General features: G+C 45.3%; 1 protein-coding gene across 1 annotated transcript; it reads right to left on the bottom strand.

The window, feature by feature from the left end:
- Nucleotides 1-16,228: 16,228 nt before the first annotated feature.
- Nucleotides 16,229-37,419, bottom strand: LOC120919326 (keratin, type I cytoskeletal 19-like). The gene is made up of 8 exons (XM_040331432.1): nucleotides 36,890-37,419; nucleotides 31,864-31,946; nucleotides 26,049-26,205; nucleotides 23,975-24,136; nucleotides 23,747-23,872; nucleotides 21,190-21,410; nucleotides 18,392-18,420; nucleotides 16,229-16,475 (listed from the first exon to the last, which is right to left on the bottom strand). The coding sequence occupies exons 1-8, from the start codon at nucleotides 37,355-37,357 to the stop codon at nucleotides 16,456-16,458; spliced, it is 1,266 nt and encodes a 421-aa protein (XP_040187366.1). The 5' UTR covers nucleotides 37,358-37,419; the 3' UTR covers nucleotides 16,229-16,455.
- Between the last annotated feature and the right edge of the window lie 34,670 nt (nucleotides 37,420-72,089).

Raw genomic sequence — 72,089 nt, 5'->3', positions numbered from 1 at the left:
TTGAGGTAAGTGGCCAGTCGACCTCACGTCCTTGCTTCGCCCGGATGGCTCGCTACGCTCGCTCGGCCTCCTGGCTCTTTTTTTAACATCCTCCAGGGGTCAAGTCTTGGGGAAAAAAGTGTAGGAACTCCCACCCAAGATCCACTCCCCCACCAAAAAAAAAAAAATAATACGCTCATATGCATAATTACTAAACCGCATGTTTTAAGCAAGTTCTTTCTAAATCCCATGATAACTCGCGGCAGACCTCTGCAATGTCTCCTGGGAACAATGACAAAAGCTCCCAGGAGACATTGCGGCATCGAGGAAGTGACAGAATACCCGCACACTACCCGATGATTCCATATACAGGAAGTGTCCAGTAACATAAAGGATTACTAGGGTTTGCCTGCCCCTGACAGTGACTCGAGCTGGGCTTCGCCGCTTATTGAAGGATTGGCTCGGGCGGCTCGGCTGCTCTCGGCTGCATCTCCTCACACAAGGGGAACGACCTGAATGAGGGAATCTTGATATTTTCTGTGTTTTTGTTTTCTGGTATCTCACTTTTGCATTACTATTTATATTTTTTCTTTCATTTTAGATTATACAGCGACAACCTTGCTTGACCCTCGCTCTGATGAAGAGGCTCCACCCTATATAAGCCTCGAAACGTTGGCACGTCTGTCTTTACTGCAATAGACAGCTTTCCTTAGGGGGTGTTTTCTATACGCAATTTTTTGACGCTATTATATATTGTTTTCTATGTTTTGTTATTATTCTTTTAATTTTTGATGTTTAAAGTTGTTTGACCTCTGTATGCCCAGATTTGCTTGCCCCTTTTCTTGGTCATATTGGATGCTTTTACTACATTTTGTAACTTTGGCCTTGATGTGTTGTTCACTTTAACAACACTGAATAAGAGCCTAAGATCCGACGGTGTCACTCACACATGGCGCGCGCACGCACGTGAGGACGTGAGGACGCGCCACGCTCTTGGGTGAGGAGGGAGAGCCATGGGACCAACAGGAGGCAGGACGGCCTATAGCGTGTGAGAGAGCGGACATCCCCCATGCACACGCCGCACGCTGCTCCTTATCGGTTTCACACGGAGCTGCCGGGATCACCCCCCACCTTGCTATGCCGCATTGAGAGCCGCGGATAGCGGAGTGCTGCCTCGTATGTCCCACATCGCTACACCGGGAAGTCGGATTGCGGGCGGTAAGCCAGGGGACTCCGGAGGCGGCACGGGCTGTGTACTGGGAGGACAGCACCCACTGCCTATCACATCCTCGAGCAAACATCCACCCATAAGCGTGAGTATATGGAGCCAGCGGCATGCTGAGCTCTGAAGAAAAAATCTACACCCCATCTCCCAGCGGATCTAGAACGTGAGGTACTGCTTCTCTTCTTTTTTTTTTTCCAAAGAAGAAAGGGGGGAGAGAGGAAGAAATGTTCAAACTGTTTGGAAGAAAGATTTGGAAGGTTGGTAGGCAGGAATCTTTGTGAACAATTGCTAAGGGAGAAACATCAGGTGTATTTAAAAAGTCCTCCCTTTTCCTTTTCTTTTGATATTCCAAATGCTGCTTGCCCTTATTCAGTTTGATAAGATTGGGGAACTGAATCCAACTGACCAAATAGGATTAAATACTTTATAAGTGAAAAAAAAAAAGAAAGAAAAGAAAGGAAAAGTCAGTAAACGGGTGAAAAAGTAATTTTGCACAAATACACTATTCTACAATATGTACACTGTACTCTGAAGAAGAGCCTACATCCCCGTTTCCGTTAGGACGCGGTTGGCCAAAAACCAACAACACGCACCCCCACTTGTTTTGGGGTATCTGTGGGAGCCCTGGGGTCCGGAAACCCCCCCCTCTCCGGGAGTCTGATATTACCCCAGATTACCGTACCTAAACTGTATGGAAGAAAGATTTAGAAGGTGGACAAGAGGTAAATCTCTGTGATCATATTGCTAAGGGTGATATACCAGGCTCATTTAAAAAGCCCCCCCTCTTCTTTCCTCATGATACTTCATATGCCGTTTGTCCTTATTCAGTTTGATAAGACCCGTCCATAAGGGGGTTGAAATTTGGCCATTTGGTCATACGGAGGAAAAGAGCTTTTTTAAGATTCAAGAGCACATAGAATCTTCCATAATATCCGACCAGGAGGACCTAATAGTTGGGGGACTGGGAACTTTTAGATAAACAACTGCCCGTCTAAAAGCGGCCCCTAATAGAAGGGTAGACAAGGTCGTCACAACTAAATGAATGAGAACTGAATTTAACTGACTAAAGAGGATTAGATATTTTATAAGTGGAAAGAGGGAAGGGAGGAAAGGGAAAAGAAAAAGTCAGTAAACAGGAGGGAATGTAATCTTGCACAAATATACTACTTTACAACCTGTACATAGTACTCTAAAGAAGAGCAAATATTCCCGTATTCGTTAGGTCGCGGTTGACCAAAAGCCAATAATACGCACCCCCAGTCTTTTTGGGGTGGCGGTGGGAATCCCAGGGCCGGGAGACCCCCCCCCCCTCCCCTGAAGTCTGACATTACCCCAGACTATTGAATAAGCTAGGAAAAAGACTGAAAGGGGCAGAGAAATCTGAAATTAATTCTGAAAATCGGCCTGAAAATCTGCCTAGGATCACAATTATATTGATATTAGGGGCAAAACCGGAGGGATCCAGCGGAGGAAGAGAAAAAGGGAAAGAGATATATACCTATACATCTGCCACCCCATCCCATCCTGTGAATTATACCGGTCAATACATCTGAATTGGGTTGTCCCTTTTCTTTTTTTTTCTCTCTCTCTCTCTGGAAACAAGGGGTCAAGCTGGGGAAGAGAATCAGAAGGAAAGAATCTAACATGAGTAGAATGATAAGTAGATCAACAAAGGGGGCTTCCTCCACCACCCCAAGAAATACAACAGTAACAAGCTCAATAAGGCCTTTTGTGACCAGGGGAGATAGCCCACAGGCTCTTGGAGCACAGGGGGCAACAAAGCAACAACAAGGAGACAAAACAAAAAATAAGATCGATAACAAGAAGCCCCAGAGTGAAACTTCTAGAGAAACATCTTTGGAATCAAGAGAGGAGGTGTCTATGGGAAGTGGACTGGAAAGCAGTAGGATAGATGCTCAGTCCCCCTCAAAAGGAGAAATGGCAGAGATGTTGCTAAAGTTGGAAAACGCGATAAAGGGGGAAATACAGAACTTGCGGACAGATTTCGGTCACATGCTCTCCAGAATAGAATCAGCAGAAGAACAAATTGAGAAACAAGATCAAGAATCAAATTTACTAAAAATTCAGATTGATCAGATCCATTTACAACAGAGGCATATTCTCTATAAATTAGAAGACCAGGAAAATAGAAATCGGAGACAAAATCTGAGGATAAAGTCAATACCAGAGAGGAGGGGGGAGGATCTTAGGATAACAATGCAGACGATATTTAACCCGTTACTGGAAAGAACAGCAGACAACCCAATTAGGATTGAAAGGGTACATCGTGTAGGAAATCCGAAAAGAGCGTCACCCGAGCGAACAAGAGATGTTATAATAAAGTTTCGATTCTATGAAGATAAAGAGGAAATATGGAAGAAGTTGAGGGGGCAACCCCCGATAGTTTTTGAAGGGGTGGAACTCCGGATCTTCACCGATGTGGCCCCAGAAACCTTGGCGAGGAGATGGTTGTTAAAACCACTCCTAAAACAGATGATCGATCTTAATATTAAATATAACTGGGGATTTCCTGCCTGTTTAATAGGGATAAGAGAGGGAAGATCAGCGATCCTGAGATTCCCCGAGGACTTAAGCGAATTCTGCAGGAAATTGGACATTCAGATCCCTGACCTGCCGGGCTGGGAGTAGGGGGGGTCGGGGGGGGGCCTTCTCTTTTGGGACGCCCCCCCTCTTTCCCTCTTCCCATCCGGTCCCGACTTAGGCTACAACATGTGTCCCTGGGGCCCCTCTCGGGGACGTCCCCTTCCTTTTTCTTTTTTTTTTTTTTTTTTTTTTTTTTTTTCTTCTTTTCTTCTTTTTTCTCTTCAGTTGCTGGGGGAGTAGAGGGGACATTGGGTGGATATGGGGAGGACGATTGTAACTAGCCCCCCACCCCCCTTGGTCCAAATGGATAGAGAGGGGGGGGGAATCCTAAACCTCACTCAGAGCGATCTGAACCAAGAAATGGAAAACGGTTCAGAGGTCTTTAATAGGCCAATTGGGAGGACGGGAGGGGGGGAGGAGGAGGGGGGCGGGGGGATTGGGGGGGGGGGAGGGGAAGTTGGAGGGAGAGGGGATGGGAGGGAGGGAGGAGGAGATGGGAAGGAGGGAGGGACGGGTTGGAGGGGGAGGGGAAGGGAGGGTGGGGGGGGGACGGGGGGGGCGGGGGGGGGGGGAGGGAGGGGATTGAGGGAGGGAAGAAACCCTATCTCACCAAAACAATCAGAAGAGAGCATAATTCGAAGAAAGGAAAACAAGGATGCCAGTGATTAAATGTTTGTCCTATAACGTCAAAGGCCTTAATAGTCCTACTAAGAGACATAAGATATTAAAGGAGTTGAAAAGATATAGGACAGACATTGCCTTCTTACAAGAAACCCATCTTACATTGGGGTCAAACATAAAGATATACTCCCCTGACTTTCCCAGATGGTACTATGGAGATACCATCTCAAAAAGAGCTAGAGGGATAGCAATTGGAATAGCGAAGGGGACACGGTTTGTTCTAACAGATAGAATGACAGACCCGGAAGGGAGATTCCTCTTTTTAAGGGGAAAACTGGAGGAGGAGGAATACACTCTTGTAAATATATATGCACCGAATACCTCCCCGATGAAATACCTGTTGGGAATATTAGGGAAATTAAAAGATTTTAGGAGGGGAAAGTTATTATTGGGAGGTGACTTAAACTTTTGTATGGACCCGAAGGTAGATAAAACTCACCAGACATCAGACACCCAAGACATACTACTAAAAAAGGTTAAGGAAAGTCTGTATAGAAATCAATTAGTGGATACATGGAGGATCTTTAACCCAGGTCAACGGGATTACACCTTCTTTTCCCCGGTCCACGGTAGTTATTCTCGGATCGACCACATACTAGTGGACCATAGAATGTTGGAAATGGTGGTCGAGACAAGAATAGAAACCATGACGATCTCGGACCATGCCCCCATTAGCATATCCATAAATATCTCAGGTAACCAAAAGCCCTATCAAAACTGGAGACTTAATGAGGAGCTAATAATCAAAGAGAAAAGTTTCCTGAGGGTCAAAAAAGAATTGGAAGAGTACTTTAAAACAAATGAGATAGATGGAATCTCTAAAGCAACACTATGGGACGCCCATAAGGCGGTGATAAGAGGGGTCCTGATCTCTGAAGGAGCAAGGAAGAAGAAAGAAGAGAGTAGTGTAAGGGAAAAACTTATAGGGGAGATCTTTAACCTTGAACAAAAACATAAGAAAATGGGAAAGCAACAAGACTTATATTTAGACTTAGTAAACAAACGAAATGAACTTAAAGAACTCTTAGATCAAGATACAAAAAGGGAATTTAACTTAATAGCAAGGGAAAGATACAGGTGGGGAAATAAAACAAGCAAACATCTTGCCCGGATGGTACAAAAAAAGAAATCCAAGAATTATATAGACAAAATTAAAAACGAAAAAGGTAAGGTTTTACATACAACAAAAGATATTGCAGAAACATTCAGATTATACTATGAAAAACTATATTCAGTAGAACAAAAGAAATGGCAAAAAGGGGAGAAAGAAAACAAGATTACAACATTTTTAAAAGAAGCAGGAATAGCAAAAATAGATCAAACGGAGGCAGAAGGGATGGACAGGCCTATCACAGAAAATGAAATTAAACTAGCTTTAACAAATTCAGAAACTGGAAAAAGCCCGGGCCCGGACGGCTTCACAGTGATGTATTATAAAAAATACAAGGAGATCCTTCTTCCAAAACTATGCCAGTATTTTAATGGCCTGGGAAGAGAGTATAAATTAAGCAAAGAAGCATCAGAGGCAACCATCACCGTTATCCCAAAGGAAGGTAAAGACACAGGAAGCTGTTCAGGGTACCGGCCGATATCTCTGCTGAACATCGATATAAAATTGTACGCAAAGGTATTGGCCGGAAGAATTAGACAGGAAATGACAAAACTGGTACACCCGGACCAAACGGGCTTTGTCCAGGGTAGAGAGGGTAGAGACAATGGAGTAAAAACACTCCTGTTGCTCCAGAGAATGAAGGCAGTAGGGTCCCCAGGTTTACTTCTGTCGATTGACGCAGAAAAAGCGTTTGACAGAGTAGACTGGGGGCTTATGCTGCTGACCCTGAGAGGCATGGGGTTTGGACAGAGAATGATAGACTGGATTGCAGCCCTTTATTTGTCTCCCATTGCCAAAATAAAGATAAATGGCAATTTATCTCAAACATTTTCAATGAAAAATGGTACAAGGCAGGGATGCCCCTTGTCGCCACTCCTGTTTGTGCTCTCTTTGGAGCCGCTGCTGGCCAGGATACGCAACTGCAAAGAAATAAAAGGGGTTAAAATAGGAGAGGAGGAATACAAACTTTCTGCCTTTGCGGACGACATCCTCTTCTATTTGGACAAACCCAAAACATCAATCTCAAATCTATTAAATATATGTAGAGACTATGGGGAAATTTCGAACTTCAAAATAAATCTCACCAAAACGGAGATTATGAGTATAAATATAAGTAAATTGGAAGAGCAACTCTTGAAAGAGGAGTACCAGTTCGCCTGGGTTAAAGAACTCAAATATCTAGGGATACTGTTAGCAAACTCTATAAAAAAAATGTATAAGATAAACTTCATCCCCCTATTAAATGAAATTAAGACAGAAACAAAAAGAGTGGAAAATAGAGCAATATCATGGATAGGACGAATCAATTATTGCAAAATGGTTATCTTACCTAAAATATTATATAAATTTCAGATGATCCCCATAGCCCTCCCGAGAACACTATTCTCTGCTCTAAAAAAAATAATTATGAATTACATATGGAGAAATAAGAAACATAGGATATCACTCCAGACCCTAAAACAACCAAAAAAAAAGGGGGGCTTAGCGGTACCGGACATTAAAGGATATTATGATGCAGTGGTAATAACAAGGGTGGTGGAGTGGGCCAGAGCCAACAAAGAAAAAAGGTGGGTTAGTCTAGAAAATGAGTTAGCACAGACGAGGCTGGACAAGATAATATGGAATCCTCCTCAATTTAGAACACTAGATAAAAACGCACATGAAATAACAAAAAATACACTTAAAATATGGGATAATGTCTATAAAAAAATTGAGAAGGAATATAATTCACCTTTTATAGCACTGAAAAATAATGATTATTTTGCACCAGGTAAAACACAAGTTGGGGGGAATTGGATTAAACAGGACACGGCACAACTAAGGGACATAATAAGGGAGGGCCACATAATAACACTACCCGAGTTAAAAGCTAAAAAGAATTTAATGGAAATTAATGAATGGAGGTACCAGCAGCTTAAACATTTTATCCAGGATCTACCAGGCCCACTGAGAGCGGGAGACCAGTTAACAGACCTAGAAAAAATATGCTTCATGGAAAGAGCAAAAGGAACTACTTCAAAGCTATATAGAATTCTACTGAAGATAGATGAGCAGAATATACCTCCATTCATTAAAAAATGGGAAAGGGAATTGGGAACACAAAGGGATAAGGGCACAATAGATAAAATGTTGGCTTTGACACACTCCTCCGCGGTAGATAGTCGAACGGCGGAGATGTGCTTTAAATGCATATCCGGATGGTACATGACCCCGGATAAGCTAAAAAAATTCAAAGAAGATCAGACAGGAGAGTGTTGGAGGGAATGTGGATCACCAGGAAATATGGCACACCTGTGGTGGGGATGTACCAAGGTTAAGAGGTATTGGGAAAAAATCTTGGCCTGTGTGGAAGAGATCACGGGGAAAAAGATCAAGATGGACCCATGGGTCATCCTATTCCATGGGGGGGAGGAAGGTGTAAAAAGATACAGGAAAACGCTTGTACCGCATCTACTCAACGCTGCTAAGAGACTTATCCCAAGGAGGTGGCAAGAAGTGGAGTGCCCCTCAATTTGGGAGTGGATAGATGCGGTCGAAGAAACTTACAGAATGGAAGAAATAAAAGAGGGCATAGAGGGTAATAACATCTTACAAATCACGAAATGGGATAAATGGAGGACTTTCAAGAAATCGTGGAGTTATGCAGAAAAATTAAGGGTAGATGCTTAAAAGATACACTGGGAAAAAAATTTTGAAAGAACTAGAGAAATAGGAGATTGTTGAAGGTGAGATAGGGGGGAGGGGGGGGGGGTAGGAGAAGGGGGGGGATAAAATTAAAATGTAATCCTTTTGTGCCTCTGAAATAGGAGGAGTGACATTCAATAAACAACAATAATATATATTTATATATATAATTAAAAAAAAAAAAAAAAAAAAAAAAAAAAAAAAAACACACGATGAAAAATAAAAATATCTCACATAAGAAGAGGCGACACTTATGATGCAAAACCAACATAGAGATGCAATGGGCAGGTGCGCAGAACATGAGCATATAATGCACACTCTATGAGGTGGAGTCTGAAGTGAAAAAAAAAAAAAAAAAAAAAAAAAAAAAAAAAAACACTGAATAAAAGTTGATACTTTGTGACGATATCATTGTTTACCAATCAATTTTTTACTTTATTTACAACCAGTCTCCCAATCTAAAAGTCCCACCGAGGAAACACAACCCCAAGTTTGGGGTACACATATTTGTTCTAATTCAGGGATGTGGTGAGACCTAGGTTTGTTTGGCTTAATTCCAATGGGACACCTATACCCCCTCTTTGTCCTGCAAAGGGAACTGCGTTCCTGCTGTGAAAAAAGTGCAGGGACTCCGTTCCCACGCGTTCCGGCAGGACTTGAGCCCTGACATCCTCCAATCCACGGGGATGTTAAGGAATGAGTCTGAATGCCGGCCGAGGTTCGGAGATTTCCGGCGGCAAGGATTGCGCCTGCGCAGTCCTTACAGGAACCATCTCGATAGGGGAACCATACTGATAAGTCACCGGCATTGTATGTATGTATAGGGGAAATTTGGGGAGGGTTCGAATGCTAACGGAAGATGTTACCAAGAAGGCATAAAGAAACAATTTAATGAAAAGTAGATTACAGTAGTGAATGGATTATATTTGAAGAATAAGGATATGGTTTAGTGTCACTTCTGTTAACATTGCTGTAACTCATCTATCTAAAATAAGCATAAAAATATGGATATTTGTATAGGTTGGCCTTATTTGCGGTTGGAATGTATCCCAAAGCTTTATGTACAAAGAAACCGTTTGATTATTCTTTACTGATGAAATCTTTTTTTGAAAAGCATATGTGTACCTTCTCGATGCCTTTCAGCAGGTAACGTTGAACGCCAAACGGTGTCCTTCCTTACACATAATAAAGAAACACACAATGCCATATTGACACAGAAAACATTTGCGTGCTGATTCATTCCCTCACAGACAGGTGTGGCCATCTCGGAATTAAGGGAACACAGCAGCTCACGTGGACCTCAGCCAAAATCTCCAATGCGCACAATGGCTACCAGCTTGATAGGCAGCCAAAATGTATAGTACTGTGTAGAGACAATTAAAGAGATTGTTTAGTGTTCGTGCGCACTTAAATGATTTGGACTTGGACTGGTTATGTTGACAGTGGGATATACTGTACCCAGGACCCATACAGTTCAGAAACATATATGATGAGGCCTGTTTGCCCAACCACCAGCGCAACAATCACATAACTCAGCAGATGTGAAGGACGCGTTTTGTCATGTGTGGCCTTAGAAGGTTAGATGAGTACAATCGATGCTTTGAATTTTAGATCGCTGAAACTGATTAACCACTTCAGCCCCGGAGGATTTGGCTGCCAAATGACCGGGCTACTTTTTGCGATTCGGCACTGCATAGCTTTAACTATAAATTGCGCGGTCGTGCGACGTGGACCATTGAGGCACTCAGGCCGAGGGCCCCATGTCACTAGGGGGCCCCATCAGGGTTGCCAGGCTCAGTAAAACCAGGGACAGTATGTAAAAATCTGTGTTTTTTTTTACATCTGTCCCTGATATGTCTGAAACCGACATGCCTTTGATATGAAAATCCTGAGATTTTAGCTGCCCCGCCTCTGAACTGCCTCCTGGCGTGGTGGCCATCTGTAAGCCCAGGGGCCCCATAATCTTCTATTGGCCCCATGAGTTGTCAGTCCGCCCCTGGACGTGGTTCCCAAACAAAATTCCCCAAGAATAGAGCTTTCCTTTGGTGGTATTTGATCACTTCTGCGTTGTTGTTTTTTTGCGCTATAAACAAAAATAGAGCGACAATTTAGAAAAAAAAAAGCATTTTTTTTTTTTACTTTTTGCTATAATTAATATCCCTAAAAAATATATAAAAAAACAAATGTTTTCCCCAGTTTAGGCTGATATGTATTTTTTGACATATTTTTGGTAAAAAAAATTGCAATAAGCGTTTATTGATTCGTTTGCGCAAAAGTTATAGCGTCTACAAAATAGGGGATAGTTTTATGGCATTCTTATTAACCACTATGGGGTGATGAAGGGGTTAAGTGTGTCCTAGGCAGTGATTCTAAAGCCTCGTACACACGACTGAGTTTCTCTGCAAAAACCAGTAAGAAACTTGCTGGGATTTTTTTTTTGCCGAGGAAACCGGTCATGTGTACATTTTTCGACGAGGAAACTGTCGAGGAATTCGTCGAGCCAAAAAGAGAGCATGTTCTCTATTTCCTTGGCGGGAATGGAGAAAATTGGCTTGTCGAGTTCCTCGACAGCCTAACAAGGAACTTGACGAGCAAAACGATGTGTTTCGCCCGTCGAGTTCCTCGGTCGTGTGTACGAGGCCTAACTGTAGGGTGGCCGGCGGTCACGGAACTGGCAACAGGGGTGACATTTTTGCTATAATAAATAACCCCCAAAAAATATATAAAACACATTTTTTCCTCAGTTTAGGCCGATATGTATTTTACAACATATTTTTGGTAAAAAAAATCGCAATAAGCGTTTAAAGATTTGTTTGCGCAAAAGTTATAGCGTCTACAAAATAGGGGATAGTTTTATGCCATTTTTATTAATATATTTTAATTTTTTTACTAGTAATGGTGGCGATCAGCAAATTTTTTGTGACTGCGACATTATGACAGACACATCGAACACCTTTGTCATTAATACAGCGATCAGTGTGATAAAAATACACTGATTACTGTGTAAATGACACTGGCAGTGAAGGGGTTAACCAGTAGGGGGCTGGGAAGGGGTTAAAGCCGGGGTTCACCTGCAATTTTTTTTTTAAAGCCAGCAGCTACAAATACAGCAGCTGCTGACTTTTAAAAAATTAACACTTACCTACCCGTTGTGTTCTGGGAGCCGAGTGTTTCCCAGAACACAACAGGAGGAGGAGGGTGACGCGGAGGGGCCGGACTCCCGCGACAGTCTATACCCGAAAGTGGTGCAGATACCTGTTTTATACAGGTATCTGCACCCCCCCCCCCCCTGAAAGGTTTCCGAAAAGCAGAGGTTCACTTTTGGGTGAACCTCCGCTTTAAGTGTGTCCTAGGGAGTGATTCTAACTGTGTGGAGGTTGTGCAAAGAGTGACAGGACACTAATCACCGCTCCCGATTACAGGGAGCAGAAGATCAGGGTCGTGTCACTAGGCAGAACAGGGAGAAGCCTTGTTTACACAGGCCTCTCCCCGCTCTCCAGCTCCATGACACGATCACGGGACACCGGCAGACATCGAGTCCGCGGGTCCCGCAGTCAAAGAGCTTGCGGCAGGGGTGCGCGCCCGCATGGCACGATATTTAAAGCAATGTATATATACGTTGCTTTGCGCAGCCGTGTCATTCTACCGACGTATATGTACATGGCGCGTTCGGCAAGTGGTTAATATAACTAAAGCAACAACTTTTTTTTTGTTTTTTTTTTTAGATTAGAGTAGAAAATAAATGAAAAGCCCTCTATGGTTTGCAGGTTCTGGAAATCGTTGTCTGATGAATGTGGAAAGTCATCATAACAATAATTAACTTGAACAGATTTAGAGATGCAGATCACTGTGTAATTGTTCATTCTCTTACAACTTCTCTTTATTGTCCACTAACTGGATCGTTCTGTGCTGCTACCCCCCGGAGCAGCCGTTGGTAATATGCCCAGTTTCCTTTTCCCGGTAGATGCCCCCGTAGCTAGGCAAACATGCACTTTCACTCCTTTGTCTCAATAACAATTCTAGGGTTGTTGTCTTTGAAGTTTTAATAAAGGATAGAACTTGGATGGGGATTGGGGAAAGTAGGCTACTCCAATAACTTGAGAACTTAATAACTGAGAACACAAAATTTGCTTCTTTAACCACTTAAGACCCGGACCTTTATGCAGGTAAAGGGCCTGGCCAGTTTTGCGATTCGGCACTGCGTCGCTGCGACCAGACATCCCCAGTTTCAGGGGACAGTCCCGGATTGAGGACACTGTCCCCGGACCAAGTCTGTCCCCGGTTTTGTCCCTGGATTTCATTTAAAAAATCTGGTCACCAGTGCCGGCCCAAGACATTGTGCTGCTTGGTACCAATAATGAAATGCTGCCCCCCCCTCCAAAAAAAAAATTACACCCACCAAAATGCCCCCACATCCATTATTTTATATCATGATAACTAACGTGGACCTATCATAGCTCTATACATGTATATAGGAGTATAAAAAGGACCTGTTATGGCTCTATTCATGCAATTAACCCCACAGTGGATCGGAGAGTAGAACAGGTGGAGCGGTCGGGCGGCAATTAGCCCCACAGTGGATTCGCGAGCGGAGCTGGTGGAATGGGATGGCGCCACCCCCCTGAAAGTGCTGCCTGGTACAATGGTACCATCGGGTCCCATGGTAAGGCCGGCCCTGCTGGTCACCTTACTCAATACAGATCTCACTAACAGCGCTCCCAAAAAAAATAAAGGCCTCTTGAGAAAAGAGAGCCTTGACTGATGGGGGCATGGCTAGGTGCAGGACAAGGTGGCTGAGTGATCACCAGGGATTGGTTGTTGATGCGGGATTGGCAGGGCCTGAGCTCAGAAAAAGTATTGCCCCAGGTAATTCTGGGTCTTTCCAAAAACATGATTGAAATAAAAATAAAAAAAATAATCCATGAATCCAATATACTGCTATAATAGCGTGGCTATTATAATGAAGGAATAAGGCCTCTTACACACGACCGAGGAACTTGTCGTAAATGAAACATCGTTTTCCTCGACGAGTTCCTTGTCAGGCTTGTTGAGAATCTTGACAAGCTTTCTTTGCGTACACACTGTCAAGACAAAATCTTGTCGTTCTCAAACGCGTTGACGTACAACACGTACAACGGCACTATAAAGGGGAAGTTTGATTCCACTGGCGCCACACTTGGGGCTGCTTTTGCTAATCTCATGTTACTGCGTGTTAAGTAAAAGTTTGGTAAGAGACGATTCGCGATTTTCAGCGTGACGAATGTGCTATCTCCATTACGAACGCTACTTTTACCGAAGGTGCGCTCCCGTCTCATACTTTATTCTGAGCATGCGCGGGTTTCTAAGCATACACATGAACGTGTTTCTCGTCGTAAACCAGCCCAACGAGAAACACGACAAGGAAATTAAAAACTCCCGTCGAGGAAAAAGAGAACTTGTTCTCTTTTTTTCTCGTCGAGTTCCACGACAGTTTTCTCGACGAAAAACATACACACGACCGTTTTCCTCGGCAAAAAAAGCTCTGCCACCAAGTTTCTTGATGGATTCTGTCGAGAAAAACGGCCGTGTGTACGAGGCCTAACGGTTACTGTTTCGTCGCAAATGGACGGGATACCTCCAGAGCAAAAAACACAACTGAAAAAAAAGAGATAGAAGACCCCTGAAAAGCTGTTGTAGAGAATCAGCCATGGTATACCAAAATGAATTATAAACTTTATTGTTGTTTTAAAACGTGTGCTATAGTTCCGTTGAATGCTAAATGTTAGGTCTGGCCCTTAGGTCTGGCGCCTTTAGTGTGACAACGTTGTCTATTTTTACTGTTTTATATGTATGTTTTTTATTGATGGATATGACGATGATATATTCCTCATATCTATGTAACATTTAGCATTTAACAGAACTATTGCACACCTTTTGATACAACAATAAAGTTTATAATTAATTTCGGTATACCGTGGCCGATTCTCCACAAGGGCTTTTCAGGGGTCCTCACTTGGCCCCATCTCTATCTCTTTTTTTCAACATGGTTGAAAGAGCTGCCCGCCCTCCCGCCCCTTTTTTCGGTGGTATGTCACAGCTTGCTGCGTTTTCTTGACCATGCCAGCATAAAATAGCTATAATCAGCTATTCCCTTGATGGAAATCGGAAGTAGGCGGCCTTTCCAGCACTTATGGTAAGGACAGGCTCCACCCCCTTTTGGAATTGTGTGCTCACAGTACAACTGTGACTGGCACCGGTTGAAAAGTGTTCACATGTTATGTGTTGGATTTTAATAAAGCTGTGGCCTTGCCCTTTCCAACCTAATGGTTGTAAGTGTGTTAATTTAATGGGGTGAGGGGCAAGGGGGAAGGTTTGGATATACATCTATGTTACATTTAAAGTGGATGTAAACCCCCCAAAAAAATCTTTGCTGTCACCATGTAGAGCAAAAGATTTCCTATCATCTGTGCCCAGTCTTGCCACACAGAGTTAATCCAGCTCTGAGCAATCCACTTTTATTGTTCAGTGAAAATAAAATGGACTTTCAGAGAAAAACCTTAGTCCGTTCCGCCCCCTTGCTGTGAGTGACAGGTTATTTACATATCTCATGCACTAGCCTGGAGACAGACATTATTTTTTAATTCCCACCCCCCCCCCCCCTCCTTTTCTGAAGTCATGTGGTTACTTTTCTGGATTTTGATTGGATGTTAGTGATCATAGCAGAATTTAGTGTAAGAGGAGTGTAGAGGTGGGTGGGAAGTCTACTGACATCACGACTCCACCCACAGAGCTCCAGACAACAGACCCACCCACAGAATCTGCAGTTTTTCAGTTCTTATAACAGACAGAGGGGAGACATTTGACAGGTAAGGATACAAGCAGGAGTAATGTATATCCTTACAGATCAGCACTATGGCAGTAGTTTAGAAAGGATGAGAGTGGCTTTACATCCACTTTAATTGTACCTGGGCCCATTGCGCCTCAGCAGTAAAAAAAAATCAGGCATGTGGCTTAAGTTAACTATACAACTTCAACCCGTTTTGGGTGGACATATCCTTTAAATGTAATCTGTTCACCTTGGCCCGGATTCAGAAAGAAATGCCTATCTTTAGGCGGGCGTAGCGTATCTCATATACGTTACACCGCCGTAACTTTGAGAGGCAAGTCCCGTATTCAGAAAGAACTTGCGCCCGAAGTTACGGCGGTGTAGCGTATATGGGCCGGCGTAAGCCCGCCTAATTCAAAATAGGCTGGTAGGGGGCGTGTTGTATGGTAATTAATCGTGACCCCGCGTAATTGACGCTCCTTACGAACGGCGCATGTGCCGTCCGTGAAAGTATCCCAGTGCGCATGCTCCAAATCACGCCGCAAATAGTCAATGCTTTAGACGTGAACGTAACTTACGCACAGCACTATTCATGTACGACTTACGCAAACGACGTAAACAACGCAAAATTCGACGTCCATACTTAACATTGGCTACGCCTCATATAGCAGGGGTAACTTTACGCCAGAAAAAGCCTTACGTAAATGACGTAAATCAATGCGCCGGGGGCACGTACGTTACTGAATCGGCGTATCTAGCTCATTTACATATCAACGGAAGCGCCACCTAGCGCCCAGCGTAAATATGCACCCCAAGATACGACGGCGTAGGAGACTTACGCCGCTCGTATCTAGGCAACAGTGAGGCGTATCTGATTCTATGAATCAGGCGCAGAGATGCGACGCCTCACACTCACAGTTACGAGGGCGTATCTGGAGATAGGCCATCGTAACTCCTTTCTGAATCCGGCCCACGTGTTTTAATTTGTGGTTGTGTGTGTGTGAATCCAATGCATAATACCACAAGAGCAGGAAGAATGACAACCATTTAGTAATTTGAACATAGCGCAAAACTTATTGGTACAACTTATGTAAATCTCATGAAATTGCAAGTCAATAAAAACACTTCAGCGCTCATGTAATGCTTGACCCAAAAGAATTCTATTTATTAGACAGCTAAAGCAAGACAGACTAGAAAAGCAAGCTTTTGGTTCATTCACATTGCATAGATGTTGACCATTCATCACGATCTGCAGGCCCAGTCAACAGATCCTTGTCTAGTAGCCGCGGCTTACGCCATTTTAAGTGCGGAAAGAAAGGAGGGTCTTCTCGTGTGGCAGCTGTCTTAACTCCTAACAGGGTATTCTCATTTTCTTTCAATTTTAACTAGAAAGGAAAAAAGTATGCATTAGTAAAACATTTGTGAAAGCAATCCATATTTGAAGTATAAAACGTTGCCTACATGGTGAGGTTAATGACCTTGCTATCATGCAGACCTTCAAAGCATCCGTTGTTTTTATTTCAAGGTGCACCAAAATGAAGTTTCAACATATCATCTGCTCAACTAATTTTACATGGTTGGATACCCTTTACTCTAAAGCCAGCAGGTAGTCTAACCCAGTGGCGGCTGGTGCTAAAAAAAAATGTTTTGACTGTGCCATCAAATGCTGCGACTGTGCCCATCAAACGCTGCCATTGTGCCATCAAATGTTGCCACTGTGCCATCAAATGCCGCCACTGTGCCATCAATTGCAGCCAATGTGCCGTCAAATGCAGCCACGGTGCTATCAAACACTGCCACTGTGCCATCAAACGCTGCCACTGTGCCATCAAACGCTGCCACTGTGCCATCAAAAGCTGACATTGTGCCATCAAAAGCTGACACTGTGCCATCAAATGCTGCAACTGTGCCATCAAACGCTGCGACTGTGCCCATCAAACGCTGCCGCTGTGCCATCAATTGCAGCCACTGTGCCATCACATGCTGCGACTGTGCCATCAAATGCTGCGACTGTGCCCAATAAACGCTGTTATTGTGCCATCAAATGCTGCCACTGTGCCATCAAATGCCACCACTGTGCCATCAATTGCAGCCAATGTGCTGACAAATGCAGCCACTGTGCTACCAAACCCTGCCACTGTGCCATCAAATGCTGCCACTGTGCCATCAAAAGCTGACACTGTGCCATCAAATGCTTGCGACTGTGCCATCAAATGCTGCGACTGTGCCCATCAAACACTGCCACTGTGCCATCAATTGCAGCCACTGTGCCATCACATGCTGCGACTGTGCCATCAAATGCTGCGACTGTGCCAATCAAACGCTGCCAGTGTGCCCATCAAATGCTGCCACTGTGCCAAATGCTGCCAGTGTGAGTGTGCCCCCCGCCCGCTCGCCGTCTGCCCGGCACTTACCCTGTCTTGTGGGGCAACAGGTGATAGCGACAAGTGGGGTCCTTCATGTCTCCTGCACTTCTCTCATCCTCATGTCCTGTCAGGCATCCAATAGCAGCGCCTGTTTCAACCAATCAGGTGACAGGTAACCAGACCTGAGCAACCTGATTGGCTGAGAGGCAGGTCAGTGTTAGGGAAGCGATGTATTCGGTTTCCTAACACACCACTGAGTAATCAGCAAATGCACAGCAGTGAGCCCGCTGTTTACCCTTTTGGAAGCCTATTAGAGCCCACAGGCTCGAATCAGGAAGCCTATTAGAGCCCACAGGCTATAATCAGGCACTTCCAAAACACACCCGCCACTGTAATTCATATGCCAGGCACCCGATCAAGGGGCCGGGCACATGAATAGGGGGCAGCAGCGGCAACCATAGATAGATTCATGCAATGCATGCATGAATCCAACTATGAGGAAAGAGAGAGTGACAGAAGAGGGGGGGGCGGCACTCCTGCGCCCTTTATGGACGCACCGCCACTGGTCTAACCTTTGCAATGGCCTTAAATATTTAATTATGCAGACCATTGCATCCTTTGCTTTTGAGAAAGAAGTGGTACAATAAAGTATCATGTAGCTGAAACCCATGCACATGTGCTATGAAAAGCATGGTAAATCTGCAGTTGATTTACTTATATCTAATTAAATCCTTTGGCTACCACTCACCTTCTTAAATGTACTAAATCTAAGTCAATAAAAACACAGTTTTCTGTGATTCAGGCTCCACCCCCTTGAACTTCCTGCAACCTCGTCATACCCAAAGTTATACAGCAGAGATTCATTTGACATGAAACTGAAGACAAACCCAAAAGCCCCGTAAGAAGTTTGACGTATGATGATGATGTTTACTTACTGCTGTCTTTTGTTGTGCCCACCACCAACCTGTAGGGCAAAAAAAAAAAAAAAACCATTTATAAGAACGGGCAAACTAGAAGAATCAAACTCAGCTTAGTGAACTAGCAATGCAAGAGAAATAAGAAAGTATGAAGTACAGTATCATAGCACCAATCGGAAAGACTAATCTTTTAATTGGTCCGAATCAGAATACTGTTGTTGGTTGGCATGGGTGAGATAAAAAAAGGCATCCAATACAAGAAAGTCACCCACAAATCTTTTTTTTATTAGTTGAGCATATAAAACATACAGGGGAACCATTGATGAGCTTTAGCCCACCATGGCCTTAGTCATAGCCATAGTTGCCATGGGTGGTTGTGGTAGGCACATCATTGCATCTTGAACTTCTTTACTGAATACTCCTAAAATAAATCTGTGCTTAGCAAATTATTCTGGACAAAGCAACAGGTTTACTTTAAAGTTGCCTTCAAAGGTGGATTATAATCACCTTCCTTTTGCTTCCTTGCCTTATTCTATTTTGGCCATGGGAACAAGGTGTACAAGCCATGTGTAAGCTCCCAATCAGTCTCAGTTGGCGCATACATATGGTGTGGCGTTGTCTAAACCCACATATGACAGCACTGGGTGTCTCAGCAGCCACATAGAAAAAAATAAAACTAATGCCTGGTATTTTTTTCACCTGGCAGAGTAGGTGTGAAAGTAAAGTTAATATAAGCTGTTGCAGGTGCTGACATCAAATCTATAGGCAAAGCATTGGTTGACTTTAAGCTTTGATAACCAGAAGTATGAATAAGCCTTTAGCACTGTACACACGGCCGAGATTCCCGTCGGTATAAAGTCCGCTGGGAATCCCGACGGGAAAACTGCGGGAAGAGCTTTGGTCGGGAATCCCGTCCGTGTGTACAGGGCATGTGCTCCCTCGGCACTGCCTCGCAGTGCTTTCCATTGGCAAGTGTAGTAAATCTGGCAGGAAAAAACGCTGGGAATCCCGGCGGGAAAATAGAGAGCAGGTACTCTATTTTTCCCGCCAGGATTCCCACCAGTTTTTCTGGCAAGGGAGCATACATATGCATGTTTTTCACGGAAAAAAGCTCTCCCAGCAGTTTTCTTGCCAGGAAAACCGATCACGTGTACGAGGCTTTAGGCCTCGTACACACGGGCAAGAATCTCGTCAGGAAAAAAACGTTGTTTTTCCCCACCAGATTCTTGGCAAGAATCTTTTTCCCCCCGAGTGTACACACAGACCTTTCAAAAGAACCGCGGTTCTCTTGAAAGATAAGAACGCGGTGACGTCATCGCGTATGACGAGCATGCGGAAGCTACCGCGCATGCGTCAAAGTCATTTCGAGCATGTGTGGCTTTCTACAGGGACAGGTAAGTATACACACTCTCGGGTTTCTCATCGGGAAACAGGCTGACAAGAATCTCAACGAGAAAATAGAGAGCAGAGATTCTGGCCAGATTTCCAGATGAGAAACCTGAAAGCCTCGTACACACGCTCGGTTTACTCGGCAAGAAAGCTCTGCCAGCAGTTTTCTTGCTGGTTCTTGCCGAGAAAACCGAGCGTGTGTACATCATACGCAGAATCCTCATAGAAAGGAGCTATTACATTGGGGTGTACAGAACAAAGCAGCAATACAATTTATGAAGATAATATCAGAAATGACATATGGCAAGCACCAAAAACGAATCAGACTTCAGTTTAATAATGCCAAATTACTATTATATTAATCCTGATTGGTTGTTATGGATCACAATATCCATTAGGAAATTATTTCAACTGTATGAAGTGGACAACTTTACAGCACTTAAATTGCAATATAAATTATATTATGTAAAGTTGCAAGGGCAACAACATTAAGGACCCCTAATGTAGCTTATAAGGTCAGTTTTTAATATTAATATAATCACATTTGGATCTGGCCATAAACCTGAGAAACGGTAGTCATTTTGTGGGAGGATATAGCCCAGGCATGTCCAAAGTCCGGCCTGGGGGCCAATTTCGACCCCCCTGGTGATTTAATATGGCCCACCTGGGTATTTGGATATATATATAGCCATTTCAGCCTCACATGTGCCCTGTGCCCTGGGGGCCACAAAAGATATATACCATATTTATCAGAGCTGCCTCGGAAGGAACAGGATGTGCTCCCGTCGGATTACATGAAGAGAATCTCCCATTTACTCGGCGGCGTCTGTAATAGGAAGTCCCATTTCCTGGGATGCCATTGGATTACTGTTCTGTTTATCATAGGAGGCGGGATGGGCATCGATCAGGCTGCACTGATGGCAATGGTAAGGCTGCATTGATGGCAATGGTGAGGCTGCATTCATGGCAATGGTAAGCCTGTGCGTGTTATACGCTGATAAATACGGTATATCCAAATAACACGCCCAAGCTCACCCTCAGTCCTGAGCAGCGCTTGGGATTTGTTGGGGCCACAAAAGAGATATATACAGTATATCCAAATAAAACGCCCAAGCTCATCTCTTCACCACACACAGCTACAAAGGCAAGAGAATTCTTGTTGGGCAGTGTATTAGTGCGCGCACGAACACACTAGGATCAAATTTTAATGGTTCAAAGAATGTCAGGCCAAATAGTCGGCCCTCGAGCATGTTCACTTCATCAAATGTGGCCCTCTTAGAAAAAAGTTTGGACACCCCTGATATAGCCATATGCTAAAAATCAGAGCTATAACTGAAAAGAGCATAAATGGCTACAAATCCTGTATAAGGATAAGGTAAAGAGTAGATCGTCAGCCTAGGATAAGAATAATGTCACCCAGTACTTACTGTGTATCGTGTCCTTCCAGGAGTTGGCGATATGTGGAAATCTCCTGTTCAAGACGTATTTTAATGTCTAGGAGCTGTTTGTACTCATAGTTCTGACGTTCCATGTCTGACCGCAGATTACCGAGTTGTGCCTCTAAATTGCCAATGTGTGTCTGTATTTGTGCCAGTTGTACACCATACCGCTGTTCTGTATCTGTGAGGGTTCCTTCTAGCGATGATTTCTATGGACAGACAGAACACAATTCATTATAAACCAACATGTAAACTATCAACTCTTAGCTACCATAAACCTATAAATTTGGTCTCTACTGTGAATGGAAAACCAATTTGAGGTCACCCAAGTAATGGTGGCATTGTTGTAGCATGCAAGCACAATGCTGCCATACAGAAGTATTCACTATACCTGAGGAACCTGCAAGTTTTCGTTTTATGGCAGTTAACTTCCAAGAAATCTTAAAGGCATTCTGTGGTGCAACTAATAAAGCTTCTTAGAGTCGGTTCACACTGGGGCGACTCGTCAGGCGACTCACCCGCCTGACAAGTCGCGTCCCATTCTATTCAATAGAACCGTTCTAATAGGAGCGACGCTAGTCGCTCCGACTTAGAAAAAGGTTCTTGCACGACTTCGGGGGTGACTTGTATTGACTTCTATTGCCGAGTCGCCCCCGAAGTCATGCCGCCCCAGTGTGAACCGCCTAATCTACAAAGTTTCAGTTTCAAATAACTTGACTTTTGTAGCAACTTGACCTTTATAGCAACACAATGCTGCCACAGCATCGTATTTGTAACTTTCCTTGAAGAGATTTCCCCTCATTTCATAAAGTGAGGGGAAATCTTCCTAATGGGGATCTCAACCTTACCTGACCCATAAGATAAAGTGATCCTAACATGAAGTGAAGGGAAATCTTCCCAAAAGGACTGTCAACCTTACCTGACCCATAAGTTAAAGTGATCCTAACATTAAAGTGGATGTAAACCCAATTTTTTTTTGGGCTTGCACAATGTATAGTATAGGATTTCAGATCATCTGCGCCCAGTCTTGCCACAAAGAGCTCTGAGCAATCCTCTTATTTTTTTTCAGTGAGATAAAACAGACAAACAGAGAAAACCCTGTCTGTTCTTCCCCCCTGCTGTGAGCGACAGGTGATTTACATATCTCATGCACAAGCCTGAGAAGTCATGTGGTTACTTTTCTGGGTTTTGACTGGATGTTAGTGATCATGGCAGAATTTAGTGTAAGAAATACACAGAAGAAAATGCATGCTGACAAGGGGAGTGTAGAGGTGGGCGGGGAGTCTACTGACATCACAACTCCACCCACCGAGTTTCGGACAACAGACCCACCCACAGAATCTGCAGTTTTTCGGGTCTCATAACAGACAGAGGGGAGATATTTGACAGGTAAGGATACATGCAGAAAACGTGTATATCCTTATAGATCAAGACTATGGCAGGAGATTAGAAAGGATAAGAGTGGGTTTAAATCCACTTTAAGTGAGGGGAAATCTTCCTAAAAGGGCTTTTAATCTTAACTGACCCATCCGATATCAAAAATAAAAAGGTTTCACTAGAGGTGGACTTTACATTTTGTAGCCAAGTAATATTAGACATTGAATGATTTTTAAATCAGCAGGACTGTAAAGCCTTGTACACACGATCGGTTTTCTCAGGAAGAACCAGCAAGAAAACTGCTGGCAGAGCTTTCTTGCCGAGATTCCCATTCATGTGTACGATGCTTTCAGGTTTCTCGTCGGGAAATCTGGCCAGAATCTCGACGAGAAAAATTGAGATCCTGCGCTCTATTTTTTCGTCGGGATTCTTGTCGGCCTGCTTCCCGACAAGAAACTCGAGAGTGTGTATACTTACCTGGTCGCCATGGAAACCCGCGCATGCTCGAAATGACTTTGAGACATGTGCGGTAGCTTCCTAGGCATAGGTAGGGTGCAGCAAGTTGGCGGTGACGGCATTGAATGTGACAAGCACATGCTCGCCGTACGCGATGACGTCACCGCGTTCTTGCCTTTCAAGAGAACCGCGGTTCTTTTGAAAGGAGAGTCTGTACACTCGGGCGGCAAGAGATTCTTGCCAAGAATCCCGTCAGGAAAAACTATGTTTTTTTTTTCTGACGAGATTCTTGCTCGTGTGTACAGGGCTTTAGAGAAGTTAATTGTCTATAGCAGTGATGGCGAACCTTGGCACTCCAGATGTTTTGGAAATACATTTCCCATGATGCTCAACTACACCACAGAGTGCATGAGCATCATGGGAAATGTAGTTCCAAAACATCAGGGGTGCCAAGGTTCGCCATCACTGGTCTATAGGCACCCAAGACCCTGAAGACATCCTATGACCATCCCTTTGATAAGAATAGATTGTTGGTTGAGCAAGATATCTCCTAGCCTTCAGATGCCTACAAGCCAGGAAACCATACTGATATGATACAGGCATGCCGGAGCATGCTAGAACTTTGCAAGATATTTTGATACACACATCATTTGCTAATGCTCCACTTTCATATGTTGTCAATGGCCCAAAACAAAAAGCAATATTCACTTACCATACTGAGTTGGGACTGTAGCTCTATCTCCAAGCCTTGAAGTGTGCGTCGGAGATCTGTGATTTCTGTCTTGGTGGTCTGTAGCTGTTCCGTGTGTACGTGGACTTGCTTGTTCAATTCATCAGTCTACAGCAGCAAATAAGATATTTGTAAAATATGGTAAGCATTACCGGTACACTGCTAGAATTTGCTCTTCCTCCTTAACAAGTGTCAAATGGATCTCCTTACCTTGCTGAAGAACCAGGCTTCGGCATCCTTGCGATTCTTCTCAGCCATATGTTCATACTGTTCTCTCATGTCATTCAAAATCTTTGTCAAATCTATACCTGGTGCCGAGTCCACTTCAACACTGAGTTGTCCACTAGTTTGTCCAGTGTATGCGCCTATTTCCTACATGAGTAAAGAAACTCATTTAAACCACGAGTCACAACATGAATGCATCAAACAACAGATCTACGGTATCAGCAATCTTTCTGCCATGATACATTTCTCTATGCAGTTCAGTATAGAAACAAATGAGATTACTTCCTATTTGATTTAAACCATTTCAACACCCTTGAGTGACGGAATTGTGCCTACAGTACACAGGGCCGTCTTTAAGACAGGGCAAAAGGGGAAGCTGCCCTGGGCCCTGTCATTGTTGTGGGGCCCAAAGCAGCCGCCTCATATTTGCCAACTATCCCAGTTTAAATTCCCTTGTTCTTTGAAGTTTTAGTCCTGTGCTGTGTCCTGATATCTCAGTGTGATGTCATGCTACTAATGCTGCCCGCCTCTGCCCTATTGTTGTGTACAGATGACTCACCTGCAGACCCTGTTTATATGTAAATAACGAGAGCATTCATGTATAAATAGCTGAGGCCGGCAGCATTCATATGTAAATAAGGGACACCAGAAACCACTTGCGCCGCCAAGTTTAACAGGACCGCGCTGCAGCAAGTCGCCCTGGACTACTGTGATCCGTGTTTGCTACCTTATGATGTGCCCACATAAAACCACTTTCTAGTGAGTGCGATTAAAGTTTAATGCTAATACTACTACACTCAGATTGGCACTGCTTTTTGTGTTTTATGTTCCCATTACCAGAGTAACTTCTGCTCTTCAGCTAGCTGTTTTTCCAGTGTGGATCCCCAGATTGTCACTATCCTTGAGGTTTTAACCCAGGATACATGGACATTTCACCTTGGACTATATAAAACTTTAAAACCCCTTTGTCATGATTTACATGATTTTAAAAAATTTTAATTTCTAATGTTTTAACCATTTAATATCATCCCCTTACCATTTTTCCTACCTACCGTTCATACAATATATCCACTATTGTGTATGGTCAAAGGGTCGATTTACCCTCACCACTATCGACACCTATACCTGGGACTGCTTTGGGGCGACAAATATTGTTGTCTTCTTTGCTGCTGAAAGGGAACTTCTGTTGAAGGAGGGACCTATTGTTGCTGGCTGTTGAGGGGTCTATTGTTGCTGGAGTGCATCTATTATACGTGGCAGTCTATTGTTGCTGGGGAGGTCTATTGTTGCTGGAGGGGGGAATTATTGGTGTTGGCTTGGTTTATTTTGCTGGGGGGTCAATTGTTGCTTGAAATGATCTACTGTTGAGGTAGTGTTCTATTTTTGCTGGCTATTGGAGAGTCTACTGATGCTGTGCTGGTGCTGAGAAATCTGTTGTTGCTACTGGAGTTTTCTATTGTTGTTGGGGTCCATTGTTGCCAGGGGTCTATTGTTGCTGGGAGAATCTATTGTTGCCCTGGAAGGGTCTATTGCTGCTGGGGATATACTAAACTGCTGCTTGTTATTTTTAACAAATTCCATACAAATTCCTTATCACCACAAAATGATACTTGGTTCTGTAGTCACTAAAACAGGCGGTACTGGGAGGTTGGTAGGGGGAGGAACCAAGGGATGTTGCTCAGAGGTGGGTAGGGGGGCAGAGACAAGAAGTGACTCAGAAGGGGGGGTTTCCTGCACCTATTCTCTGAGAGAAAAAGTCCTGCATAAAACACTGGGTCAGGCCTCGTACACACGACCGAGTTTCTCTGCAAAAACCAGCAAGAAACTTGCTGGGATTTTTTTATTTGCCGAGGAAACCGGTCGTGTGTACATTTTTCGACGAGGAAACTGTCGAGGATCCCGTCGAGCCAAAAAGAGAGCATGTTCTCTTTTTCCTCGACGGGAATGGAGAAACTTGCCTTGTCGAGTTTCTCGACAGTCTAACAAGGAACTCGACGAGCAAAACGATGTGTTTCGCCCGTCGAGTTCCTCGGTCGTGTGTACGAGGCTTCAGTCTTACCTCCTCATGGTTCTTCTTTAGGTAAGCCAGTTCCTCCTTCAGGTTTTCAATCTGGAGCTCCAGGTCAGTTCTGGCCAGGGTTAGTTCATCCAGCACTCTACGTAGTCCATTGATGTCGGCTTCCACACTCTGGCGAAGAGCAAGCTCATTCTCAAACCTTAAAGAAAACAAGTTTGATAAGGATCATGTAACATCTTCACCAAGATTTAAATTTCAGATCCACTTTTATAAATATATTCTATTCTGTTAAGTTTCTATTATAAGTCGTCCTTACTATTTTTAGTAGTGTGTTGTACAACTAAAGGCTATATGGAAATTAAATGGTTAGACTGTATTTGGAAGTGGAATAGGTTGCAATGACAAGATTTGGCAAATAGTCAACATTTTAAGGGTTGCCGTTAAATGACTGCGATCGGACTTCTGGTGTCAAAAGCCTCATAATGTTTTTTAGTTATTATTTTATTAAAAGTTTTTATTAAGTTTCAGACAATAAAAAGTAACATGGGTTTGCTTAATTTACAAAGTTCTGCATACTGTATATAACATCATGAATATGGTAAGGCAAAAAGCATGCATTTTCCGGCCAATTAAGTAACAATTAATTAAGGCGTGGTGTTAACGTAATAACTGCTTTCCACCCAAGGTTTCCATCTAACATCAAAGATAGACCTAGTAGCTGCTTTGTGTGAATACATTTTTTCAAAGTAGTGAACATAATGACTTTGGAAGGGTTCGGTGTCAGATCCTTTCTCCAGTGCCTTGTAAGGAAAAATTTAGCTGCTGGTAACACATTAATTACAACAGTTCTGAAATTATGGGGAAATAAGTCAATACCCAAGTGCAGGACTGCCAAACAGGGATCTGCTTTAATTAATCTACCTGTTAATTCTTAAGTCTCGTACACACGACTGGTTTTCCCGGCAGGAAAATTGCCAGGAGAGCATTTGGTCGGAAAAACCCGGCCGTGTGTATGCTCCCAAGCAGTTTTTTTCCGTCAAGGAAAACAGCCGGGAATCCCAACTGGAAAATAGAGAACCCTGCCGAGAAAACTGGTCGTCTGTATGCTTACCTGTCCGAAGGTAAACCAGCGCATGCTCGATAAGCCTAGGCATAGTGTGGGGTGTGGCAAGATGGCGGCGACGGCATCGAATGTAACGAGCGCCAACTCATCGTAGTCGATGAAGTCACAGTGTTCTTGCCATTCAAAAGAACGGCAGTTCTTTTGAATGGCTGTCTGTACACAGGCTTGGCAAGGCAAGCTTGCCAGGATTCCCGGCCTTGTGTACAGGGCTTTGTATGATGAAGATTTTTCTCCAGAAGCTAGTAATACCTCTTTTACATCCAAAAAATATGGATTAACGTCCCCACTTGACCACAACCCCTCCAACAAAGGAAGAAGTTAGTAGTTACAAATTTGGACAATTGATATGTGGTCAAGTACCAGCGTGTGAGTCGTTTTCGCCTTAACTCGCAACGTGTGAAACCATATAATGTAGAGTAATCACAGTGGATCGCCACAACCCATTGTTTAGTGGAGTACTCTTTTTGGAGATCTATTTCGCATTTCAGCATAGGGAGAGGTATGGTGAATATCATTTTCTGTTGAATAGTTTTGTTAAATTTGGAGACTTCCTTGTGTGAAGCCTCGTACATACGACCGAGGAACTCGACAGGCGAAACACATAGTTTTCCTCGTCAAGTTCCTTGTTAGGCTGTCCAGGAACTCGACAAGCCAATTTTCTCCATTACCGTCAAGGAAATAGAGAACATGCTCTCTTTTTGGCTCGTTGAGTTTCTCGATAGTTACCTCGACGAAAATGTACACACGATCGGTTTCCTCTGCAAAAAAATATCTCCCAGAAAGTTTCTTGCTGGTTTTTGCCGAGAAACTCGGTCATGTGTACGAGGTCTGAGGTGTAGGGAGAGGTAAGAAATTGCCATACCTCCTCCGAAATTGCTATGCTTGGGGGGGGGTGCTTATAGAGGAAACTCTTGACTCTTGTATAGGTGAAGCTATAGGTTGTAGGAATCCCATAGTCCTTTATTAGGCGATCCATGCCATTTTGATAGAGGTCCTCCAACCATTGTATACCAACTTCCCTCCGTTTTCTGACTGAGATGTAAGGGATGAGGTGTTCTAAAATGTCTACATTAATTATTTTGTAGGAACATTTCACAAAATGGCACTCACAAGCCTCAGTCTACTGATATTGATTCCCTTCTGCTATCAGCTGCACCAGAACAAGGTGGCTTATGGAATATGGTCTTGTGAACTGATACTTCAGGCTTATTTAGTACAGTAGTACAAAGAGCTTGATCGCACTAATCTTATTCTAGGATTGATCAACTTTTTGTTGTGTTTACCAGAACTTTATAAACTTAAAAAAATAATATCCCTTTTATCGCTTTTATAGGTTGCTATAACCTATGAGTGTACATTTTATAAAGTTTCTCAACAGTTAACATGTTGGTCAAAATTTTCCTTTACAATAATAACAGTGTCTTTCCACAGATTGTACTGTAAATGCAGTCCCATATTGACACAGGAAACATTTGCTGATTCATTTGCTTGTACTCAGGTGTGGCCGGAGGGAACATATCAGCTCACCAGGACATGAGCCAAAATCTCTGGAGCACACAATGCCTGCTGCTTGGTTGGCCAGCTAGGACGGGCTGTATTGTTCATAAACAGTACACAGTGTGATTAGTGTTCATACACCCTTTAAGAGATCAGACATGAATTAAGACATGAATTAAGTAGAACTGGCCATGTTGACTTTGGGATATAATGAACTGCAGTTTCAATCAGTGATATAACTATATGGTTAGGCACCTAAGCCCAGGAGCCTGTGCAATAGTAATGTAGGTTCGTTAAGGTCACTTAAAGCAAAGGACATGTTTTATCATTATTGTGTCTAGTTGCTATGTAACTGCTTACTCATTAACTTGATTGAGGTTGTGTAAATCCAATATTGTCCAGTGATATGAGTCAGTCCATTCAAATCTGTTATCTCAAGCCTTCCAACTTCTTGGTGAACTTTTTTCCATGTCTGAAGCCTCGTACACACGACCGAGGAACTCGACCGGTGAAACACATCGTTTTCCTCATCGAGTTCCTTGTTAGGCTGTCGAGGAACTCGACAAGGCAAGTTTCTCCATTCCTGTCGAGGAAAAAGAAGACATGCTCTCTTTTTGGCTCGACGGGATCCTCGACAGTTTCCTCGTCGAAAAATGTACACACGACCGGTTTCCTCGGCCAAAAAAAAAAATCCCAGCACTTTCTTGCTGTTTTTTGCCGAGAAACTCGGTCGTGTGTACAAGGCCTGATGTTTCTGACTTTCCTACATAATGTAAGATTTTTCAAATTTGACCAGCAGGGGGGCACAGGGAATCTTTGGCCTGGGCGGCAAATACAAACAACTAGACGGTTCATGGTTGGCAAGTTTCTGTGGGCTAAAGAGTTGTACCATGCAAAGCCTGCCATCATCCATTGATGGTCATTGTCCAAGGTAAGTGTTCCATAGGCCCAGTTCACACCTACCTGTACTGCAGCAACACCTGATGCGGTGCATTATTATATATAATTCAGTGGTACTGGTGTAGCTTCCAACAATCCCTAATTTAAAGGGACTGTCCCTCTTTGGAAATAAAAAATACTTTCCTTCCTTTTTGCTCCTCAAAATGTTATTTTTTTTGTCTGATTTATAGACTACTTTTTATTTATTATTTACCAAACAGTGTTATATCTCAATAGACCTTTCATCTAACATCTATTTTGTTGCACTTGTTATTTTAAAGTAGAACTTCACCCTAAAAGGAAGTTCCACTGATGCGACTCCTTCCCCCATCTCTTACATTTTTGAAAGGGGCACCTATTTCTAGCAGGTACCCACTGCCACCTCCAATAAAATTGCCTAGGTGATCCCATTGGAAGTTCTCAGCCCCCCTCCCCCACACACACGCCTGCAACCTCCTGATATACAGTACATTACAGGTCCCAGGAGGCTTTGGGACCATTCACAGGGTGCAGCACAGTGGCGAGCTGGCTGTGGGCTGTGGGCCGGATGTAGCTGTAAGATTAGATGTCCAGCGCATCCCCTTCCCTTACATTAGATGTCAAGAGTCACCCCACCATCAGAAGTTGAGTCCCCCATTTTCCCTTACATCACAATGCACCCTCCTTTCCTTATGCTGCTGGGAACAGTGTAGCTGCTGACTTTTAATAAGGACACTTACCTGTCCTACTCGCCTGCACTAATGGCCCCCCCGATGCCGATCCCTCGATCGGTGCAGGTCCCGCGCCGCCATTCACACTAAGGGAAACAGGCAGTGAAGCCTTACTGCTTCACTGCCCATTTCCTACTGCGCATGCGCGAGTCTCGAGCCGACTTGTGAATGGGCGGCTGCTCTCTGGGAACACACACAGTTCCCAGAAAGCAGTGCGTCCCATTCACTAGGAGAAGATGAAGAAGAAGACAGACCGCGGCTACGGAAGAGGCAGATTACGGACTTCCGCATAGCAACAGGTATTTCGGTTGAGTATACATTTTTTATTTTTCAATTATTTTTTGGGATTTTTGGGCTAAAAAAAAATTCCTGGGTGGAACTGCACTTTAAAACCATAGTCATGATTTATAAAGCATTCAGATGTTGCCTAGATTAAAAATGTTGGGCTATATTGGTTATTTTTCTATTTTAATTTGGTTTAATAGCAACACTGTTTTTCCATGCCGATTGAAGAAACTTTGCATTCAACACTTCTGGGAGTGCCAGATTCCTGAATCCCCCAACATGTGCTGCGGTCTGTTCTGCTGAACCCTACGTCAATGCTATGTTCTGTATTCATGTAGTGGGTAGTGGAAAAAAACATAGCCTGGAGTGTGGGGGGGTAACCATTAAACACACCTGAGAGCCACCATTGCTTTACAAGAGAGAAAAGATTGGAGAAATAGGTGAGTTGGCGCTGTCCTACATTATTTTAACCAAACAATAAAATACTTTAAAGAGGAAGTATGTGCACGGGAGCCGGCAGTGACGTATGTGTGCGGAAGTATGTGCGCGGCAGTGACGTATGTGCACGGAGGCCGGCGGCACGCTCAGTGCGCCTGCGCTGTTGTCTACAGTGCGCATGCAACGTAGACATCGGTGCCGTCTTTCTTGCAAATATATTTCTTGCACCTACAGGTAAGCCTTTATATAGGCTTACCTGTAGGTCAAAGTGGTCTGTAAGGGTTTACAACCACTTTAAGCCTTCTTCAGCCTAAAACAGCAGCTATCATAAATCAGTGACCTGCCAAGAAAACTTAAACGGGTTGTAAAGGTTCGTGTTTTTTCATCTTAATGCATCCTATGCAATCACAGGCCCCTCAGCCCCCCCCCCCCCTGTTTTACATACTTGAGCCTGTTCACCTGCTCTCTGCGTCCCCGGCGTACTCTTCTCCATGGAGTCTCGGCATTGATTGGATCAGTGTTAGAAGCACAGCCATTGGCTCCCGCTGCTGTCAATCAAATCCAATGACGCGGCCACCGGGGGCGGGGCCGAGTCATACACTTGGCGGCTATGGACGCTGAGTGTGTGACACGGGAGCGCACCCGCAAGGTAACCCCTTAGCTATTGTGGGGAGGAGCAACGAGAGCCACCGTGGGACCCCAGAAGAGGATGCCAGGGGGCGGGGCCACTCTGTGCAAAACGAACTGCACAGGGGAGGTAAGTATGACATGTTTGTTATTTTAAAAAAAAAACTGAACCTTTACAATCACTTTATAGATTCATGAAATATCAGAGTGCTAGAGTTCTAAAGTCTGCCCTACTTACTTAGTTCTGAAGTCATCAGCTGCCAGCCTGGCATTGTCCACCTGCAGCACAACCCTGGAGTTGTCAATGGTAGCAGCAAGGATCTGAAATGCAATAAAAGATCACAATAAGAGAAGCCTGTCACTAAACTTTTATAAAATCACACCTCACCTGTTCTCAGTACAATTTAACAGTAAAAAAAAATACCTTGAAATATGACAGAACATAATAAATGACACAGTAACAAATTGTGGTAGTTTCAGGCTATGACACACCCAACAGTCAAGGAAAAAATGAACTCTCTGTTTATATAAAAAGTAAGTGGTTGTCAGTAAAGATTGTTAGAGACATCTACGATACTAGGTAGGTTCCCTAATTACGAATAATAGGAATTAGTCTGCCAGGTCTCAGTGACTTTACTGGCAAGATGGTTGCGCTTGAGTGCCTAGCTCTGGTCACCTGCTGCGTCAGCTATGAATAGGATCCAATTTCTATGAATGGAGAGGGGGGGAGAGGAGCGGAGCTCCGGGCGGCCGCATCGCTGGACCGTGGAGCTATACTTTTTGTAGCTGCTGACTTTTAATAAACACTAAAAGGCTGGAACTCCGCTTTAACCACTTGAGACCCGCGCTATTGACAAAAGACGTCAACAGCGCGGCTCTCAGGTGCCAAGTGGACGTCTTTGGACGTCTTTTAAAGTGCATTACCCGTGCGCGCCTCTGGGGGGCACACAGCGGGTAAACAATTTATTAGATTGCTTTGTTTTCAACCACGAGTGCAAATGGAAAGAAGTGGTTAAAAAAAAAAACATCTCTGGTTTTAGACAATCATCCTTGTGTGTGAACTTCCTGGTCCGTGGAACTAAAGGCGTGGTGGTGGTGGTAGGGGGGGGGGGCCCTTTTGTCTGTGGTGGTGGGGGGGGTGCCCTTTTGTCTGTGGTGGTGGGGGGGTGCCCTTTTGTCTGTGGTGGTGGTGGGGGGGGGGGTGCCCTTTTGTCTGTGGTGGTGGTGGGGGTGCCCTTTTGTCTGTGGTGGTGGGGGGTGCCCTTTTGTCTGTGGTGGTGGGGGGGTGCCCTTTTGTCTGTGGTGGTGGTGTGGGGGGGTGCCCTTTTGTCTGTGGTGGTGGGGGGGTGCCCTTTTGTCTGTGGTGGTGGGGGGGTGCCCTTTTGTCTGTGGTGGTGGTGTGGGGGGGTGCCCTTTTGTCTGTGGTGGTGGGGGGGGGGGCCCTCTTGTCTGTGGTGGTGGTGGGGGGGTGCCCTTTTGTCTGTGGTGGTGGTGGGGGGGGTGGTTGCCCTTTTGTCTGTGGTGGTGGTGGGGGCGCCCTCTTGTCTGTGGTGGTGGGGGGGCGCCCTTTTGTCTGTGGTGGTGGTGGGGGGGCACCCTCTTGTCTGTGGTGGTGGTGGGGGGGGCGCCCTCTTGTCTGTGGTGGTGGTGGGTGCCCTTTTGTCTATGGTGGTGGTGGGGGGGGTGCCATTTTGTCTGTGGTGGTGGTGGTGGGGGGGTGCCCTTTTGTCTGTGGTGGTGGTAGGGGGGCGCCCTCTTGTCTGTGGTGGTGGTGGGTGCCCTTTTGTCTGTGGTGGTGGGGGGGTGCCCTTTTGTCTGTGGTGGTGGTGGGGGGGTGCCCCTTTGTCTGTGGTGGTGGTGGGGGGGGCACTTTTGTCTGTGGTGGTGGGGGGTGCCCTTTTGTCTATGGTGATGGGGGGGGGGGGGCGGTTGCCCTTTTGTCTGTGGTGGTGGGGGGGTGCCCTTTTGTCTGTGGTGGTGGGGGGGGCGGTTGCCCTTTTGTCTGTGGTGGTGGTAGGGGGGTGCCCCTTTTGTCTATGGTGGTGGTGGGGGGGCCGTTGCCCTTTTGTCTGTATGCTTTTGTAAAAAAAAGTACCCCTGTTTCCCATGTGAGAAAGTTGGGAGCTGTCCCCGGTGGTTCTATACGGCTCAGGAAGATCATCGTAGAAGAGAACAACCTGTTGCTTCTTTGTAGAATTATAAACCTGTTTTTCTAGTTTGCTTGTCCCGTCCTTAACCTTTTTGGTACTGCGCAGTTATTAGTTGCATGCGAGACTCTACTACGGAAAGAAGCGTTTGTTTTATTCTTAGCCTTTTTTTTTTTCTGTATCTGTTTATAATTTAATAAAGACTGCGTAGTCCTTGGCTGGCCATTCATTATATAAATTTCTTGTAAAATTTCCATTAAATTTAACAAAACAAAACCTAAACACGTTCAATTTGTATGTAGTCAGGCAGTCCCATTGCTCTACATCAGGGGTCTCAAACTTGGCGGCCCTCCAGCTGTTGTGGAACTACAAGCCCCTGCCTGATAGAGTCATGCTTGGAACTGTCAGCTTTGCAATGCCTCATGGGACTTGTAGTTTCTCAACAGCTGGAGAGCCAACAGTTTAAGACCCCTGCTGTACATAGCTGAAAGAAATTGAAGAAGAAGATTGTTGCACGGGTGCTCAACCTGTGGCCCTCCAGCTGTTTTGCAGGAACTACAAGTCCCATCATGCCTTTGCCTGATAGAGTCATGCTTGTAACTGTCAGCCTTGCAATGCCTCATGGGACTTGTAGTTTCTCAACAGCTGGAGAGCCAACAGTTTGAGACCCCTACTCTACATAGTTGAAGGAAACTGAAGAAGATTGTTGCATGGGTGCTCAACCTGTGGCCCTCCAGCTGTTTTGCAGGAACTACAAGTCCCATCATGCCTTTGCCTGATAGAGTCATGCTTGTAACTGTCAGCCTTGCAATGCCTCATGGGACTTGTAGTTTCTCAACAGCTGGAGAGCCAACAGTTTGACACCCCTGCTCTACATAGTTGAAGGAAATTGAAGAAGAAGATTGTTGCATGGGTGCTCAACTTGTGGCCCTCCAGCTGTTTTGGAACTACAAGCCCCATGAGGCATTGCATGACTCCCAAATGTAGAGGCATGATGGAACTTGTAGTTCTGCAACAGCTGGAGAGCCACCAGTTTGAGACCCCTGCTCTACATAGTCGAAGGAAATTTTCAAGCATGGGTGCTCAACCTGTGACCCTCCAGCTGTTTTGGAACTACAATTCCCATGAGGCATTGCATGACTCCCAAATGTAGAGGCATGATGGAACTTGTAGTTCTGCAACAGCTGGAGGGCTACAGGTTGAGCACCCATGGATGGCCAGCCTTAGCCAACTTAATTAAACATCCCTACAGGTATTTAGAACTGTGCCATCAGTTTTTAAAACATTTTTAAGTGCCAGTCTGCACTAACAACCTGCAGCTGGTAGTGAATCCTGGCATACGTAGTTCCCCAACGCCTACTGTTACTCACCTAACGTATCCATTTTTTATTGGACTGCTATCAGATGACAGTTTGATCATGTATAATTCAGCATATTACATCCGGTTACATATTAAGTTCCTAGGCACATCTGTTCATGTTAATAATTAACTTTGTGAAATAAGTTAGACACAAGGGCAAATACAGATAGAACATAGTGAATGTCGGGGAGTAGTAGGTGCAAGGACTTCAGGTGCTACTTGATAGACATTTGTGTGGCTTCATGCACAGGTGTCTATTGAAGTCGCACCTGAAATCGGCAGGAACTACTTTTGCAAATCGCTGCAGGGCCGCAAAATCGGTGTCGCGCCGATTTTAACAGTGCCATTGCCTCCAATAGGCTGCAACTCTTAAATCGCATGACAAATTGCTCCAATGTGAACGATTTGGTGCAGCTGTGCATGGTAGCCAATCAGCTTCTAACTTCAGCTTTGACAAAGCCTGGAAGCTGATTGGTTTCTAAACAGAGCTGCCCCAGATTTTGCACTCTCCGGTTTTAGTAAATCAGCCGCCATCGCGGTACTAAAACTGGAAAGTCAACGATTTGGTGCAGCTGTGCATGGTAGCCAGATGTTGCACTCTCCAATTTTAGTAAATCAACCTCATGAAGGGCTGTCCTAATGAGAGGGCACACCCGGGCACTGCCCAGGGGCCACAGCTGCATGGGGGGCCCCTGCTCTTTCCCCAAAGCAGCTGATCCTTGAACCCAGGCTGCCCCAAAAATGTGCCCCTCTACATCCCAGATATCCCCCAGCACTCTGACCACTCTACACCCCAGATATCCCCCCAGCACTCTGACCCTTCTACACCCCAGATATCCCCCAGCACTCTGACCCCTCTACACCCCAGATATCCCCCCAACACTCTGACCCCTCTACACCCCAGATATCCCCCAGCACTCTGACCCCTCTACACCCCAGATATCCCCCCAACACTCTGACCCCTCTACACCCCAGATATCCCCCCAGCACTCTGACCCCTCTACACCCTAGATATCCCCCCAGCACTCTGACCCCTCTACACCCCAGATATCCCCCAGCACTCTGACCTCTCTACACCCCAGATATCCCCCAGCACTCTGACCGCTCTACACCCCAGATATCCCCCCAGCACTCTGACCCCTCTACACCCTAGATATCCCCCTGCACTCTGACCCCTCTACACCCCAGATATCCCCCCAGCACTCTGACCCTTCTACACCCCAGATATCCCCCAGCACTCTGACCACTCCACACCCCAGATATCCCCCCAGCACTCTGACCCCTCTACACCCCAGATATCCCCCAGCACTCTGACCCCTCTACACCCCAGATATCCCCCCAACACTCTGACCCCTCTACACCCCAGATATCCCCCAGCACTCTGACCCCTCTACACCCCAGATATCCCCCAGCACTCTGACCCCTCTACACCCTAGATATCCCCCCAGCACTCTGACCTCTCGACACCCCAGATATCCCCCAGCACTCTGACCCCTCTACACCCCAGATATCCCCCCAGCACTCTGACCCCTCTACACCCTAGATATCCCCCAGCACTCTGACCCCTCTACACCCCAGATATTCCCCCAGCACTCTGATATCCCAGATATCCCCCTACCTCCTACCCACTTGATTTATGTTTACCTGCAATGTCTCCATTGTAGGGGCCCCAGAGCATTACTTTGCCCAGGGGCCCATGATGCTATTAAGACGGCCCTGACCCCATGATAAAAAGAAAAAGACAGGCATCAGCTCACCTTATCTCTGAGGTCCTCGATGACCTTGAAGTAGGGGCTGTAGTCTCGGGTCGTGCTGGGTCCTTGCTTCTCGTACCACTCCCGGATCTTCACCTCTAGATCTGAGTTGGCCGTTTCCAAAGAACGCACCTTGTCCAGGTAGCTGGCCAGGCGGTCGTTCAGGTTCTGCATGGTCTCCTTCTCGCTGCCAGACAGCAAGCCATCCCCTGACACGCTGACATTGTAGCTGCCTCCATACCCGCCACCAGAGCCATAGCTGCCACCAGAGCCATAGCCGCTACCAAAACCACTGCCTAGACCACCACCGTATCCGGAGGAGACCAAGCGGGCAGAAGACACGGAAACACCTTGCCCCCCATAGCCACCGTGGACACTTGGAGATTTGAAGGAGACCCTCCCGCCACCGAGTCCACTACCCACGCCCCGGTAGGAGCTGCTGTAGGTGGTCTGGCGAATGCTCTGGGACATGGTAGCGATAGCTGGGCTTGAGCAGAGTTAAGAGATGAAGATCACAGGAGTGTAACTGTTCTCTCTGCTCCAGCCTCTTTTTATTCTTCACTAACTGGGTGGTGCCAGAAAGCCTGATGGAATTTCACCGGCTTCTTCTACACATGCCAAGCAACAAGAGACATTTCTCATTGGTCTGCTGGAAACCCCCCCCCCCCCCTCTTTTTTTTTTTAGCTACCCTCGAAATTACTTTTTACACTAAACAAACACTGCAATTTTTTTTTCCTTCTAACGTTTAGACAAAAGAGTCGATTGAATCTCAGGTGGAGAGGGAGGGAGGAGGGGGGGACGGGCGGGGGGACACTGAACTATTGGAGAAACTTCCCCTGATTATGTTATGTTAAGATAAGTCGCTCTGTTTGCAGTTAACCCTCTTGTCTAAGGATTATCCAAAGACGAAGATAAATGGAATTTAATTAGGCGTGTTAGAAAACAAAAGAACTTTATAAAACCTTTTAGAAAAAAAAAGTGCATTTGGAAATGTGACAAATAAAGAATCCTTTTACAGCTTGCATAGAAAGTTCTATTTTATGAGCACGACCCCCCGAGAAAAGTCAGGGGCCCCAACCGGGTAACAAACTTTCTGCCCAAACTTTTTATTAGCGTATAAAATAAAAATAAAAAACGCATGTGCCAATCCAGCTATACTTAGAATGAATAATTATTGTATCATACCACAGAGTGGTCCTGTGGATACAAAAAGATATAGAGGTGCCACGCCCTATAGAATCATTGAAAAGAAAAAAAATGGGGACTTTTGGACTATTTTTATATATTTTTTCAATCCAGCTCTAATGGATCAGATTTTCAGTTTTCAAAACTGAGCAAATAATAACAATTGTGTGGGGTGAATATGGCAATTATACATTAACCAGTTATACATAAGACTGTCGTAAAATGAGGCTTGGTTCAGATTAGGGTTAGAGGGGTTAGAGGGTTAGGGTTAGAGGGGTTAGGGTTAGAGTGGTTAGGGTTAGAGGGGTTAGGTATAGAGGGGTTAGGGTTAGAGGGGTTAGGGTTAGAGGGGTTAGGGATAGAGGGGTTAGGGTTAGAGGGGTTAGGGATAGAGGGGTTAGGGTTAGAGGGGTTAGGGTTAGAGGGGTTAGGGTTAGAGGGGTTAGGGTTAGAGGATTAGGGTTAGAGGGGTTAGGGTTAGAGGGGTTAGGGATAGAGGGGTTAGGGATAGAGGGGTTAGGGTTAGAGGGGTTAGGGTTAGAGGGGTTAGGGATAGAGGGGTTAGGGATAGAGGGGTTAGGGATAGAGGGGTTAGGGTTAGAGGGGTTAGGGTTAGAGGGGTTAGGGGGTTAGAGGGGTTAGGGTTAGAGTGGTTAGGGTTAGAGGGGTTAGAGGGTTAGAGGGGTTAGGGATAGAGGGGTTAGGGTTAGAGGGGTTAGAGGGTTAGAGGGGTTAGGGATAGAGGGGTTAGGGTTAGAGGGGTTAGGGTTAGAGGGGTTAGGGTTAGAGGGGTTAGGGATAGAGGGGTTAGGGATAGAGGGGTTAGGGTTAGAGTTAGAGGGGTTAGGGTTAGAGGGGTTAGGGTTGGAGGGGTTAGGGTTGGAGGGGTTAGGGTTGGAGGGGTTAGGGTTAGAGGGTTAGGGTTAGAGGGTTAGGGTTAGAGGGTTAGGGTTTCCCATTAAAGAATATGGCTAGGACTCAGGAATTAAAACAGGGACCTCCCCCAGAGGTCAAAGGTCAGAAGGCGTGGCTGACCCACCCCCACCAAAGTGTACCACCTACCGCAAGATTGACCCGGACAGAAACGTGCTGCTTTTTTTAGCAGGCGCACGAAGGTGGCATTAATTCTTTTTTGTTTACAAACGGTTTTTATTATGGAAAAAGGTCAAAGTACATAAAAAATTACAATGTAGGTACATGAATGCATACAAAAATCTTTAACTATGAACATTGTACAGAGAAAGGGAAAAACATGAAGGTGGCATTAATTCTTAACCACTTACATACCGGGCACTTCACCCCCCCCCCCTCCTTCCCAGGACAATTTTTAGCTTTAAGCGCTGTTGCACTTTGAATGACAATTGCGCGGTCATGCTAACCTGTACACAAACAAAATTAACGTCCCTTTTTCCCACAAATAGAGATTTCTTTTGGTGGCATTTGATCACCTCTGCGATTCTTATCTTTCGCGTTATAAACGAAAAAAGACCGACAATTTAAAGAAAAAAAATGATGGGCACTGATAGGCTGCACTGATATTCAGCACTGACGGCACTGATAGGCAGCACTGACAGCAGAGATAGGCAACACTGACAGCACTGATAGGCGGCACTGACAGCAGTGATAGACGGCACTGATAGGCAGCACTGATGGGCACTGATAGTTGGCACTGGATAGGCAGCATTGATGAGGAGCTACTGACAGGCATTACTGAGTGGCACTGATTGTCACTTTGATGGGGCACTGACAGGCATTACTGATAGGGCACTGATTGGCACTTTTTGGGCATTGTTGTGGGCACTGACAGGCATTTATTAGGGGACAGGTTGGCAGGTGTTGGGCACTGATTGACTTTTGATGGGGACTGTGCTGATAATCAATGTGCTGATTATCAGCGCAGACCCCCCCTCTGACAGGGAGAGTCACCGATCGTCTCTCCCTGTCAGCGTGAACCGAGGAAAGACGTTTAACGGCACTTCCTGGTTCACGCGATGATCAGCTGTGATTGGTCACAGCTGATCACGTGGTAGGGAGCATCTGTCAAAGGCTTCATACCACGATTTGAGTTGCTGTGTGTCAGACTGACACACAGCACCTCCGATCAACGCAATGCGCGCCCCCGTGGGCGCGCGCCGGCTGTGATATCCTGATCACGTCATATGACGTCCGGACAGGATATCACAAGCACTTTGCCGCCGTCATTCTGCTATATGGCGGGCGGCAAGTGGTTAATTGCACCCCCCACGTATCGGCAAACGTATCGGTTGTGCAGCTGTGAAGCTCCGTGACCGCGCCCCCGCGGACCCGATCGCTGCCGGAGTCCCGCGATCGGGTCACAGGAGCTGAAGAACGGGGAGAGGTGTGTATAAACAAACGTCACACTTCCAGCCACGCCCCCCTACAGAAAGAAACACACATGTGGTTAACCCCTTCACTGCCATTGTAATTTTTTTACAGTAAACAGTGCATTTTTATAGCACTTTTCGCTGTGAAAAAGACAATGGTCCCAAAAATGTGTTAAAAGTGTCCGATGTGTTCGCCATAATGTCGCAGTCACGAAAAAAATCGCTGATCGCCGCCATTACTAGTAAAAAAAAAAAAAATATTAATAAAAATGCCATAAAACTATCCCCTATTTTCTAAACGCTATAACTTTTGCGCAAACCAATCGATAATCGCTTATTGTGATATTTTTTTCCAAAAATATGTAGAAGAATACGTATCGGCCTAAACTGAGGAAAAAATATGTTTTTTTATATATTTTTGGGGGATATTTATTATAGCAAAAACATAAACATATTGGGCCAGATTCAGAAAGAGATACGACGGCGTATCTCCTGATAGGCCGTCGTATCTCTGAGTGCGTTCGGTCGTATCGATGCGCCTGATTCAGAGAATCAGTTACGCATAGATATCCCTTAGATCCGACAGGTGTAAATCTCTTACACCGTCGTATCCTAGGCTGCATACTAAGTGGCACTTCCGTCGATTTCAGCGTAGAATATGCAAATTAGGTAGATACGCCAATTCACAAATGTACGTCCGCCCGGCGCATTTTTTTACGTCGTTTACGTTAGGCTTTTTCCGGCGTATAGTTACCCCTGGGTCTATGAGGCGCAGCCAATGTTAAGTATGGCCGTCGTTCCCGCGACGAAATTTGAATTTTTTACGTCATTTGCGTAAGTCGTTCGCAAATAGGAATTTGCGTAAAATGACGTCACCGTCGTAAGCATTGGCTTGTTCCGGTTTAATTTCGACCATGCGCATTGGGATACCCCCACGGACGGCGCATGCGCTGTTAAAAAAAAACATTGTTTACATCGGGTCACGACGTATTTACATAAAACACGCCCCCATCACATCCATTTGAATTCCGCGCCCTTACGCCACCAAAGATATAATACGCCGCCGTAACTTACGGCGCGAATTCTTTGAGGATTCGGAAAAAAAAAAGTTACGGCGGCATAGTGTATCTTAGATACGCTGCGCCCGGCGTAAAGATGCGCGGAGGTACGTGAACCTGCCCCTTTGAATTTTTTTCAAAACTGTCGCTCTATTTTTGTTTATATCGCAAAAAATCAAAACCGCAGAGGTGATCAAATACCACCAAAAGAAAGCTCCATTTGTGGGAAAAAAAGGACGCCAATTTTGTTTGGGAGCCACATCGCACGACTGCGCAATTGTCAGTTAAAGCGGCACAGTGCCGAATCGCAAAAAGGGGCAAGGTCCTTTAGCTGCCTAATAGTCCGGGTCTTAACCGGTTTTAAGGGGGTGTGGCAGGGGGCGTGTCCTATACCTACCTACGTTTGCTAGTAGGTGTTCCTCATTCCCATCTCACAATGTTGGGAGGTATGCATATGAGTTGAGAGGAGGGAGAGCAATGTGTGGGAAACCATAGCTAAATACGTTTTCTTATCTAATTTGGCAAATAAAGTATTTCGAATTAATAGTCTAATGCAAGCCATGTTTTTATTTTATTATTTTATGTCCAAGTTCCGCTTTTAGTGTGCATGACCAAATCATATAAAGCCTGATTATTATTATAGAGTATACTGCACTTTGATATGAGCTGTAAACAGGCCTTCAATAGCTGATAGAAGAAAGTGATAGGCAAATGTTTTATCAGCTCTTTTATTGCATTGGAGGTTATCTGTACTATTGTTGCCTAATAAGCATACTTTCTTTTATATAGCGATTTAAGTTTTGTATATAAGAGCAGTTCACACTGACACTGGTTTGTGTCCATTATCACATTCCAAGATTAGGAGTCTGGACTTCAAAGTCCTACAGACACTGGATAATCTTTACACAATGATGTTGATTTAATAGAAGGACTGTGTTGTCTATGGGTAATGTCAGACTTTCCCACAGACATTTGTTGTTTACAAAAATCTGTATTTTTTTATTTATTTTTTTTGCTAGAAAATTATTCCCCAAACATTATGGGGCAGATCCACATACATACGCTGCGCCCGGCGCAGATGTAAGATACGCTACGCTGCTGTAACTTACTTGGCTTTGGTTTGAATCGTCAACGAATTTGCGCCGTAAGTTACGGCGGCGTAGTGTATCTCTCGCGGCGTAAGGGTGCGGAATTCAAATTGGGCGGGTAGGGGGCGTGTTTCATTTGAATGAAGCGCGTCCTCATGCCGAACTCCCAGGGTGCATTGCTCCAAATGACGTCGCAAGGACGTCATTGTTTTCAACGTGAACGTAAATGGCGTCCAGCCCCATTCACGGACGACTTACGCAAACGACGTAAAATTTTTAAAATTAGAAGCGGGAACGACGGCCATACGTACGCCACCATATAGCAGCTTTAACTATACGGCGGAAAAAGCCAAACGCAAACGAGGTAAAAAAAAATGCGACGGCCGATCGTCGGAAATACAGTATTTATCGCGGTATAACGCGCTCCCGCGTATACCGCGCACCCCTAATGTTGCCACGAATCCTGTGGACATTTTTTTTTTTTAGTACTTACAGTTTTGGTGTCTTGCGCGGCGTCCATCGGCGGCCTCGTCGGGTCCGGCGTCCGTTTGCGGCTTCGGGTGTCCTCTTCGTCGGGTACGGGTCCTTCTGCGGCTTCTGGGGGTCCTCTTCGTCGGGTCCGGGGTCCGTCTGCGGCTTCGGGTGTCCTCTTCGTCGGGTCCGGCGTCCTTCTGCGGCGTCCTCGCGTCCTCCCCGCTCGTTTCCCGCGCCGAGTTTGAATACTGCGCCGACATATACCGAGCGCAGTACACTCGTGTATAGTCGGGCAGGCTCGGCAACGCTCGCGCTGACGCCCTGTAAGCACAGGATGTCAGCGCGAGAAGTGCCGAGACTGCCCGAAGATACACGAGTGTACTGCGCTCGGTATATGCCGGCGCAGTATTCAAACTCGTGGCGGGAAAGCGGGTATCGGCATATACCGCGTACTCACGATTTTGCCCTGATTTTCAGGGCAAAATAGTGCGCGGTATACGCCGATAAATACGGTAGCTAATTTGCATGCTCGACGCGGATTACGACGGAAACGCCACCTAGCGGAAGCCGAAAAATTGCATCTAAGACCCGACGGCGTACGAAGACGTACGCCTGTCGGATCTAACACAGATGCCGTCGTATCTTGTTTTGTGGATACCAAAACAAAGATACGACGCGCAAAATTTGAAATTACGTGGCGTATCAAGAAATACGCCGGCGTCATTTCTTTGAGGATCTGCCCCTATATATTTACCAGATAAAAATGACATGTATTGCAAGATTACCCCCCCCCCAAACATTATGGCCTGGATTCACAAAGCACTTGCGCCGACGTATCTCGAGATACGCCGCATAAGTTCAAATATGCGCCGTCGTATCTGTGCGCTGGGCCCACAAAACTAAGATACGCCTAAAAACAGGCTTCATTCCACCGACGTAACTTGCCTACGCCGGCGTAAAGTGGGCGCATATTTACGCTGGACGCATGTAGCTCTCCCATAGATTTTCTATTCAAATATGCAAATGAGGGTGATACGCCGATTCACGTACTTGCACCCGACGCAGGCTACGACTGGTGCGCGTAAGTTGTGCGTCCGGCGTAAAGTTAAGCCCCATAAAGGAGGTGTAACCCAGCAGCAAACATGGAATGGTCTGCACCAGGGAACTCAAGCTGGCGTATTTTACGTAGTTTACATTGGACGTGAATATGGCTGGGCGTAGGCTACGTTCACGCCGTAGGGAGTGATCTGGCGTATCTTAGGCAGTTGTTCCGACGTGGTTTTGAGCATATGCACTGGAATGCGTACACGGGACATATATATTTTGTTATCTTTAAGTAATTTTTTTTTGCCAAAATTGCATATTTTAACAAATATAAAAAATGCCCTAATGTCAAACTGAATAAAGATATATCCTGATGTTGTTATTATCAGATGGCGCAAAGCACCCGAACCCGTAGCCACAATGCAGTTCGCCTTTATTATCAGCGTCCGTCGTCTTTCCTTCATCATCAGTAACCACACTGTGACACTTCTCTAGCATTTGTGCAAAACTTCACATAGCTGGATGAAAAGCAGAGTATTGTCGCAGAGAAAGGGGTAATTTATGGTGCCATGGCCCACCTTCACACACACATTTTTATTAGGCTGCCCAGCTGAAGAAGGTACTGTATATGTTATATAATCTCCTCCAGTTCATTTCCTATCTTCTTTTTGCTGTCAATTACATTTCATTATTTTTTTTTCTCTCCTAAGCAAAGTAGAGTCTTCAGTGATAATCCAGCTTCACTAAAAATGCGTGTCATTAATATGACTATTAATCATTTATTAGTAGTAGTAGTAGTAGTATGCAGTGCCAGGACAAGGTCATCCAGCGCCCCAGGCAAAGATGCCAAACTGCACCCAGGGCAAAGAATCCACTTCGAATTTGAGGATGGCCAATTACCGTATATACTCGAGTATAAGCCGAGTTTTTCAGCCCTTTTTTTAGGGCTGAAAATACCCCTCTCGGCTTATACTCGAGTCAGTGTACCTTGGGCGTCCATTTTTTAAAACTCACGGCTTCCTCCTGGTCCCGTCCCGTTCCGTCATAGGCGTTTGACACTGTGTTCAATGTTCCGCCTATCACGGACCTTCTCTTGTCCGAGGGTGAAAGAACGTCCGTGATTGGCGGAACTCTGAACACAGTGGGGCAGATCCACAAAGATCTGCCCCGGCGCAGCGTATCTGAGATACGCTACGCCGCCGTGACTTACTTGTCTTCGGTTCGAATCCTGACAGAATTTGCGCTGTAAGTCACGGCGGTGTAGTCTATCTCTGGTGGCGTAACGGTGCGGAATTCAAATCGCCGATTAGGGGGCGTGTTTCATTTAAATGAAGCGCGTCCCCGCGCCAAATGAACTGCGCATGCGCCGTCCCTAAATTTCCCACCGTGCATTGCGCTAAATGACGTCGCAAGGACGTCATTTTTTTTAACATAGACGTGAATTACGTCCATCCCGATTCACGGACGACTTACGAAAAAAAAAAAAAAAAATTCAAAATAAACGCCAGAATGACGGGCATACTTAACATGGCAAGTCTAACTATACGCGACAAAATACCAGCTTTAACTATACGCCGGAAAAAGCCGACTAGAGACGACGTAAGAGAATGCGACGGCTGCGCGTACGTTCGTGGATCGTCGGAAATAGCTAATTTGCATACCCGATGCTGAAAACGACGTGAACGCCACCCAGTGGACGCCGAAGTATTGCATCTAAGATCCGAAGGCGTACGAAGCCGTACCCCTGTCAGATCTAACCCAGATGCCGTCGTATCTTGGTTTGAGGATTCAAACCAAAGATACGACGTGGGAAATTTGAAAGTACGCCGGCGTATCAGTAGATACGCCAGCGTAGTTCCTTTGTGGATCTGCCCCAGTGTCTGCTGGGAAACTAAGTCTGAGGATGAAAGAACGTCCGTGATAGGCGGAACCCTGAACAATGCCTATCACGGAACGGGACGGGACAAGGAGGAAGCCGCAAGTTTTAAAAAATGGACGCAAGAATTTCAGGTACGCTGCAATGTGCACCGTGAGGTAATGGGCACAGGGAGGTTGTAATGGGCACAGTGAGGTAATGGGCATAGTGAGGTTGTAATGGGCACAGTGAGGTAATGGGCACATTGAGGTTGCAATGGGCACAGTGAGGTTGTAATGGACACAGTGGGGTTGTAATTGGCACAGTGGGGTTGCAATGGGCACAGTGAGGATGCAATGGGCACAGTGAGGTTGGGCACAGTGAGGCGTCCAAATGGGCACATTGAGGCATGCAAATGGGCATTGTTGACCCTCTTTTCCGCTTACAATAGCTGCTGCATTCTCACCCTAGGCTTATACTCGAGTTAATACGTTTTCCCATTTTTTTGTGGTAAAATTAGGGGCCTCGGGTCGGCTTATACTCAAGTATATACGGTAGGCCTTTTTTTTTTTTTCGCTCAGCCTTCTGGTTGAACATGATCTGAATTGGAAGCCATCTGTAGTAGAAATGACAGTAATAATTGTAGCCCCCCATTTTCCAATTAAATAAAAACCCACTGCACCTCAATGGGATTTTGGATTGGGCTTACACACACATGTCCCTGTTCTACCTCTCATGCCCGCGATCACGCGTGGCCTGCGGTCATCCCAACCGCCGGCCACGCGCGTCGGCACCCCCGCAGTGCAGCCGGGCGCACGCCTGCTATCCCACTTGAAGGGACCGGTGTACAGCTACGACGGTTCGCGGGAACGCTCCGACCTGCCGCTGTATAATGACGGCGGCTGGTCGGCAAGTGGTTAAAAATCATAGGATAGGAGATGAAGAGCAATTTATTTAAAGCGGTTCTCCACCCTAAAGTGGAGTCCCGCTGATCGGAACCCGCCCCCCCTCCGGTGTCACATTTGACACCTTTCAGGGGGGAGGGGGGTGCAGATACCTGTCTAAAGACAGGTATTTGCACCCACTTCCGGCCACACGCTACGGACAAAAGACGGGTTTTTCTGACTTCCCGTCTGTCGCCCGTTGTGTGCTGGGAACACTCGGCTCCCAGCACACAGCGTGTGAGCCAATCGGCGGGCGCAGCGCGACTCGCGCATGCGCCGTAGGGAACCGGGCAGTGAAGCCGCAGCGCTTCACTTCCTGGTTCCCTCAGCGTGGATGGAGGGGGGAGCAGCAGAGAGATGAGCGATCGCTCGTGCTCTGCTGCGATCAGCGTTGGACTCGAGGACAGGTAAGTGTCCTAATATTAAAAGTCAGCAGCTGCAGTATTTGTAGCTGCTGGCTTTTAATATCTTTTCCCCATTGCACATCTGCTTTAAGTAGGGAACAGATTTCTAATAACTAGAACAAATACATGAAAAATTGAGCAACTAATCATCTTCCCGGTGTAGCCAGATATCTGATCAGTCCTGAGATTTATTAGTAAGCGCTTATGAATCTACAGTACATACATGGATGCTTCTGGGAGAATCCTGCTTGGTCCGGCTCCATCTTCCAATAATAAAGCAGCTTTTCCCTTTTATGGTTTCCTGGGAAGTTCAGAAATAACAAGCCTAAGATGTTGTTTCTGTTGAATGCTCCCCCGGGGATTGGAAGAAGGCTAAATTAAGATTTACAGCGTGCAACTTATTCTGCTTTATAAACTGCAAAAACTGCGCTGATTAGATTAAACTGTTAGGTCTCATGCACAGAAGAATATATGTATGCTGAATCTTTCTGATGGAAGCTGTGACAGAAAAATACAGCTTTAAAAAAAAAACGCTTGTTTTTATGGTGCGTTTACAATTTTCAGGCGTATGGCGTTTGGAAGAGTACATGTGCAAACCTACTATTGGCTAGAATAATCATTTATTCCAGCCAGTAGAATGTATTTACTTACATTTACATGTAGAAAGTGCAAATACACTTTTCCAGGGAACGCAAGTGTAGCGCCCCCTTTACTTTCAGTAAGGGCACTACGCTAAAGTTAGTGGGAGAATGAGAGAGGTAAGTTGCTCTCATTCTTGATTATGTTAAATTTGGCTGTCGCCAAATCCTGGATTGTTCTGTGGGTCAGACTGCGTTCTAGGGATGCGGTACCATCCCTGGGCGGCAGGTGGCGCCAGAGAGGTCCGGGCGAGCCGCTTCTTCTCAGCAGCCAATTGGAGGATTTTTCCCCGTTGTTCTTGGTTCTTCGCGGGTTCCTGGTTCCAGGTGCGGCACCCACCTTTAGGGTGCGCGCACATCACGGGCCCCACCACTATGGCCTAGGGTCGCGCGCTACGTGGAGTTCCTGACTCTGGGCCCTTCTGGCCTGGAGCAACTGATGCCACAAAGGGGCCCCAGTGACTTACTGGGTCCCCCTTCTACTGAGGAGATCCCAGGCTGTATGCCGTTCGGTGGGGGATCGGCTTGAGGAAACCCGGAGGCAGGTTATCCAAAAGGGCTTGAACGAACCATCGGGGATCTGGTGACCGGAACATTGACAGGTACACTTCCACTGTCAACCGGTGACCCTAACACAATTTACTGGGAGGATTAGCTCAACTATTTAGCTCATCCAAGTTCTAGGCCTGTGGCAGAGGCCCCACTAGAGCCAGGTCTGTGGCAGAGGCCTGTTCCTCCCAGCAACCTTAAAGTGGCACTTCGGCTGCCAGGCCTGTGGCAGAGGTCTGTCCGGAGGCACTTCACCCACTCTGACTGGAGTGGCGACGAACTGTATCTACTATTGCTGAAAGCAGGATTGCTTTCCTTTTATCCAAGCCTGATACCGCAAAGTTCCTTTACTTCATCAACCCTTTCTGTTTACCTCAAGTTGATGTTGGTCGTGTTGGGCCAAGAAATAAAGCATTCAGAAAACCTTTATCTACGAATTGGACATTCGCTTATTGCTCTGCTCACTACATTCACCCCTAGACAACACATAGAGGTAACTCAATACGCCGATCCCAAAACAATCAGCGGCTCCTGAGGGGGTGGCGCTACACAAGTTTGGGCCTTTTTTTTTTTAGGCCTCTGAACGCAGCAAAGACAGACCACAGGCCTTTTCTGGAACTTTTTGGGCTAGATTCAAGTAGCCCGCCTTAAGTTTGTGCGGGCGTAGCGTATGTTATTTACGCTACGCCGCCGCAACTTACACGGGCAAGTGCAGTATTCACAAAGCACTTGCTCCATAAGTTGCGACGGCGTAGCGTAAATGGGGCCGGCGTAAGCGCGCCTAATTCAAATGAGTATGAGGGGGGCGTGTTTTATGTAAATGGGTGGTGACCCGACGTGATTGACGTTTTTCTCGAACGGCGCATGCGCCGTCCGTGGAATTTCCCAGTGTGCATTGCTCCAAAGTACGCTGCAAAGATGTCATTGGTTTCGACGTGAACGTAAATTACGTCCAGCCCTATTCGTAAACGACTTACGCAAACGACGTAAAAAATTCAAAATTCGACGCGGGGACGACGTCCATACTTAACATTGCACACGCCTCCTAATAGCAGGAGCAACCTTACGCCGAAAAAGCCTAATGTAAACGACGTAAAAAAATAGCGTCGGAACGACGGATGCGCCACCTAGCGGCCAGCGTAAATATGCACCCTAAGATACGACGGTGTAAGAGACTTACGCCAGTCGGATCTTAGGCTAATGTTGGCGTATCTTGCTTTCTGAATACAGAAAAAAGATACGCCGGCGCAGCTTTGAATTTACGCGGCGTATCTATAGATACGCCGGCGTAAATCAATGCTAAATATAGCCCACTGTTTACAAGTTGAGATTCGTTTTTTTTTTGCTAGAAAATTACTTAGAACCCCCAAACATCATATATATTTTTTTTAACAGAGACCCCAGAGAATATAATAGAGATCATTGCAATATTTTTTTTCACACTGAATGTGAAAGATGATGTTACGCCAAGTTAATATTATTATTATTATTTAGGTACTTATATAGTGCTGTCAATTTACGCAGCGCTTTTTACATATACAATGTACATTCACATCGGTCCCTACCCTGAAGGAGCTTTCAATCTAAGGTCGCTAACTCACATTCATATACTAGGGCAAATTTAGGCAGAAGCCAATTAACCTACCAGCATGTCTTTGGAGTGTGGAAGGAAACCGGAGTACCTGGAGGAAACCCACGCAGGCACAGGGAGAACATGCAAACTCCAGGCAGGTAGTGTTGTGGTCGGGATTTGAACCAGCAACCCTTTTTACTGCTAGGCGAGAGTGCTACTCACTACACCACTGTGCAAGTAAATAGATATCAAACATGTCATGCTTTAAAATTGCGCACACGCTCGTAGAATGGCGACAAACTACGGTACTTCAAAATCTCCATAGGCGACATTTTAAAAATGTTTGCAGGTTACCCTTTTAGAGTTACAGAGGAGGTCTAGTACTAGTACTAATTTCGGCGATACCTCAAATGTGTGGTTTTAACACTGTTCACATATGCGGGTGCTACTCACGTATGCGTTCACTTCTGCGTGCGAGCACATGGGTCGCTTTAAAAAAAAAACATTTTATTATTTATTTTACTTTTTATTTTTACACTGTTCCTCTTAAGCCCCTTTCACATTGAGGCGTTTTTCATGCGGTACAGCGCTAAAAATAGCGCTGCTATACCGCATGAAAAAACCATGCCCTGCAGGCTTCAATGTGAAAGCCCGAAGGCTTTCACACTGAAGCGGTGCGCTAGCAGGGCCGCTCCAAAAGTCCTGCTAGCCGCATCTTTGGAGCGGATAGGAGCTCCTATACCGCGCCTTCCCATTGAAATCAATGGGAAACCGCGGTAATACCGCCCGCAGAGGTGCATTGCGGGCGGTATTAACCCTTTTTCGGCCGCTAGCGGGGGTTAAACCCGCACCGCTAGCGCCCGAATATCGTGGTAAATATGACGGTATAGCGGCGCTAAAAATAGCGCTGCTATACCGTCACCGCACCTCCACTGCCCAATGTGAAAGGGGCCTTACATTATTTTTTTTTGCTTTCACACTGGAGCGGTGCGCTTGCAGGACGGAAAAAAATCGGTGCCGGAACGGTGTATACACTACTCCTAAACCATCCCTGTCATTGAAATCAATAGGCAGCGCTGCCGAAGTGCCTGCAAAGCGCTTCGGCAGCAGTGCTATTCGGGAGCTTTTAACCCCTTGTTAACCCCTTCTTTGGGGTTAAAAGGGCCACGCTCCCTCCCACACAGCGACAGGCTAGCGGCACCTTACCGCTAACGACCAGGCAGTCTAAATGTGAAAGTAGCCTTAAAATTGCACACATGATGAGAGTATCGGACAAATAAGGAATTATAACAGAGCAGTGTGAATACCTTAGAACAGACTTAAAAATAGCTTGTCATATTGGTGTGAGGGTGATATATGTAGCATGTTAAATATAGGAATATAAAACAAAAAATTTTACTTTTTAATTATAGACAGAATGCTAAAGAAAGGAATTCAAAGGCTCCTCTTCCCTGGTAACATACTGCAGATCTGGACCGTGGGTCTGTACTAGGGAGGGTAAGCCTTGTACTTGGGAGTGGAGACTGTACTGGGGGGTCTGTACTGGGGGCAAGTGCCTGTACTGGGGGGAAGTGTCTGTACTGGGGGGGAAGTGTCTGTACTGGGAGGCCTATACCTGGGAGGGGTGACTGTGCTAAGAGGTCTGTACTAGGGAGGGTCTTGTACTAGGGAGAGGGTCTGTACTGGGAAGATAGGGCTGTACTAGGGAGAGGGGTCTTGTACTGGGGAGGGGGTCTGTACTGAGGGGTCTATACTGGGGGGGTGGCTGCCCTGAGGGGTCTGCACTAGGGAGTGGGGTCTCGTACTGGTGAGTGAGGTCTGCACTAGGGAGGGGGGTCTTGTACTGGGGAGGGGGTCTGTACTGAGGGGTCTATACTAGGGGGGGGGGTGGCTGGCTGCCCTGAGGGGTCTGCACTAGGGAGGGGGGTCTCGTACTGGTGAGGGACGTCTGCACTAGGGAGGGGGTCTTGTACTGGGGAAGGGGTCTGTACTGAGGGGTCTATAATGGGGCGGTGGCTGCCCTGAGGGGTCTGCACTAGGGAGTGGGGTCTCGTACTAGGGAAGGGGTCTGTACTGGGGAGGAGGTTCTGCACTGAGAGGTTTGTACTGGTGTCCTATGTTCTTGAGTTTGTCTGTATTAAGGGCATCTGTGCTGGATGGGGGGCTAGGTTGGAGGATTTTGTTTTGGGACGGGGGAGATAAAAGGACTATGACATATGTCTGCTATGTATAGGGCTAGGCTCAGGTTTTATATAACCATGTCCTTGTAAGCCCCTCACACTGCAAAAAAATTGGACACACCCACAATTTGGCCGGCTTTATTGCTTCTAAACATTTTGGTGGGGTGGGCCGGTGTTCAAAAAATGATTGGTCCTAGACAGGGCAGATACGCCCTATAGGCTCACTATGAATGCCGCTTAGGGCCCCGCAAAGCTGTGGAAGGCCCCCCAAATTACTAGAGGCCCCGCCTGGTGAGAAGTAATTTTCGGACCCTCACTCCACTTGCAAAAACCAGCAAGAAACTTGCAGGGTTTTTTTTTTGCCGAGGAAACCGGTCGTGTGTACACTTTTCGACGAGGAAACTGTCGAGGATCTCGTCGAGCCAAAAGGAGAGCATGTCTTCTTTTTCCTCGACGGGAATGGGGAAATTTGGCTCGCCGAGATCCTCGACAGCCTAACAAGGAACTCGACGAGGAAAACGATGTGTTTCGCCCGTCGAGTTTCTCGGTCGTGTGTACAAGGCTTCAGCGTTGGTTCTTTTCCTGTATTCATAGACTCTGCATGGTAACAAGTCTCTTCTCCTGTGTGTAATTTTCAGGATCATACTAGGTAGGAAAACATGCCCCCAGTAGAGGAGCTATTTTGTTTAAGACTAAGTGGTGGCGGGCTTATTGAAGAAAACCATGGACAACACAAAACTGGAAGGTGTCCTCAACACAAGGGACAGAGGGGCTGCAGGGATAGTGCGGTACAGTTTGTGGGTCATCACCACCAAGAACAGAGCAACTCAAATATCCAAGCGCTTGTTCATAGATCTTAACTGTCCCTCATTCCTCCTCATCTGTCCCTCATTTTGGTCTGATCTATATAGATGTATATAAAATGCACTTTTTATCTATCAAAAAGTGTTTTCCAGCACTAAACTGATTTCTAAATTGCTGCATTTGTAAATTCCAAAAGTATAAAGGAATAGTAGTGGTAAAAAAAGCACTTGTGTGTTTAACCATTTTTTTTTTGTACGATTCTCCTTTAAGGGGGCGTGACAAGGGGTGTGTCCTATGCCTGCATACCTTTGCTGATAGGTGTCCCCAGAGCTTTTTTTCTCAGAAAATAGGTGCAGGAACTCAACCATGACCCATTCAGATTTCACAAGCAGTAGAAGGGTCTTAAAGGGGCATTAAATACCAGCATTGCATTACATACAGAGTGCAGAGTTCAGTGGATTACAAAGCTGTCACTTGTAAACACAGAAACCAGACTTCTGTGTTTACAAGTGATTGTGGTGAGCAGGTACCAAAGGGTCTGAGCCAGAGGTGGTGGAACTGAGTTCCCCCAAGTTCCCCCTGAAAAAAAGCATTGGGTGTCCCTCATTCCCATCTCAAAAAGTTGGAAAGTATGGCTTATTCAGGGGCTGTGATATATGTCTGTATATTGTGACAGGAAGTCAGGTAAATCTGTGGGTGTTGTCACAGTCGGAACATACATTTCTTCCTTGTTAGACAATACACCAATCATTATTAAGCGTCGGCTGCCAGAAATAGCCAGAAAGGCTAAGGGCCGTTGGAAGACTCCAGCTGTTCAGAGTGAGGCAATTAAAGGCCTCTATAAAGTAGCCCAGAGGATAACCACTAATTGGCTGCATCACTCCTAATGGCCCGTACACACGATCCGAATATCGTACGACGGATCGTACGACTTTTTCCGCTTAATAGTCGCAAGTAAAATGAAATAGGTTATTAAAGTCACGAAAATTCTCGTACGACCGAAAAAATGTGTTGTAATGTATTTGTATTGTATTGTCGGACGACAACTGTACTGACTAAATGAAAATCGTACGATCTTACATCGTACGAGGAAAATTTTCGTGCATGTCCGATCGAAAAATATCGGATGAACGGTCGTGATCTGCTCTCGAAAGTAGTGTACGATCGTACGATTCTTCATCGGATGATCGTTTTCGTCCGATATTCGGATCGTGTGTACGGGCCATAAGGCTGTGTGAGTAGGAGAGCAGTGCCAGAAAGTCTCCTGATGAGGTGATGAGACCATTGAATTTTTCCTGTGTTATAAATGTCAAAAGACTATTGTTTTGTGCTGTATGACCAGCACTGTCTACCCAGCAGTAGGCTGTGCTAGACTCCATAGATAGGTTCCTGTGTGGAAGGTAGACGCCCAGAGTGGCTAGGATTTATTTTATGTTTGATTTTGTTTATGCTGTTTGGATGCTTGCAATTGTTTTCCAGCAAGATGGAAAAATAAACCAGAAACGTTGTTTTCAACCGTCTTTGACTACCAGTCTGTAGAAATTCAGTGTGTGGTGAACCCATCCAAGGGGTCACACACCCCGCTACCGAGCTAACCCTTCACAATATGTATATGTCTGTATGGACACCGCAAACCTCCACTTCTCAATCTAAATAACGTTGTTATTTGCAAAGTCCACCCCGGAGAAGGTGGGGAGGAGGGCAAGAGGCACAGCTGCCTAGTGTGCAGTGGTTATGTGGGTAGAGGGGTGCTGTGTGGCTGCACAATCCCGACCATACACAAACATCCATGTATCAGTGTAAACTGAGGAACGTAGCAATATGTAGCCACAAAACAAAGGTGAAACAAAGCAACTTGATGTTATCAAAGGATTCGTCTAGATCTGGTGTCTCCAAACTTTTCAAACAACGGGCCACTTTATTGTCCTTCAGACTTTAGGAGGGCCGGATTGTGGCCAGCAGGGGCAGAAAATTTCACTGGCCAAGCATCCGTGAGAATAAATGTGGCCTCAGGGTTGGTGGTCAATAGGAGGAGTATTCCCCCTATTAGTAGGAGGAATAGTATCCCATCATTGGTATCGGTGGAAGATATAGTGTCCCATTGTTGGTGTCAGTGGGAGGAATAGTGCCTCATATCAGTGGGAGGAATTGTGCCCCAAGGGCCGGATAAAGGCTAGCAAAGGGCTACATCTGGCCCTCGGGCCGCAGTTTGGAGACCCCTAGACGTCTTTTTAAGAATAGGTCTTAGTCATCTAGACTCTAGTAGGTAGATTCAGTAAGAGTTAGGCCGCTTTATCAGTAGATAAGCCGACCTAACTCAGAATCTACGCCGACTTATGTTTAAGCGTATGCTCAAACAGAGATACGCTTAAACATATCTAAGATACGACGGCTTGCGCCGTCCTATCTTAGATTGCAATATTTTGGATGGCCGCTAGGTGGCGCTTCCATTGCGGTCGGCGTAGAATATGTAAATGAGGAGATACGCCGATTCGCGAACGTACGCCTGGCCGACGCAGTACTTTTACGCCGTTTGCGTAAGAGATAGGCCGCGTAAAGTTAGAGCTAGGCCCTATTGGAATAGTAATGTCAAGTATGGCCGCCGTTCCCGCGTCGAAATTCGAATTTTTTACGTCGTTTGCGTAAGTCGTCCGTGAATCAGGATATACGTAGTTTACGTCCACGTCAAAATCAATAGGCCCGTGCGGCGTACTTAGCCGCAATGCACACTGGGAAATGTAGGCGCCCGGCGCATGCGCAGTAATTAAAAAAAAAAAAACCTAAGGTCAAGCCTTAACATAAAACACGCCCCCCTTACACAAATTTGAATTCGGAGCCCTTACGCCGCCGTAACATAGCAGGCAAGTACATTGTGAATCGTGTACTTGCCTAGCTAACTTACGGCGGCGTAGCCTAAACACGCTAAGCTACGCCGCCACAAGTTTAGGCATCTGTACGTGAATCTACCTATCGATGACTAATGCCACGTACACACAATCATTTTTCAGCATGAAAAAAAACTTTGTATTTCAGCATGTTTAATAAACTAAGTTTTTCCAACTTCATCATTAAAACGACGTTGCCTGCACACCATCGTTTTTAAAAAATGATCTAGCAAAGCGCAGTGACGTACAACACGTACAACGGCACTTTAAAGGGGAAGTTCCATTCGTGTTGGTAAAAAACGATTCGCGCTTTTCTGTCTGTTACAGCGTAATGAATGTGCTTACTCCATTATGAATGGTAGTTTTACCAGAACAAGCGCTCCAGTCTCATAACTTGTTTCTGAGCATGCGCAGGCTTTTTCCGTCATTTTAGCCCGAACACGATAATTTTTTACAACCCGAAAAACGACATTGTTTAAAACGACGTTAAAAAATGCAGCATGTTTGAAAAAAGCCCCCACACGATCATTTTAAATGAAGTTTTTTAAAAACAACGTTTTTTTCATGCTGAAAAATGATCGTGTGTACGCGGCATAAGACCTATTCTTAAAAAAGACGTCTATGGGCGCCTCTTCTACTTAGATAATCGGCAAGCTTTTTTTTAGATCTCACCTGAGAACTCATCCAAGGAACCAGAATGAGAAACTAGAATGCACTGCTTGTTCTTGAGAAAGCAGATGTAGCATGACCAGTTGAATTGGCATGTAGCCACCCTCATATCGGAAGTGCAGCATTTCCGTATAATCCTGTGCCATGTTAAAATTGGTATCCCAAATGGATCTTGCCAGTTGACCAGGAAGAAGTTGCCATTTTTCTATTTAAGCATGGGTTTCTTCTATGAGTTGGCACAGCTGTGCCCTTAGTGAAATAGAAAATGTTGCTTTGGACAACATTTTACCAATTTGCCAAAATGCTGGGCAAATATTTGATTCCACTCCATTGTAATGAGTGGATTTTCGAGTACCCATTCATCTCCATATCTAAAATAGCAAACACGGCACAGTAATGTATTCAACTTTATACATCACAATGTTGTGAAAATCAACAGGGCAGGAATCTGGCCTCAAAGTAAATGCTTTTCCACCCCCGGATCCTCCCTGCGACCTCTGCAAACCACTGTGCGCTTGGTATGCGTTACCATAGAGAGGATTAAGCTGTTATCATAAATAGGCCTTTTATCACTGTCAGAGGGCTGAGAGAGAGGATGATTCTCTTACAAACCTTTGACATTGAAATGTTGTTGTTTTTTTTTTTCTTCTTTTTTAGATTTGTATATCTTTGCTTTGTGTGTGTTCTGTGGCTTCCACAAAAAGTTTCTTATCTGAGTTGAATAGTGAGAGGACTGATTGGTTGACAGCTAAGGGTGGGTGATTGACATAGTATGTGAACATTGTGTACTGACTATGATCTGTTTTTTTTTTCTATGAAGTCTTTGTCTAGGTTAGTTAAGCTGTCTATAGACGGATTGAAATTTGGCTGGTTCTCCAGGGATCGGGCAAATTTTGATCATTGCGCGGTCATCCCTGTTCGACAGAAGTTGATTGTTAGATCGACTTTCTTCGAATTGACAAGCTGAAAATTATTATTATTATTATACAGGATTTATATAACGCCAACAGTTTGCGCAGCGCTTTACATGAGGGAAGACAGTACAGTCACAATACAAATCAATTAGGGTGCCCACGTGTCCCGGATTGCCCGGGACTGTCCCGCAATAGACATGTCTGTCCCGGGCACCTTCATTCTGGGATAATACAATGTCCCGGAATTAAATGGAGGACACAGCCACCCCCTACTAACTACATTTCAGGAACTGGTTGCCAGGGCGGGCGCTGGCTTGCAACTTGCAACCAGTGACAATTTACTCTCAGACAGTGAGGTCAGGAGCGAGGCCTGCGCCTAGTGCAGCCCTGCTGTCCCCACCCACCTCAGCACCTCCTCCATCTCTGGCACCCAGCGGCAAGCAGCAGGGACTGGTGTGATCTTCACTCTCCAGATAGTGACGCCACTCCATTCCTACTACACACGTGGCTCATGCAGAGGGAGTGACCGCAGCACTGCATCTGGTGGCAGGCTATGGGTGGCAGGTGGCACTGCATCTGGTGGTAAGTGGCACATTCACCTGACAAATTCCCCATCAACCCCGAGACTACATTACCCCCCGCCCCCCCTCATCTTTTTTTGTGGGAAGGTGAGGGTGTCCCTGAATGGCAGTTTGGAAATGTGGTCACCCTAAAATCAATACAGGAGGGATCAGAGGGCCCTGCTCGTTAGAGCTTACAATCTAGAAAATATTTTCCTGATCAGCGACTGCAGCCCTTGTTTAGTGTATTCTGATAGCGCCTGGTGCCGCTGTCAGATTACATAGTCTTTGGGGATTCCTCTATCCACCTCATTTGTGTGGTTCAGCTTTAGGATCTCTGGGGCACACAGGAGAAATTAAAGTTACTTCATTATGAAACTCAGTTGGGAATTTTGGAGGACCCCATCCTGTTTTAATTTTTTGCATGGGGTCCCCCTTGTTCGTAATCACCTATTAGCCAGGGATCTCCTGCTGACAGCTGAAATGGACTGCAGCCCAATGCAAACTTAGTGTGCCGCTGAGGTTCTGTTGAAGCGGGGTGTGTATAGATCTTAGAGCATCCACCACTGGGAGCGCTGGCGCAGGATGGAGCTCGTTTTAGCTCCTGCTATTACTTGTACAGAAGGAAAGTATTCCTGTAGTCGAACATGCGTGCAGTCCCTAGAATCAGTGTGAAAGGGGCAACCTCAGCCTTGACCACCACCATGTTTGACTGTTGGTATCAGTGGTGGCTGGGGCGCAAACAAACTGAAAAAAAAAACATCAATTGCAGCCACTGTGCCCATCAAACCTATCTACTATGCCCATCAATTGCCGCCACTGTGCCATCAAACACAGCCACTGTGCCATCAAACGCAGCCACTGTGCCCAGCAAACGCAGCCACTGTACCCATCAAATGCAGCCACCGTACCCATCAATTGACGCCACTGTACCATCAAACATAGCTACTGTATCCATTAATTGTCACCACTTTGCCCTTTAAATGCTGCCACTTTGCCCTTCAAATGCTGCCACTGTGCCCATCAATTGCTGCCACTGTGCCCATCAATTGCTTCCAGTGTGCCCATCAATTGGTTCCAGTGTGCCCATCAATTGCCACTACTGTGCCCATCAATTTCTGCCAGTGTGCCCAACAATTGCTGCCCCTGTGCCCATCAATTGACACCACTGTGCCCATTACATGCTGCCAGTGTGCCCGGCACTTACCCTGTCTCGGTGGAGCAGCGGGTCATGGCGGGAGTGTCCTACACGCTCTTCGATGTCTTCTCCCATCCTCTCTTCCCGTCCTCTGCTATAATTGGAGGCTAATCAGGTGACAGGTAACAGAACCAAGCACCTGATTAGCGGAGAGGCATTTCAGTGTTAGGAAAGCAAATATTTGTTTGCTTTCCTAACACACAGCTAAATGAACTGTGAGCGCCCAGCATGGCGCTGGCTGTTTACCTTTTTTTACTCCTATTAGAGCCTATGGCTTTAAACAGGTGCTTCAAAAACATAACCTGCCGCTGTAATTCAGGCTCCCCGCACCCTAAAAGGCATTGATCTATCTATTGGTGATAGAACTGTGGCAGGAGAGAGGGGGCGGCGCCCGTGCGCCCCTTATGGGCGCACCACCACTGGTTGGTATGATTTTTTATTTTTTTTTATGAAATGCTGTGTTAGTTTTACACCAGATGTAAGAGGGCGCACACCTTCCAAAATTGTCAACTTTTGTCCCATCAGTCCACAGAATATTTACCCAAAATATGTTTTTTGGCAAATGTAAGGCGAGTCTATGTGTTCTGTTTGGTCAGCAGTGGCTTTCGCCTTGGAACTCTCCCATGGAAGCCATTTTTGCCCAGTGTCTTCCTTATTGTTGAATCATGAACACTGACCTTACCTGAGGCAAGTGAGGCCTGCGGTTCTTTAGATGTTGTTCTGTTTTTCTTTTTTTTATGACCTCCTGGAAGAATGCATTTTTTAACGACATTTTAAACTATGTCGTTTTTCGGGTTGTAAAAAATGATCGTGTGTGGGCTAAAACGACGTTTAAAACCCGCGCATGCTCAGAAGCAAGTTATGAGACGGGAGCGCTCGTTCTGGTAAAACTACCATTCGTAATGGAGTAAGCACATTCATCACGCTGTAACAGACAGAAAAGCGCAAATCGTCTTTTACTAACACGGAATCAGCTAAAGCAGCCCTAACTTCCCCTTTATAGTGCAGTCGTACAGTACATGTTGTACGTCACCGCGCTTTGCTAGAGCATTTTTTTAAAACGATCTTGTGTGGGCAACGTCGTTTTAATGATGAAGTTGGAAAAAACATGGTCGTGTGTACGCGGCATTAGAAATGGCTTTGTAACCCTTTTCAAACTGATACATGTCGATTACTTTGTTTCTCGTCTGTTCTTGAATTTCTTTAGATGGCGGCAGAATGTGTTGCTTTTTTTATCACTTTGTCAGACAGCTTCTATTTAAAGGGGTTGTAAACCCTCCTGTTTTTCCACCTTAATGCATCCTTGCAGTGTCTGGCCCCACATCCCCTCCATTTTTCTTACGTGACCCCCTGGTATTTCCGTGGGCGCGATCCCGTGCCGCTCTCCCCACGGCTTCTTGGCTCTTCATTGGATAGATTGATTGCAGCACAGCCATTGGCTCCCGCTGCTGTCAATCAAATCCAGTGATGCGGCCGCCGGGGGGCGGGGCTGGGTCATACACTCGGCGGCTATGGACGCCGAGTGTATGACACTGAAGCGCACCCGCAAGGTACCCCCTCGGGAGAGAACTTCCCAGAGGGAGTTATCTATAGTGGGGAAGAGCCGCCGTGGGACCCCAGAAGAGGTCGATCGGGGCCACTCTGTGCAAAACTAACTGCTTTGATTCAACAGGTCTGGCAGTAATCAGGCCTGGGTGTGGCAAGTGAAATCAAACTTGGCTTACCAAACAAATCTGGGTGTAGTCACAGTTTATTCATGATCTATTAATGGAATGAGGGGGGGGGGGGTGCAATTACTTTATCACATAGGACCAGGCAGGTTTGGATAGCTTTTTTCCCTTAATAAATTAAATCATAATTTAAAAACTGTTTTTTATATTTACTTATCTTTGTGTAATATAAAAATGTATTGGATGATCTGAATCATTTAAGTGTGACAAATATGTAAAAAAAAAAAAAATCAGGAAGGGGGCAAGTACTTTTTCACAGCAACTGGAACACGCTGGATTTACAAGATCCCAACATCTGAACCCTTATATGGCATCTTACAAATTCTAGGAGTGAGCCAAGAGTACATCGCGTAGCATCTGCACTGCAGGAAGTGCACACATGTTTAAAAAAAAAAAACATTTTAAGTCTGAAGGTTAGGTAAAACCCCCAATCAGTATATATTTTTTTAGAGGGTCCTCAGAGTCAGGCTCTTTCTCCCTGGGCTGTCACTCACCTGATGACACAACTGTCAATGCAGTGGGGATTGATTGGCACTGCCAGTAGCCCAGCCAACACTACAAAGCAAGAGGAAGCCGAAAAGAGAAGTTCATTGTTAGGGATTACATACACGTTAAATAATATGGTGACAAGATGATTGGATCTTGTACAATGTGGAGTCACCATGTCTGGGACACATGATGGCTAAATATGATCGTGTTACTTTGACTGCTACCCCGTCATTCTTGTAGTTGTGATCTAATGCCGCATACACACGATCGTTTTTTCCGTCGGAATAAACTCCAATGTGTCCCTCAAGCTGTCTTGCATACACACGGACACACCAAATTCCGACCGTCAAAAACGCGGTGACGTACAACACTACGATGAGCCTAGAAAAATGAAGTTCAATGCTTCTGAGAATGCGTCAAATTGTTCCGGGCATGCATGTTTTTTTCTCCGATATAATTTTTTTCCGTCTGAAAAAAAGAGAAATTTCTAAGTCCGTCGGAATTTCCGAAATTTTTTCATCGCGAATCGCAGAGTTTTTTTCCCCGTATGGGAAACACTGTGAGGGAGCATACACACGGCCGGTTTCCCCGACCAAAGTTCTCCTGGTCGTGCATACAGGGGAAAAGGGACCGAGCCGTTTCCGGGTTTTCCCGGCAGTCTTTTGACCGTCGGGAAAAACGATCGTGTGTACTAGGCATTAGACTACTGTCAGGGCCGGCTTTTGGTGTGCGAGCTGTGCGGCCGCACAGGGCGCCATGGGCAACAGGGGCGCCGTGCGGCCATCACAGCTTGCAGAATGTGAGTCGCAGTAGTGTAGTGTGAGTGGGGCCTAGGCCCCGGGCGCAACATTTGGGGGGATGCAATCCCGTGCCAGTACGTGTCACCGGCGCTACATTATGATAATTTTAAGTTCCGTTACCCCACGGTCCAGCCGCCATGTTTAGTGTCAGGCCGGCCCCTGGCGCCCTGTGATTGGGTCAAGTGGTCATGTGCAGCGGGCGGGGCTGGCCTGGCCTATCCTCAATCGCGGGGAGCAGGGCTGGCCTTCGCTGCGAGCTGTTTACGACTGTACGCTTGCGGTCTGTGTGTATTGTGTAGTGGTCTGTGTGTGGTGGCCAGTGTGTACTGTGTAGTGTTCTGTGGGTAGTGTATTGTGTAGCAGTCAGTGTGTGTATTGTGTAGCGGTCAGTGTGGATTGTGTAGTGGTCTGTGGGTAGTTTATTGTGTAGTAGTCTGTGGGTAGTGTATTGTGTAGTGGTCAGTGTGTATTGTGTATTGGTCAGTGTGTATTGTGTAGTGGTCAGTGTGTAGTGGTCTGTGGGTAGTTTATTGTGTAGTGGTCTGTGGGTAGTGTATTGTGTAGCGGTCAGTGTGTATTGTGTAGCGGTCAGTGTGTGGCGGCCAGTGTGTACTGTGTAGTGTATTGTGTAGCGGTCAGTGTGTGTATTGTGTAGCGGCAGGGCTTTTTTTCAGGGGGAACTTGGGGGAACTCAGTTCCACCACCTTTGGCTCAGACCCTTTGGTGCCTTCTCACCACAATCACTTGTAAACACAGAAGTCTGGTTTCTGTGTTTACAAGTGACAGCTTTGTAACCCCCCTGAACTCTGCACTCTGTATGTAATGCAATTCTGGTATTTAATGCCCCTTTAAGACCCTTCTACTGTTTGTGAAATCTGAACAGGTCGTAGTTGAGTTCCTGCACCTATTTTCTGAGAAAAAAAGCTCTGTGTAGCGGTCAGTGTGTGTATTGTGTAGCGGTCAGTGTGTGTATTGTGTAGCGGTCAGTGTGTATTGGTCTGTGGGTAGTTTATTGTGTAGTGGTCTGTGGGTAGTGTATTGTGTAGCGGTCAGTGTGTATTGTGTAGCGGTCAGTGTGTATTGGTCAGTGTGTAGTGGTCTGTGGGTAGTATATTGTGTAGTGGTCAGTGTGTATTGTGTAGCGGTCAGTGTGTAGCGGTTTGGGGGGGGGGGGGCACAGGATTAGCTCGCACAGGGCGTCTGAACACCTAATTCCGGCCCTGACTACTGTCACACTGAAGGCTTTTTAGCGCCTAAAATAGCGACTGTACAGACCTGAAAACTGTCCCTCAGGCCTCCCCAGTGTAAAAGCTTTCACACCGGGGTGGTGTGTTTGCGGGACAGGAAAACATAGTCCTGCAAGCAGCATCTTTAGGGCAGTTTGGGGGCGCTGTAGACACCGCTCCTAAACTACCCCTGCCCATTGGAATGAATGGGCAGCACTTCTGAAGCACCTTTAAAGGCGCTTTGGAAGCGCAGCAACACCTGCGTTTTTAACACTTTGTTCGGCCACTAAAGGGGGTTAAAATCGCCCCAATAGTGGCCGAAAAGTTACGCTAAAACGACGGTATAGCTAACGCGGCACAGCCCCAGCGTGAAAATAACCTAATGTATCATGCACTGTGTTCCTAGGTTGTATATAAGGTCTTTTTCTTTCTTTCTTTTTTTATCAACTGGGAACTATGCCACGTGCAAGAACCCAGCCACTTTACTGTGTGACATTAGCTGGCATAATAATTCCAACTGAACAGACAAAGCGGTTGGGCGAGTTCTGAATCCCGAGCTGACACTAAGTCCCTATGTGTGACATGGGATGGGTCTGACACAAGACTATGGAATTCAGAATGAAAAATACAGCATTGTCTTCTGCCTCTTCTACCCTCTGGCAATGGATTGTTTGACAATTCAACTCAGTCTATGTAGCCAATAATATTATTATGGGTTTACATAAAATACCCTTTGTTACCTTCACACCGCAGCATTGCTGGACACACCAAAATATTCCCAGCAAAAAGCTTAAGTATACAACTGGCCTTAATTCATAACAATATTTGGAGATCATTTATGTCACCACTAGGGATGAGCTTCGAGTTCGAGTCAAACTCATGTTCAACTCGAACATTGCCTGTTCGCCGAACAGCAAACTATTTGGCGGTGTTCGCGGCAAATTCGAAAAGCCGAAGAACACCCTGGAAAAGTCTATGTGAGAAATCTAAAGTGCTAATTTTAAAAGCTTATATGCAAGTTATTGTCATAAAAAGTGTTTGGGGGCCTGGCTTTTGCCCCAGGGGACATGTATAAATGCAAAAAAAAGTTTTAAAAAAAGCATTTATTTTTTTCGGGTGCATTGATTTTAAGTAAAAAAAAAGAAAAGTGAAATATTTCTTTAAATTTCGTACCTAGGAGGCCAGATGGCGTGCGGGCGCGTGCACGTGAGGACGTGAGGTCGCGTCACGCTCCGGGGTGAGGAGTGAAGAGCTTTGGGAATAATGGGAGGAAGGACGGACCATAGCGAATGAAGGAGAGGAAATCCCCCATGCAGCACGCAGCATACCTCGCAGCACATTCCACCAACTGACCCCTATGGAACCGGAGGGACTGTCGCACTGAGAGCCGCAGATAGGGAGATAACTCCACGCCGCATCAAGGAGCGGAGTGCACGCTGGCAACCAAAACTTCACAGACGTGAGTATGTTGAGCCAGCTGACAGGCTGAGCGCAGATGGACTCCTAGCGCACCCCCTCTCCACGGACCTGGAATGAAAAAGGTACACTAGGTGTTTGACTAAGCTATGTTGAAGGGGGCTCAGAGGACCGGCTTGTTGTGTGTTGATTGAACTTACTGGGAAGGGAGACATATTAAATACAGTGGAAAAAATCCCAAAAAGGTATGACATGCTGTTGGCTGCATGATAGGTTAAATGAGAGATTACCCTTATTACATGATTGAAATATGGTTGCTGGATGCATAAGGGAAATGATGTCTAACAAATATATGGTCTGAAGTAAAATAATGTACACTAAAGTATGAACAGGAGGACACATAGAGGAGAAGCGGTGAAGTGAATTGGAGATTTGGAGATAATCAACTGCCTCCCCCAGATTAAACAACTGAATAAACAGGTCAGACAATGATACACTAATGAATCAACTAATTAATCAATTAACTAACTAACTAATGAACTAACTGAAGGGGATTGTATATATCTCAAGTGGGAAAGCCTGGAAAATGGTTTAGGCAAATCTATACAAATATATGTACTTTGGCTCTCTGTCTTTGCCTCATTTCCCACCCCCCCCTCTCTTTTCTTTTGGGAACTCTGATCCCTCAAACATACGGCCTTAAAGGTGGGCCTATTCCCCGATTCTCCTGGGACTGTGGCTGCCGTCTAAAGGACATTTATTGGTACTCCCTATATTAGGGAATTGCTGGAACTACCGGAGGTTTTCTGATTTAGGCCGTTTTTCGCAGCCCCCTCTTTTTTAATTGGATTCCTGGGTGTAGAGAGGAAAGGAAAAGAAGGAAAAGTAAAAAAAAAAAAAAAAGAGAAAGGGGAAACTAGAAAAAAAAAAAAAAAAAGGGGGAAAGAGGGAAAGACCCCGTAGAAAACACAGCTCAGACATACTGACTCCCCGGCAAAGCCGACCCCGGTGCCAGTTCGTTGGAAACAAGGGGTCAAACTGGGGAAGAGAATCAGAAGGAGGGGGATCAATATGAGCAGAATGACAAGTAGATCGACAAAGGGGGGACCCCCTACCACTCCAAGCAATACAACTGCAACAAGCTCAATAAGACCCTTCATGACCAGAGGAGAGAGTCCACGAGTTATCGGAGCCCAGACAACAACTAAGCAACAACCAGCAAATAAGGCAAAAAAAGCGGAGGATAAGAAATCGCAGAAGGAGGACCCCAGAGAAACATCTATGGAATCAAGAGAGGAGGGACCCCTGGGAACTGGATTGGAAAGCAGTAGGGCTGAGGAACAAAGCCCAGACTCACAGTCCCCCTCTAAGAGAGAAATGGCAGAGATGCTGTTAAACTTGGAAAATGTGATAAAGGGGGAAATACAGAACCTGAGAACCGATGTTGGCCACATGTTATCCAGAATAGAATCAGCAGAGGAGAGGAACAATTAGAGAAACAAGAACAAGAATCAAACCTATTAAAAGATCAGATGGATCGGATCCAACTGCAGCAGAGACACATTCTCTATAAACTAGAAGACCAGGAAAACAGAAATCGGAGACAAAACCTTAGGATAAGATCTATACCAGAGAGGAGGGGTGAGGACCTAAGGACAATAATTCAGATGATATTTAACCCATTATTAGAAAGAACAGCAGACAACCCAGTTAGGATCGAAAGGGTCCACCGAGTAGGAAACCCGAAAAGAGGGGCCCCTGAGCGAACAAGAGATGTTATAGTAAGGTTCCGATTATACGAAGACAAAGAAGCAATCTGGAAGAGATTGAGGGGACACCCCCCGATGGTATTTGAAGGGGCAGAGCTCCAGATATTCACGGACGTAGCCCCAGAAACTTTGGCAAGAAGATGGTTGTTAAAACCACTCTTAAAACAAATGATAGATCTGAATATCAAATATAATTGGGGCTTCCCTTCTTGTTTAATCGGGACAAAAGAGGGGAGATCCGCGACACTGAGATTTCCCGAGGAGTTAAATGATTTTTGCAAGAAATTGGACATGCAGGTGCCTGACCTACCAGGCTGGGAGTAGGGGGGAGGCGGAGACGGGAGGGAGGGGGGAAGTGGGGGTTCCCCTCCCCCCTCTCTTTGTCTCTCTGCTCGCTCATGTGATATACCCTCTCCCCCTGGGGGCCCCTTGGGAGGCTCTTTTTCTCTTCTTCTTCATTTTTTGTAAGCCACTATTTTTTTGGAGACCCGGGAGGGCCCCCTTGGAGATAGGGAGGAGATAGGCCAACCTCCCCCCCCACCCCTCCTGGTGAAAGAACGGCAGGAGGGGGGAGGGAATTCCCAAAACCTCACCCAGAGCGAAACTGAACCAAGATTTGGAAGATGGTTCAGTGGTCTGTGATAGGCCAACAGGGGGGGTGGGAGGGGGGGGAAGAGGGTGAGGGGAGGGAAGGGGGAGGGGGGGGAAGGAGGGGAGGAGGGGAGGGGAGGGAAGGAGGGGAGGAGGGGAGGGGAGGGGAGGGGGGAAGATATCCTATCTCACCAAAACAATCGGAAGAAAGCGTAACCAATAGCCAAGATGCCGGTAATTAAATGCCTATCTTATAACGTAAAAGGGCTCAATAGTCCATCAAAGAGACATAAAGTACTAAAGGAACTAAAGAGGTATAGGTCAGATGTAGTCTTTTTACAAGAAACCCATCTTACACTAGGATCAAACATAAAGCTATATTCCCCTGACTTCCCCATATGGTACTATGGTGATACCATTACTAAAAGGGCCAGAGGGGTAGCAATCGGAATAGCTAAGGGGACTAGGTTTGTGTTAACAGACCGATTGACAGACCCAGAAGGAAGATTCCTCTTCTTAAGGGGAAAACTAGAGGAGGAGGAATATACTCTTGTAAACATATATGCACCAAATACCTCCCCGATGAAATACCTCCTGGGAATCCTGGGGAAATTAAAAGACTTCAGGAGGGGAAAGACAATACTGGGAGGAGATCTAAACTTTTGTATGGACACAAAGGCCGATAAAACACACCAGACATTAGAAACTCAAGAAAGGCAATTAAGAAAGGTAAAGGGTAGTCTGCATAGAAGCCAATTAGTAGACACATGGAGGATCTTTAACCCAAGCAAACGAGATTATACATTTTATTCCCATGTACATGAGAGCTACTCCCGGATCGATCACATTTTTATTGAGCATAGAATGTTAGATGCGGTGGTCGAGACAAAAATAGAGACCATGACGATTTCTGACCATGCCCCAATTAGCATATCCATAAATATTACAGGCAATCAAAGGACCTATTCAAATTGGAGACTAAATGAGAAACTACTAATAGAAGAGAAAAGTTTAATGAGGGTTAAAAAGGAATTAGAGGAATATTTTGAGATAAACAAGACAGACGAAATTTCGGCAGCAACACTATGGGACGCACATAAGGCGGTGATTAGAGGGGTGTTAATCTCCGAAGGAGCAAGGAGGAAAAAAGAAATGAACAGTAAAAAGGAAAAATTAGTAGAAGAGATCTTCAATTTAGAACTAACACATAAAAAAAATGGTAAACAACGAGATATATATTTGGACCTAGTTAATAAGCGGAACGAACTTAAACATCTGATTGACCGGGAAACAAGAAGGGAATTTAACTTGGTGGCAAGGGAGAGATACAGGTGGGGAAATAAAACAAGCAAACATCTGGCTCGGATAGTACAAAGAAAGAAATCAAGGAATTATATAGATAAAATTAAAAATGAAAAAGGAGAAGTCTTGCATACAACAAAAGATATTGCTGAAACATTTAGATTATATTATGAAAAACTATACTCAGTAGAACAAAAAAACTGGCAAAAAGGGGAGAAAGAAAATAAAATCTCAGCATTTTTAGAAGAAGCAGGGTTATCAAAAGTCAGTCAAATAGACGCAGAGGGGATGGACAGGCAAATTACGGAAAACGAAATTAAATTAGCACTATCAAGCTCTGCCTCAGGTAAAAGTCCGGGGCCAGACGGCTTTACAGTAATGTATTACAAAAAATTTAAGGAGATACTTCTGCCAAGGCTATGCCAGTATTTTAATGGGCTCGGAAAGGAGTACGAACTAAGTAAAGAGGCATCGGAGGCAACTATCACCGTTATCCCTAAGGAAGGTAAGGACATTGAAAATTGTTCAGGATACCGGCCGATATCTCTGCTCAACACAGATTTAAAACTGTTTGCAAAGGTATTGGCCGGGAGAGTCAAACAGGAAATGTCGAAATTGGTGTACCCGGATCAGACGGGGTTTGTCCAGGGAAGAGAGGGGAGAGATAACGGGGTTAGAACACTGTTAATCCTCCGGAAAATGAAGGCAACGGGGTCCCCAGGTGTACTCCTGTCAATAGACGCAGAAAAAGCGTTTGACAGGGTAGACTGGGGACTTATGTTGCTCACCCTGAAGGAAATGGGGTTTGGACAGAGGATGATGGAGTGGATCGGCACCCTTTACAGGTTTCCCACGGCTAAAATAAAAATAAATGGAAGTCTATCTCAAACCTTCTTAATGAGAAACGGTACAAGGCAAGGGTGCCCTCTATCGCCACTACTGTTCGTGCTCTCATTGGAACCCCTGCTGGCTAGGATCCGAAACTCTCAAAAAATAAAAGGGGTTAAAATAGGGGAGGAAGATCATAAACTTGCAGCTTTTGCAGACGATGTCCTCCTCTACTTAACGGAACCCAAAACATCAATCCCAAACCTTCTAAATCTATGTAGTGAATACGGAGAAATTTCAAACCTTAAATTAAATATCACAAAAACGGAGATTATGAGTATAAACATAAGCAAGACAGAAGAGCAACTCCTGAAAACGAAGTATAAATTTGCTTGGGTTAAAGAACTTAAATACCTAGGGATACTGCTAGCTAAATCTACTAGGGAGATGTATACGATAAATTTCATACCTTTATTGAATGAAATTAAGACAGAAACAAAAAGGGTGGAAAACAGGGCAATATCATGGATAGGACGAATTAATTACTGCAAAATGGTTATTTTACCAAAAATCTTATTTAAATTCCAGATGATTCCCATTGCCCTCCCCGGGACATTGCTCTCTACCCTTAGAAAATTAATAATGAATTATATATGGAGAAATAAGAAGCACAGGATAGCACTTCAGACACTAAAACAACCAAAAAAAAAGGGTGGATTAGCGGTGCCCGATGTCAAGAGATACTATGAGGCGGTGATATTAACAAGAGTGGTGGAGTGGGCCAGAGCTAGCAAAGAATAAAGGTGGGTTAGGGTAGAAAATGAATTGTCACAGACAAGGTTAGATAAGATAATTTGGAATCCTCCCCAATTTAGGACATTAGATAAAAATGCACACGAGATAACTAAAAATGCACTTAAAGTTTGGGACACTGTTTATAAGAAAACTGTGAAGGAGTATAATTCCCCTCTTATATCACTAAAGAATAATGATTATTTTGCACCAGGTAAAACACAAGTAGGGGGAAACTGGATTAAAATGGACACTGTACAATTAAGGGATATAATGAAGGAAGGTCACATTTTAACACTACAGGAGTTGAAATTAAAAAACTTTTTCCTGGAAATTAATGAATGGAGATATCGGCAACTAAACCATTTTATCCAAGACCTCCCACACCCACTGAGGTCGGGAGATCAGTTATTGGAATTGGAAAAAATATGCTCTACAAAAAATGCCAGAGGGTCTATCTCGGGATTATATAGGATGTTACTGAAGATGGAAGAGCAGAATATACCTCCATTCATTAAAAAATGGGAAAGGGAACTAGGGACACAGCGGGATAAGACCACAATAGAGAAAATGCTGACTCTGACACACTCCTCCGCGGTGGATAGCCGCACAGCAGAGATGTGTTTTAAATGCATAGCCGGATGGTATATGACACCAGACAAATTAAAAAAGTTTAAAGAGGGACAGACTGGAGAGTGCTGGAGGGGCTGCGGTTCACCTGGAAATATGGCGCACCTGTGGTGGGGATGCCCCAAGATAAGGAGGTACTGGGAAAAAATACTGGCCTGCGTGGAAGAGATTACAAAGAAAAAGATAAAGATGGACCCTTGGGTAGTACTGTTCCACGGGGGGGAAGAGGGCATCAAAAGTTATAAAAAATCGCTAGTACCGCACCTACTGAATGCTGCCAAAAGATTAATTCCAAGGGGATGGCAAGAGGTGGAATGTCCATCAATCTGGGAATGGATCGATGCGGTTGAAGAAACTTATAAAATGGAGGAACTGCAGGAGGACATGGAGGGCAACAATATGGTACAAAATATGAAATGGGAAAGTTGGAGAACTTTTAAGAAATCATGGAGTTACGCGGAAAAGTTAAGAGAATATACTTAAGGACACCATAGAAAAATCAGAGAGAAGTTGAGGTATAAGGAGATTGTTTTGGGTGAGATAGGAGGGGGGGGGGTAAGGGGGGTGAAGTATTAAGGGAAAAATTCTTGTATTTGTCGAGCAAAAGAAGTTAAATATGAATTCAAGAAAATTTATAAAAAAAAAAAAAAAAAAAATATAAAAAAAAAAAAAAAAAAAGAGGGAAAACAAAAATAACTTACACAAGAAACAGAGACACTAATGATGCAAGACCTAAGTAGAGATGCAATGGGCTGGTACGCAGATCATGAGCATGTAAATGCACACTCTATGAGGTGGAGTCTGAAGTGAAAAAAAAAAAAAAAAATATTTCGTACCTAGGGGGTGTGTAAAATATGCCTGTAAAGCAGCTCTTGTTTCCCATGCTTAGAACTGTCCCTGCACAAAGTGTAATTTCTGAAGGATAAAAAGTAATTTAAAATCACTGCTCCCGAAAAAAACTATTGTTTTTAAAACTTTTTTTTGCATTGATACATGTGCCCAGGGGCAGGTCCCGGGTCCCCAAACACTTTTTAGGACAATAACTTGCATATTAGCCTTTAAAATTAGCACTTTAGATTTCAAACGTTCGAGTCCCATAGACTTTAATGGGGTTCTAAAGTTCACACAAACTATTGGTCTGTTCGCAGGTTCTGATGCGAACCGAACAGGGGGGTGTTCAGTTCATCCCTAGTCACCACTATAACAGTATATTAAAAAAGAAAAATATTTAATAACAATCAACCAAATCTAAGATAGGCACA

Source organism: Rana temporaria, chromosome 12 (assembly GCF_905171775.1).
Source record: "Rana temporaria chromosome 12, aRanTem1.1, whole genome shotgun sequence".
In the NCBI taxonomy this organism is placed as follows: Eukaryota; Metazoa; Chordata; class Amphibia; order Anura; family Ranidae; genus Rana; species Rana temporaria.
Note: the sequence above shows the minus strand (reverse complement) of the source record. Positions and strands in the feature narration are given on the sequence as shown.

Coding starts and splice junctions, on each gene's coding strand:
- LOC120919326 (XM_040331432.1), bottom strand. CDS start 37,357: ATGTCCCAGAGCATTCGCCAGACCACCTACAGCAGCTCCTACCGGGGC. Junction 26,206..31,863: donor GCTGATGACTTCAGAACTAA/GTAAGTAGGGCA, acceptor GTTTTCTTTAAG/GTTTGAGAATGAGCTTGCTC. Junction 16,476..18,391: donor GGGCACAACAAAAGACAGCA/GTAAGTAAACAT, acceptor TTTCCTTTCTAG/TTAAAATTGAAAGAAAATGA.